We start from the raw sequence: 72089 nt of genomic DNA on the forward strand, positions 1-72089 counted from the left end.
TCAAACAAGCACAGGGCCAAAGTCTTCTTGTGAGAGAGATCAAGAAGCCCCTATACACACCAGCTGAACAGCTAATAGGGAAAACCAAAGTCAGAACTCTAACAAACACTCGTGGCCCAGTCTGAAGCAAAATGAAGGAACTGTTAAATGAACTGAAATATTATATTAGTAAAGACGAAATAATTGTCGTCAAAAGAATTTGCAAATCAATCTTTTCTTTTAATATAAAAGACTTAGTAAATTACCAGTCAGTATCTGGTGTGGCCACCAGCTTAAGTACTGCAGTGCATCTCCTCCTCATGGACTTCACCAGATTTTCCCATTCTTGCTGTGAGATGTTACCCTACGCTTCCACCAAGGCACTTGCAAGTTCCCGGACATTTCTGGGGGGAATGGCCTTAGCCCTCACCCTCTGATCCAACAGGTCCCAGACGTGCTCAATGGGAGATCTGGGCTCTTCGCTGGCCATGGCAGAACACTGACATTCCTGTCTTGCAGGAAATCACGCACAGAACGAGCAGTATGCTGATGGCATTGTCTTGCTGGAGGGTCATGTCAGGATGAGCGTAAGCTGACAATTTACACAAGGTTTATTTATATTTCTTTTGCTCCAGACTTACTTCAACCTTACTTCTCTGTCTGCTCGTATGAAATATCAATAAAATACAAAGTAATCTCTTCAGTAATCAAAATACTTTTTGAATGTAACTATTCTAAATACCAATTATTTAAATTGTAACTGTAGTGGAATAGTTACTTTTTTATTTTAAATACATAATCCAGTTACATGTATTTCATTACCCCCCCCAACCCTGCTCATTATACTGTCCTTGGTAGTGCCGTTCAAAGTCCAGTATATCTTAAGGAATTAAGGTATTCATGCTTAAGGAAGCATGTTCTCCTTGAATTTATCAAGATGAGCATCAAGAACGTGGACCCCGAAATATGCCTTCTAGGCCTCACACATCTGAGCAGATGCTTCCACAGAGTACTTTTTCCACTCTTGTCTTGATAAATTGGCCGCAGACATTGCAAAATGCGTCTGCTGGATGCTTGCAGAAAAATGCAGATATGTATCCACTTAAGCAGCTGGAACTAATCTGAACTGGTGCACTTAATGCCCCTGTATTTATACTACTATTTATATTAATGGAAAGTTCTAGAAGTTACTCCAAGTTTACTCAGCACTGAATCTATCTGGAATGTTCTGGCAAATTGTTAAATTTCAAAATAACACTGTCCTGGTCACAAAATCAAAGTTTGTGTGTAATAATAGCTATTCTCTATACTTTTAAAACTTCCTACACAGGAACCAAATAAATACATACATTTGTAATGTATCATCTTGCAATGTATCAATGAATTTTCAGCTAAATCATGCACCCACACAAAGACACGGACTAAACATACTGTATGGCAATTTTTTATATTTAACTTTGACATATTTGAAAATCCATACAGTATATGAATGCCATAATGTGAGCTATGACAGTGGTTACTATTTGAGTAGGCAACATTTCCAGGATTGCTTCCTCATGGCCTCAATGTTACACAGTAACAGTTACAAAGTTACAAAGTAAGTTAATTGAGTAAACATTTGTCAGCATGTGCTGTATACATAAGCAGTAATGTATTAAGGCAACTGTGCATTAGTGAGAAGATATCACAGTATCATATTTCCAGAAGAGACCGGGGCATCACCTGTGGAGTTCCAGATGTAGTATTCTGAGGAGACCAGCTCTCGTGCTACAGAGATAGAGAGTACAAATTATTTGCAAAAATGTTTTTTTTTTTTTTTGTAGCAATGTCCTCTTTTCATGTCCATAATCTCTGCACAAACATTCATTGAAACATACTTGTGACAATTCGCGGTTTGGCAGATGAGTACACCTGCACGGAGTGTTGGTCCACACAGCATCCAGATAAAGTCAAATCTGGCACACGGAAGTAAAGCTGCAAGAGAACAGACACTTACTGTGACACAGATATCTAATTAGTGAGGACAGATAACGGAGTTGCAATATCTTACAGTCAGATATAAATTCAACTATGAATTCAACCTACCTTTATATAAGCGGTAAGACCAGTGCACAGAGGGTCTGTCGGTCCAGCAACAGTCCCTGAAAAATTAACAACCCCCTCCAGTGTTACTTCACGAGATTTCGGAAACTTCTGACCTGAATAGACGTAAACAATTGCTCTGTTAATATTTCGTTTGGAACCTTTAAATAGGAAACTTATGAATACATTTGAAACAGTATATATTTAAAATATTAAGAGTTCACATGCCAAGGACCCAAACCAGCAGGTTCTTCTCCTTAGAAATTTCAAGCTGTCCTGAGCTCACTTTCACCTCCACACTGCCCATCAGGTTTCTGTGAAGAAGAATGCACAGGGACACCAATGATTTTTAAATATAGTAGGACATTACAGAACCACATAAAGATGAAATGTGTATTGCATAATAGACCTAAATCACCCCAAATTTGTGAATTCTTGCACAGCATACAAGAAATATTTGATTATGCCCTCACATTTCTGGCTGTCCAAATTTCCTGTTTACAGAAATCTCCATATTGATCACAAAATTATGCTTTTTACTAAAAATGTCATATTTGCATAAAGATACAAGGTTCATGAACACATATTACCGGTTGAAAAATGGAAGGTGTGCCTCACAGTACTCAAAGGTGTTTTTGACACTCTCATGGAGCTTCAAGACCACAGTAACCTTTAAATGATTCTCCTCTGCCTTCAGCTGGTAGGAGCCAAGTATTGGTGGCACGGGAACCTAATAAAAAAGTAATTAGGTCAAAATGGCTAGTTCACCCAAAAATGAAAATTCCCTTTTACACACCCTCATGCCATCCCAGATGTGTTTGACTTCCCTTCTTCTGCTCAACACAAATGAAGATTTTTAAGCTCCAAAAAGCACACAGAGGCAGCATAAAAGTAATCTATACAACTCCAGTGGTTCAATCCATGTTTTCAGAAGCGATATGATAGGTGTGGGTGAGAAACAGATCAATATTTAAGTCTTTTTTACTATAAATTCTCCTTCCTGCCCAGTTGGTGGCGATATGCACAAGAATGCGAAATGGCAAAAACAAAAGGAGGAGGATGTGAAAGTGGAGATTCATAGTAAAAGATGGCTTTAATATTGATCTTCTTTTCACACACACCTATCTTATCATTTCTGAAGATATAGATTTAACCACTGGAGTCATATGGATTACTTTTATGCTGCCTTTATGATCTTTGGACTTTCAAAGCCACCATTAACTTGCATTGTGAGGACCAACAGAGCTGAAATCATTTTCTAAAAATCTTAATTTGTGTTCTGCTGAAGAAAGAAAGTCATACACATCTGGGATGGCATGAGGGCGAGTAAATAATAAGACATTTTTCAGTTTTTTTGGTGAACTATCCCTTTAAAAAAAAATGTTTTATGGTTCAGCCAAATGTGGATAACATAGTCTTTCTAATATTTTCTCTGAATCAGAGCATAGTTGAGCCAAACCCATCTATCACAGGACAGACTTGACCAAATGTACAGTTACTGCATATTGTCTTTGCAGGGCAGTGTGTGTATACCATGATGAGGTCAAATTAAACTAAAATACATGACATGACATCTTTGGACATGTAAAACTAATATAGGACAAATTATTTCTAAAAAGACAATCTGGATTACATGATAACTAATAACCTTTACCTGTGAGGTGTAACTGCAAAGTCTGAAAAGCTCCAGAGGAGGTGAGAAAGGGAACTTGTATGGTCCTGAAAAAGCAGAACCATCACTCTCTTCAGCACTGCAGGCAGTAAGAATGCTCGCATCCAAAGAGGTCACACAGGGATGGACAAGGATGTCCTGCAGAGGCGAGCCGTTGGCTGGGAGTGTGAGGGTGACCGTCACATTGGGCAGAACACCTTCAACCTCACACTGATGTCACATATGACAAAAGACATGAGGAAACAAAGGAACTAATAAATATAGAATTACCCAAATATAACAGAATTAAATGGATTTGAATTTCCAGAAGGAAATGCCAGCCTGCAAGGCAGCAAAAAGACAATGTTAAAGTCGTGTTTTCAGATGGCTGCACACAGAATCAATAGAGCTCTATTTTAAGAGCACTAAATCTAAGAGCAGTGCCTAGCCATAAATAATAAGTGAAAAGTCAATGGGCATGGCCATAAAGTTTTGGTATTTCCATGCAGTCTAGGCACCAGTTGGTTTGGTGAAATTGTGTGCGCAAAGCGCTACTGGGCTGCAAAAATTGCAATGACATCATCGCTGCTGCCTGCATTTAAATGCTGAACATTCTATCAATGGGATTGAAGTCAATGGGAGGTTTTCCAACTTGTCTTAAAATCTCCAAAAATGTCTTATAACCAAAAATAAATAACACACCTGAGACTGAAATTATCCACAAAACAAAGTTTGAATGGAGTTTGTCCTTTCAGCGGTTTGGGCTGAATTAATTGCAAAACTGAATACATAGGGTAAGGGGTTTCGAACAAACCTCTAACCATAATGTTTGAGTAATTTCAAATTGGTGCTGCCTTGCAGGCCCTGTAAAAGATATATAAAAATAGGAACTGAATGGGCACAAACTTTGCACATGACCATGCCATACACATCCCAGAGATCCTGTCGGCTGCTCTTGCCGTACTGCATGGACCTCACCTTCTCTGTGAGGGCCACACTTACTACCGCCCTGCCTCGATGGACCCCTGGTTTCCAGGCAGGCTGCTTCTGAGCCCCCCCTGGGCTTGGAGCCACAGAAGCGGGCACTGATCCAGCTGGAGAGGGGGTGTCCAGTGGCCTTCCCAAAGGGCAAACCTGCAGGAGCATCGAGGGAAGAGCAGCCAAACGGGACGCCAACACATCAGGCTCTGGCAGTTTACCTCCAGTGCCGCAGAGGAAATCCTGCAGGCCTGACAACAGAGCTAAGCCCTGAGAGACTGAGGCCAGGCTGGGGAGAGGTGGCCGGGGTTCAGGGGGTGCTTCCACCAGAGGAAGGCAGGCCAGGATTAACCCTCCCTGAGTGACAGTGAGCACAGGCCAGAGAGTTCTCCCACCCGGGCCCTCAACACGGAGCTCCACAGCTGGAGAACGCTGCTGACGGGCGCAGTCATCCCGTATGTCTACATAAGGTTTGTCAGCATCCACCAGGCCCAACTCTGTCAGCAGAAGCTGGGGTATAACACGGTCCTCCGGAATGGCCACATACTGAGCTCCAGCCAAGGATTTGGCACGGAACTCAACTGTTGGGTATCGTCTGAAAGATAAAACATAACAATAATGCAATGAAGAACCAAAACATTTCAGGGAGATCTACTGTTGAAAGACAAATAATGTCTATGTTAAGAATAGCATACCACCATACTACTCATAATATTTCTGCAGTATGTAAACTGTGCAAAGTATTTGAATGTTCTGTATGCATGGAATGCTTGGATTACTACCATTGACAAAATATGCAGTATGCAGGCAGAGCAAGCTGCATGGAGTCATTTTTAAATGTCATAGGGTTTATTTAATACATTTTTATTACCGAGACCCAAATAATTACACTTGCAACGTAATAAGGTCATGTGACAGTGTAGCATGCATACTAAGGTACGGTTTGAAATGTATCACACTACTGTATACAGTTTCATAGTATGCAGTTCATAGTGTATACAACACACTGTAAAGTAAGCAGTACCCTAGTAATCAACTCCGAATATGGTCAATGCAAGATACCCTTACCTGGAAAACCGTGCTTTTCCAGATTCACCCTTCTCGTGTGAGACAACCCACAATGCTCTTATACTCATTGATGCTGCGGTCTCTGCCCGTATGTATGAGAGAGACTAATACGACATTGCAAGTATCAAGCGAAGTATGCACAATTTTAAGCTTTCTTAAAATCTTACAATACATGTACGGAATAGAGGAACTCGCCTCTGTCATGTTATTTCCCAATGACAGCCTCTTCTTCCTGTTTTCAGTCATCACGTGACATTTTGAGGCGTGGTGCGTCATGTTCCAGGCTGACGGAACTGACGTGGGATCAGTTATAAGAATGCTTACCATTTTCAATTACATTGAAGCAGAAGCTAAAGCTGCTCTCAGACCTGCTCACGAGCGCATAGGTCCGTAACCTAACCCTGCATCCTTTCTTTCTATTTCCGGCCCCGGTCATGGTATTTGGATGCAGGAAGCAGTTGTCCTCATAATATAAATAAACACAGTGCAAAAGATCTTCTTGAAATTGGCCGTTATTAAGGAGTATTTTCGGACTTATATTTGCTTTTTAGCGCTGTAAAATATGGCTACGACTGCTCAGTTATTCGAGGTAAGTCAGTGTTTTCAAAAATAGCTAATTCAGTCACCGCTACAGCTTTCAAACAAGCTTTTTTTATATATATACATTAGCTCATTTAAGTACGTCCTTAGTGCTCACTTTAAGTGCACGTATTTACTTCGTTTCTATTGCTTGCAAGCAGTAGAAAAGCATTGCTGAAAAAACTGACCGAACCTGAAAACTACACTAATAAACATTCACCCCAAGTGTTATGTTTGGTGCTGTCATACGATATTTACAGTACAATTATTCACAACCCTTCTATGCAGTCCATTTTTGTTAGGTTACCACTGGCTTGTGCTGTCAATAATTGAGAGTTGCATTAAACAGACATGATATCCTTTAATTGTGCCTTTCAAAACCGTTAGATATCCCGAATATGCATATTCATCTTTTTTAATCTTGATAACCGTTCTCTCACCAGGAGCCTTTTGATGCTGATGAGTATATTGAGAGACTGGCATGGAGAACTCCTGGAGGAGGTTCCAAAGGAGGAGCAGAGGCATTTGACCCCAAAAAGTGAGTTTCAAAACAGATTTTTGTTTTGCATTCAATTACACCATAATGAATTGTCAGGTAACACTTTTTTTTTTTTTTTCATCCAGAGTTTTGTTGGATTTTTCTACTCTACACTTATTGTATTAATTTAAGGCTGCGTCCCCATGGTAAAAAAAAATAAAAGAATATATATATATATATATATATATATATATACACACACACACACACACACACACACATACACAGTGGTGGCCAAAAGTTTGGAATAATGTACAGATTTTGCTCTTATAGAAAGAAATTGGTGCTTTTATTCTTCAAAGTGGCATCCAACTGATCACAATGTATAGTCAGGATATTAATAACATGAAAAATTACTATTAGAATTTGAACTTCTTAAACTACTTCAAAGAGTTCTCATCAAAAAATCCTCCATGCAATCCTTAGCAATGGCAGCTTTGCAGATCCTTGGCATTCCTGCTGTCAGTATGTCCAGATACTCAGGTGACTCAGATTTCACCCCACACTTCCTGTAGCACTTGCCATAGATGTGACTGTCTTATCGGGCCTGTCTTATCCAATTATCTGTTGTCCAATGTCTGTTTCTTTGCCCACTCTAACCTTTCCTTTTTGTTTTTCTGTTTCAAAAGTGGCTTTTTCTTTGCAATTCATCCCATAAGACCTGCACCCCTGAGTCTTCTCTTTACTGTTGTACATGAAACTGGTGTTGAGCGGGTAGAATTCAATGAAGCTGTCAGCTGAGGACATGTGAGGCGTCTATTTCTCAAACTAGAGACTCTGATGTACTTATCCTCTTGTTTAGTTGTACATCTGGCCTTCCACATCTCTTCCTGTCCTTGTTAGAGACTTTGAAGACTGTAGTGTACACCTTTGTTTGAAATCTTTAGTTTTTTTCGAGCATTGTATAGCCTTCATTCCTCAAAACAATGATTGACTGATGAGTTTCTAGAAAAAGTGGTTTCTTTTTGGCATTTTTGAATATGGCTGCTGGAAATCAGGCCTGTCTAGGTTTAATCAAAAAATACTTAATTAAAATAGTGATGGTGCTGTTTTTTTTACATCAGTAATGTCCTGACTATATTTTGTGATCAGCTGAATGCCACTTTGGTAAATTAAAGTACAATTTCCTTTCGAAATTGCAAAATCTGTACATTATTCCAAACTTTTGGCCACTAGTGAATATATATGTTGTCAACTGTGTGGTGTTTCAAAGTAGCAGATTTCAATGGTGGACAGTTTCTTTTAAGCATCTTTTAGGCATTATATTGTAATAATGTTTGTTAAGGTAAGGCAAATAAAAATTATTTTAAATTGATATCTATGGTATAGAATAAATTGAATTATTGCTAAATTACTGCTTAGTCCATGTACAGTAAATAATATGGCATATTCAAACTTATTAACAGCCGATTTAAATCGACCAAGTTATTGTGTTCAGTAAGCCCTTTAGTGATGAGACAGGGGACCATTCATCCCGTTAGATCTTCTGTGATCTTGTTCATGTAGGATCATCGTTAGATCACTTGTGGCCTAAGTGGTGCACTTTGGAAATTAAAAACAGTCATCATCATCATCAGAGTTTGTACAATTCGTGAAAATGTTAAATCTACCAATACCAGCTGCATGGCAAATGGGTCTTATTAGAGCCGATGCGATAACAATGACTGTTGTTCCTGAAATATGCAATTCATGCCATATTCTTTATGTTGACTACACCTCCAAAACACATTTAGAACAGTTAAGCTGAATTACTTTTGCTATTTTATAAAAATCTAATTCACATTGGCCCACTTATTAACATGACAAAACAAAACCGTTATTACATTAATAAATTGTACACAGAAATCGAGCAACGTGACAAACTCTCACATTACAATGACTGCTGTCACTCACTGCAGGTTTAAACTGTGCGGAGCGCCACTGAGCAGGTCTCAAACAATGTTCTGCACTCTCGTGAATGCTCTCATTAAAAACAAAGTTGTCAAACTCAATTATTTACACCGCGTCTGTGCCTCGATTAGAACGGGGTTGTTTTAGTTTTGTCGTGTTGCTCATTTGCAGTGTATTTAATATCTACGTTCAAAGCGAGTGGTATAACATGCAATGAATCCAAAATAATTACAAAATGCTTTTCACTCTTGTTCTACAGATTCTTTTCATGTGTCAGGTGATGTTTCTTCAGTATTAATTTTCGTGTGCTACAAGAACAGAGCAAGAACATAAAGCAAGCATCTGGTCATTCAGATGGTTTAAAACTAGCGCATTAGTATCAGTTGTCATTACAGATAGGACGGAGGACTAATCTAAGTGGCTCTGATTGCCCCTTGCCTTTTCATTGCTCAACGGACATGTTAGTTATTGGTTAGAATACTCAACCACTGCAAAAACACATTGTAAATAGAATCCATTGACGCAACAGGAGCAGACTTATATTGAACGCAGCCGTAATCGTAATGGCGATTAGTTTTTCGATTAATTGTTTAGCCCTAAACTGTGGTTATTTGAGATAACCGCTATTATTATTGTGCATTTTAAATTTCATTCACATTTTACTGTCCAAATAAGGGAATGAATGGTGCATTTGAGTGTGTCATTAAATGAAACTCCGTCCGTCTCACTGAGCCACACCAAAGACCGCACTGAGTTCAGCTACTGAAGAACGTGTAAAGATTAACTGCTTCTGAACAGGACTTGAAGAGCTGTGATGAACACGCCATCTGCGCAGGTTTGCACCAAACTCCCGCAAAAATATAAACAAGGATTTTAGTGAATACAAAGCACACAAGTTTCACTTTAATTCACAGATTGTGTAATGACAAATGTTATTTGTTGTTGTGGGTTCATACATGCAGTGTTATTGACACACAGTGACACAGAGGAGCCAGAGATGATAGAATGAAGAAACACAGAATCTCAACGGTCTTTCTTCAGGCTTAATCGAAGAACCTTAAAGTAACGTGTGAAAGTGAAGAATTTTGGATAGGAATATTTTACTATTGCATACTTATAATACAATACAATATAACATGACATGACATGACTTAATAGCTATTAAGGTTGGCTGGGTTCCAACAACAACCATAGTGTAAATGCAAGATGGGCTTGGACTAAAGTTGACCAAAAAGAGAGAGATGGATATTTTACGAATTTTGATTATTTTGATATTAAAAAAATATTATGTTTATTGTCATTCATTAGTTTTATAGCCTTAAAGCACCATAAAAAGAAAAATAAATGACTTAATTTCACCTTTATTTCATCTGCCAAATGGAAACTGTTCCCATACAGATTTGGATTTTGTTTATTAAATACTTTATAATGTAATTATCCTTTAAATAACTATTAAGATTAGAGCACTAATAGCGCTGTTAAATATTTCACTATATTTAAATACATTCAGAAAATGCAAAAAAGTGTGCAAATTCTGTTTGGGCCTTATTTTATTAAGTTCATTTGTAATCAAATTGATATTGTCTGGATGTAATCACAATATATTGGTTTGTTGGTCATTTCACTGTTGAAGACAAAAGCATAAAAAACACAATAAGTTTACTTCAATATAGTCACTTCAAATGTGCTTTTGACTGGTAGAGCAGAAACATCGCCCCAAATTTTACAGCAAGCTCTCAAATAATCGACCATGAAGAGGCTGTTGTGAGCTGGGCGAGCCATTGACTCACAAATGATGGAAGAGAACAAATTTGAGAGGAAGAGATGGAGAGGAAAAAGAATTTAAGCTGCCAGCAGCGTTCAGGGAATTACGATGATATGAGATTATATACTCATCACTTCAGAATGTTTTGCTACCACCCAGAGAATCCAAACCTGCTGAGTTGGAGCTTTTGACTTTGCTGTCCTACAAGTTCTTTGAAATGCAGCTGACGAAGCTTTTGGTTGTGTGTGAGGTTTCCGAAATATACACCAAGCACGAGAGCCCGTTTTTATGAAGAGCCTCAATTTATGGTACAGGCCATTAGCTGATTTGCTACCGAGGTAAATACTTGGATAATATCGACAAATAAGGTGCTCTCCTTGGATGCGTTTAAGTTTCACAGTTTGAGATAAGTTCCTTGGACTTTTTCAGAGCCTATTTGAAGATGTATTCATGAAAGATAAATGAATCTTTCGGCATATACTGATCCCTGCCGTTGAGCTGGTTTCAGGACGTGGGAACAGGGCTTCAGGCTTTTTTATGTGATTTGGTCAGGTTTTACATAACATTTCCCCACAGATTACATGCTACCCAAGCTAACTTAATTTGGGATGTAAACCTGCATCTCGCAAATCAGGCTGTGAAATGGATCCTTTTGCGGTGTTCTCATCACACAAAGAGTTTTCTTTGGAATGCTCTCCAAAGCCTCAACACTAGTGTACTTTTCATGTATGAAAATTACTCCAGAGTTCTGGTTAAAATCTACTTTGTCAGCAATTCAACTTCATGTGGCTAGTTACTATCCTCATAGCCCATCTGTAGAGATACAAAAGAGAATGTTCACATATAGTGTTATAATTTATAAATCAATAAAATTTGCAACAATTACAAACATCTTTGTACCGTGTAGAACTTGTTCTTGTATGAATCATCGATGCCCGTAGTAATATGACCTTCTCTTCAAAGGGGACAAATCATGGAAAATAGGATTTTTCTTGCTCTTTTGAAGCAAGAGTTTGATCTACTAGACATAATTTCTAACATTCAAATAGCAAAGCTTCCTATTCATTTATAAAAATTAGAATGTGTTGAATGTAATGTCACAACTATTAGCACAAATAGTTGAATATACAATGTGATGATACATGGATCTAAATGTATTTATACAGTGTTGTGAGAAAAGGTATTGCGATATAAAAATATTTGATTGTATAAACACAGCCTTACATTTTACTATACCATATTAACATATTTCTGTCACAAGTTGAATCAAGTTTTTATTTTGACATGAAAGCTTTTCAGTTTGTGTTTTTTACAGTAGCGTCACACCTCCGGATAAGCAGTTGTTGTGGGGGTGGTTTGTTATTATTATTTTTTTATTATTTTCTCCCCAATTTGGAGTAAGTCCATGGCATGGCGTGTGTGGAGGCTTCACACTCTGCGGCATCCACGTGCAACACACCACGTGCCCCACCGAGAGCAAAAACCACATTATAACGACCACGAGGAGGATGCCCCATGTGACTCTACCCTCCCTATCAACTGGGCCAATTTGGTTGCTGAGGAGACTTGGCTGGAGTCTTGTTAAGCCTGGCAAGGCCTATATGAGCCAACTATGCAAACTAGCTATGCCGTTGTGCTGTATCATTGGTCGAATGAGAATTAATGACACTGGTAATGCTGGTTATAAATACTGTCACTGTAAAAACATTGTACATTGTATCATAGTGATAGTTCCGCTTTTGGTTCCAGGTTGCTGGAGGAGTTTGTCAATCACATTGAGGAGCTAAAACAGCTGGATGAAAGGATCCAGAGGAAGGTGGAGAAATTGGAGCAGCAATGCCACCGTGAGGCCAAGGAGTTTGCCCACAAGGTCCAGGACCTGCAGAGAAGCAACCAAGTCAGTGGCCTTTACATTTTTGCATAATTTTAACACCTCAAAAAACAAATGCCTCTTTGAGCCATTTGGGTTACCATTTACTTTTCTATATGTACAGTATATTCCTCTGAACCTAGAGTACATCATAACTTTTCGATGGCTTGTTAATGACTTGGTCGAATTATTCGATTTTTCAACTGATACATATGAAATGCCTTCTCAGAAAACTTTTAAACCCTTAAAACCTTAAGTTCCTTCTTATAATCATTTTAAAGGTGGCCTTCCAGCACTTCCAGGAGCTGGATGAACATATCAGCTATGTGGCCACTAAGGTCTGTCACCTGGGAGACCAGCTTGAAGGAGTGAATACCCCAAGACAGAGGGCTGTGGAGGCCCAGAGACTCATGACATACTTCAACGAATTCCTGGATGGAGAGCTGCGTAGTGATGTCTTCAACAATCCTGACAAGGTCAGATTTAGATATAACTAGACAGTCTATATCAGGGCTACTCAACTTCAGAAGCCAAGAGCACCACAATCAAACTACAACAGATGTAAAAAGCTTCAATTACATACAGGAGTAATCAACCCTGTAAATGTCATCTGCTCTAACGTGCTGTACTAAAATTCTTTTATAAATATTATTAGCCTATTAAATATTATAACTTTTCCACCATCGGGCCAAGGCTGTCAACTGGTCAGCCAGGGTCAGTAGCCTCTGACCTCAACCCACTAGACCAGAATCAATCTGCATTCTCAATATCAGGGCAATAGCCCCACAGAATTGCTCCAAAACTTTACTTTAATACGCCATCCTGATGCCAACGTCACCGACCCCGCCCATTTTACAAGCAAGAGAGAAACTCAAGCTGAGGTATCAAATGCTGGAGACTAGCTAGCCCTCAAAATGAACAAGGATTTGTATTGTACCCACAATTTATTTTTATTTTTTCCTCGTTGTGCATTGGATACACGACTTGGAAAGTTCAGCGACAATATACTTAATCACATCCTAATTTCGGCAGACGCCATCGATCTCACGTTGCACATTTTCATCAGCCCAAATATTCAGAAGAGTGCTGATTTCATCTACTTACCAGTACTGACAATTATCTGTTGATCTGTTGAGGTAAGCTGGTAGCTAGATATGAAAACATTGGGAAATGAATATCTTGGCTCTGAAACATCTGACCTGACTCAGTGAAACTCCGCCTTTGACAATGACCCGCCTCAATCCCTATTTGGCCTTCTTTGGACTAAGGATAATCGGCAGGCCAGGGCGCTTGGCCACTAGCCCCGAGGAAGCCCAGAAGAGGGACGAAGAAGCCCCGGAAGTGACAGTGGGAACGCAACTGACCCTGGCACGCATTAGCACCCCCTTATTTGGCCCGATAATGGAAACGTGGCTTATGTCACTTTGTTCCTGCCTCATCTAATTGGAACAAACAATTTCTTTAAAAAATTTAAATCAACCCTTACCTTTCCATTCTTGTACAAAATTACATTAAATCAATAAGAACGAAAGTTAAAATGAGAATCAATAAATACAACAAATAGGACAGATAAACTTTAAATATTATTTGCACTGTTGTGGCAAAATAAATTATCAACCAACCATTATCACTGCGTAAGAGACACTCTGAGTCAAACAGTCTTTTAAAATTATTTACTCTTGCAAGAAGGACCCGGTCATTACACAGGAGTTAATCTGTGCCGTGAGTGGGACCCAGAGGGGAGGGCTGACTTGTATTTTATACTCTTTTATCCCAAGGTTTTCTGACAGAAGCAGATCCTCCCCCTCTGCATCCCTCAGACACCGAGGCATTCCCCTATAATGACTATTACTGATCAATGAGCATCAAAATTTCTACAACAATTCCCCGCTTTTTATCATTCAGATTACTCAATCACAATAATAAACAATAAGACAAATTTTAAGTCATATCATCACACTTACACTCTTCATCTCTGATCTTCGCATAAATGATCACTCTTCTTAAACATTTGTGAAATAACATTTGGAAAGAAAAGAAATAAACAGCTTAGGCTTTTTTTTTGTGGGGATAGTCCCCTAAGTATTAGCAAGCAAGTAAAGACTTTATCTGAAGCCGGGCTAAATGAGTAAACACCGTTACTGCACGTCTGACATAAAATCAGACCCTCAGTCACTTCAGTATAAACAAGTAATAGTGTACAGATTAAGTAGGAAAAACACATCAATTTAACATTTTGGTTATGTCAGCAGGCTATAAAAATACAAAGAATTAAGTATAATAAAATCCCTCATTTCAAACCCTCTCCTTGTACGTCATCCCGTAACACGGATGACAGCTGCTTATAACCCTCTTTACCGATCAAAACATTCTCAGGGGAAGAAAAAACATATTTCACAATTTAACACATTTCACAGTAGCTCTCGCTACTCGTATCATCATATTTGTTTTCGTCACCCTCTGGATATACTGTCATTTTTACCATTTGAACAGACACCCCTGCTTTAACCAGTCTCTGTACTGAGCTGGAAACACACGTTATGATGCATGGTAAACATAACAATATTAACAGTCCTACCACCGCAATTGGTAACACAGTTTGAATCAGCCAATACCCCCATCCTCCCCAGAGATTCATAAACCAAGTAACCCATGTTCTCTCAATGTGTTCTGGCTCCTGTACGGCATTTCTCATGTGTTCAATTACATTCGTGATGTTGTCACTGTAATCTGGAATATTGAAACAAGACATTCCCAAAAACATTTTGCAAACTCCCCCTTTCTCTGCAGTTAACATATCAAGAACCAACCTGTTTTGAATGACCACATCTCTTAACTGTTTCATTTCATCATTTATCATTGTCAAAGCATTTTCTGTGCTATTAGCTATTGCTAATACTGTCCATGCTAGCCCATTTATCTTATTAATTGTTACCGTTGTACCCACCCCTAAGAACAATGACCACCCCACATTGCTGCATAGTGCTTTGGTAAAACCCCAGGTAAAATTTCAACATTTATTTTTATTTCTTCCCACCCCGGGTGCCCTGTTTGGCAAATACACAGATGTACCCACATTCATTAACGCTGGATAACAACACCCTGCCCATTTTTTTGGCATCCGATGAAATGCCCTGCTGCCACACACCCACACAGCTGCAGGTGAAGTTTCATGTGGCTTGCTGAATGAGCATGTGAAGTTGACTTCTTTGTCGTTGATGACGGCTGTACAATTGTCCGTTGTTCCATCCCTCACATTGATTCTGACCCTGCAATCGGACCAACCTGTTTTAATCCGTCTCCCATTGTCCAGACAAATGCATACATCACCCTGTGTCGCCGTCACTCTCAGAGGTGGAATCGCCATATCAGTGTGGTTATACTGCTGTACATGGTCGCAGTTGTCCGCAGGTCGCCTCGTTGGTGTCTTTACTTTCTCCAGATCACTGACAGCTTTGAGCACATCAGTCATTTGCTGTGGAATCAGACACTTTGTTTCTTCTGCTGTTGCTACAGTCAGTGGGACCGCTTTCCAAGCATGAGACATTTGCAGACAGAGCCAGCAGCTCGTCGATATCTCCAGTTCTTCCTTTTGCAACATCGCCAGAGCACAGGCTTTGTTCCCTTGACAACTCATCATGGCCTTCTGCGCTTCAGGATTCGCTTGACATTTTCTTATGTCTCCATTTCCCATCCAAGCCATCTCTTCCTCTGTCTCTCGTTCGAGCTCAGGTGCCTCAAAAGGTCTTGTCGTCGTTGTTGGAGCTGCTTCAACTGTAATTATGTCAATCGTCTCATACCAGTCGGTTCCTTCATTATCCAGTCCGCAGTAGTACCTGCCTTGATCAGAATTCCTTACTTGTCTCAGCTTTACTCGCATTCCATCCCTGTTGCTGCTGAGTCTGTGGTTCGTTTGCACTCTGAATCTTTCGTCGTTCCCCTTCTTGTAGTCGTAGTAGTACGCTTTCACGTCGCCCCACTTGCATGGATCTCTGCAGACATAGAAAGGTGCATACTCTTCGCTGCGTCCCTCACAGTTCGGACAGTTCTTTTGGAACGGGTTGCAGTTGAAAGTCACATTTGTTCCTTCCTGAATCGTGACGATTTCTCCTTCCAGGCCATGCGTTGGCTCCACGAACATAAATGCGCTTCTCTTGAACCGTCAGATGGTATCGTTTGGAGCAGTTGTCTCAGTCCAGTTGGTTTGGTTTTCAGGCCCTCGGTAAGGTGCAGTATTATCATACAAATTGTCACTGCAAGCAAAGTCATTATGCACATACTCTTACCCAGACCACACATTACCTGCACCCCGAATGGGTGTCACGGTCTTGGACGCTCCATTTCTTCCGTTTGCTAGATCAGTACTGCAGCTGTGTGACCAGAATGTGTGAAGGAGTTCAGTCTTTGAAGCACTCAGATTCTTATCTGTTTTGCTGATTAACGGTGCCCAGCCGGATGCTGTTTCCACAGCTAGGGCTGCCTGCCTCTTCCTCTGTCTCTGGCTCCTCTTAAACACACACAGCTAGAATGCAGAGGTCTGTTGTTAATACTCTTGAATTATTTTCAGTTCGTACCTCTTCAAAATGATTACTGCTTGTGACCACACAATGGGGTCCAATCTGCACACAGGCTGTGTTATCCTCTGTGGTTGGCCTTGCTCTTCTACTGATAGTGGTACTTGGTGTTCAGACTTCGGCGTTTATTGACATTCACTCGGAACATTCTCTTCCTGTTGCTGATTCTCCTGCGATGGTTGGCATGAACCCACGTAGCTCTCTCTCTGCGACCTTCACTGGCGTGTGAGTCGTTAGTAGCACTTGGAATGGTGTCAGCCACCTTTTCGCCTTCCAGCTCTTTCTCATCAGGTCATGAATCACAACAAAATCGCCAGGCCTGATCTTATGCAGCTCTTCACCTGAACACAAACATTGGACAACAGAGAAGACATTTCTTTGCAATAATTCAACATGTCATTCTCACACAGATCTGTTGATGGCAACCTTTGTCCACCCCCCTCTATTCCCATGAATGGTGGTCTACAAAAGAGTATTTCAAATGGACTTAAATTCGTTTTGACTCTTTTTCTCATTCTCATGTACATCAACACAATTGGGAGTGCTTTAACCCATGTGAGCCCAGTTTCCTCACAGCACTTAGCCAATTTGTTCTTGATCGTTTGATTCTCCCTCTCCACAGCACCTCCACTTGCGGCGTGGTAACTGCAGTGTGTTCTCATGTCAATTCCCAAAAACTGACCCACCTGCTTTATTGCTTCATTGACAAAGTGTGTCCCATTGTCCGAGCTGATTTTCCTTGGAATTCCCCATCTCGGAACAATCTCGGTTAAAAGAGCCTTTGCTACTGCTGCCGAGTCTTGTTTCGAGGTTGAGAAGGCCTCAACCCATTTGGACCACGTCAACCATCACCAGGCAGTATTTGTGTTTCCCACACGGGGTTAACTCGATGAAATCCATCATCAGATACTCAAAAGGCCCCCCTGATGGTGGTTGAGATACTATAGGTGTTTTTATCCCTCTTGCCACATTATGTGTGTTACAAATAACACATCTTTTGCAAAAATGTTCAGCAAATATCGTGAAACCCTTTGTAAACCACAATTCTTTCATCTGTGCAACCATCACCACTTTTGATACATGGTCTAACCCATGTATCAACTTTCCATAATGAGGAAAGAAGTGTTTGGGTAAACAAAGCTTGCCATCACAGCTCATCCACACATTCTCATTAGAGCTACAACCAGCTGCCTTCCATCGGGTTTTCTCCTTGCCTGTGGAAAAAGTTTGCATGCTCTGTAAACAAGAACAAATGTTGAGGTTATTGTCAGATATCAAAGCACACGTAGTCTCTTTTGTCTCCATCGCTGCCGCGGCCTTCGCTGCCGCGTCGGCTCGTGCGTTCCCTGTTGAGACTGAACTGTTATCATTAGTTTGCGCTGCGCATTTGCAAATCGCGACCTTGTCTGGTAAAAGAACGGCCTCCAAAAGCTCAGACACAAGAGACGCATTTAATATTGGACGGCCATCTGACTTCAGAAATTTCCTGTGCTTCCATAAAGCACCAAAATCGTGTGTTACCCCAAAGGCATAACGCGAATCTGTGTAAATCGTCAGACATTTGTCTTTCATAAGTTTACATGCTTCTGTTAAAGCAACCAGTTCAGCTGCCTGTGCTGAATAATTTGATGGCAGTTTGCCAGATGTCACGACCTCAAATTCAGTGGTTATCGCGTAACCAACCTTATTCTTTCCTGTTTGTGGATCTTTGGAAGCTGACCCATCCACAAAGAGGATATTGTCACAATTGTCTAATGGCGTGTCTAATAGATCTGGGCGCGGTGTGCACACTTGTTCAAGCGCTGACAGACAACAATGATGCTCCTCGCCATCCTCCTCTGTGGTGAGATGTGTGGCAGGTTTCAAAGTTGTGCATCTTTTACCAGTTATGTTTGGCATGCCCAATAAAATTGTGTGGTACCTCAGCCATCGGGCTGTAGATAAATGTGACGTTCTTTGCTCTTGCAAAATCATGGAAACTGTGTGTGGAACCATCAAAGTTAAATCAGAATACCCCACAAATTCCCGGGATGCCAGTTCAGCAGCTGCCACAGCCCTCAAATAGTGTGGTAGCCCTGCTGAACTGCATATGGTTGAAAAATATGCCACAGGTTGCAGTCTGTCTCCATGAGTCTGCAAAAGAACAGAAGTCATAAACCCATTTTTCTCATCAACCATCTGAACAAACGGTTTGTTTACATCCGGCAGACCCAAAGTGGGAGCCAGAGCCATTTGCTCTTTCATGTTAGCAAATGCCTCTTCGGCTTCGCTTGTCTAAACAAGCTTGTCACATGACCTCAGCCCTTTCCCTGTCATCAGAGCTTGCAAAGGCTGTTCAAGAATGTCATAATTAGGAATAAATGTACGACAATAAGCACACATTCCTAAAAATGACAATAACTGTTTTTTCGTAATTGGGTTTGGCACATCTTTTATGGCCTGCACCCGTTTGTCACAGATGGATTTACTGTAAGACTGACTTTGTGTCCCTCCCGTTCTAAGTGCTTCAGAAGACACACAGAGACAGTCACACACGTCGCTTCATCACATGCACAGATCAACAAATCATCCACATACTGCAACAAAGCCGTTCCAGCTGTCAGTGTTAGGGGTTCAAGGCTTCTTCGAAGCGCTTCATTATAGATAGTTGGGGATTCAGTGTACCCCTGACACAACCGTGTGAACGTATAACCCTTATTGTCAAAATCAAACGCAACCCAAAACTGACTCTTCTGGTCAAGCATTAGCCAAATCTACCACAGTAAAATACATTGCATTTTGTGGAATTTGTGACAAAATTGTGTAAGGGTTTGATACACGTGCCGCCCTAGCAATGACAGCTGAATTTACAGCCTGAAGATCTTGCACAAATCGCCACTCAGTTGGTGAATTCTTATCTTTTATTTTCTTCACAGGGAAGATTGGAGTGCGAACTGGAGAATCATGACATGTTATAATTATGCCCTCCTTCAACAATGAGTCAAAAACTGGCATAATACCCTGCAATGCCTCCCGTTTTTAGGGGCATTGCGCTTGACAGGGTCTGTAATCAGATTTTGGTGTGATTACAACCGGTTCACATCCTTTGATTAAACCCACATCATATTTGTGTTTAACCCATAACCTAGGAGGTACTTCTGTCAGAGACCCCCTTCCATGTTTGTCCACCGCACTCTCCATAATAGCAGTTATAGTTCTCTGTACCTCGATCTCAAAATCACATTTTGACATAAAGGCTCCTATACTTTTGCTGTGTTTCACTCCTGCACTTATTTAGCCCAATCTGTTGCTTTAATGCATTCTCTCACAAAGGGGCCCAAATCTGCTCACAGCTGCTTTTGGCCTTGAACACTGATTGGGGTGCCTCAGTGTTCCCTGCTATCAAAATAGAACTGCATTTGTTTTCCTGTCAGGCAAGCTGAAAGCGCACACATATTTTCTGACCAGAAATTCTTATCAAGCCTCACGGTCTCATTTTTCTACCCAGCTAAACCATCCCTCCTTAGATTATAGTTCACGTTCAATTACGACATGTGACGTGCAATGCAATTGGTCAGGAATCATATTTTCTGTGTTAAATGACATTGTTCGATCCTTTGCCAATTTCAAGATCATTTTTGCACAATCATCATTTTTCACACACCCTTCATAAGCCCACTGCAGTTCAAATTTAGAACAACATATTTACTTCCAAAGGAAGTAAGGGTCAAATTTAATTCACACATTAAATCTCTGGCCATTAGAGGTACCGGACAAGCTGGTGAACACAAAAACGCATGTTTAAATGTTCTCCCCTTCTCCTTTGACTCATACTCTAAGGGCACTGTGAATTTTTCAGAAATCAAATGGCCCTAGGCCAAAGTGCTCTTTATGCACTGAACCTGTCAATTTTGGGACACATGGCAAGTCACATGATCGTATAGTAAAATTGCTAGCCCCAGAATCTACCAAAAAGTTTACTAATGTCCCATTATCTAACATTTGATATCTAGGCATTTGTAAAAACCCTGAACTTTTGTACATTCTCAAACATTCATCCGAAACATTATCACATAAAAATTCATCAGTCACACTGAAAGATTTGCAAGCATTGTCTTCATTGCAGAGAGCAGTGAGTAAATCAGTGTATGTGTGTGTGGGTAAATAAATGTTCACTTCCCTGTCTTGTAGCCAGCAGCCGATCGCCCTGTCTCCGGCCCCCACCTTCGCTGCTCTCCTATCCTCCTCAGTCTGCCTTTTTCTTCTCCTGACAGTCTCACACAAGCAGCAATTCAACTTCCGCTGGTTTCTGTAGACTATCTTCTTTCTGTCGGCCCACTTCTGCTGTGGTTTCAATGTACTGACATTAGCGCCAGCTGAAGATCTCTCTCTCTCTTCGCCTTCACTTTGTCTTTCTTTGTCAGTAGCTGTTGCTCTGCATGTACAGCGTGTGCCAGAGAGGTCAATCGCCCTTCCATTCAATGTAACTTGCTTTCACTGCTTGTGCGGTCTCAGGTCTCAGGAAAAAAAGTTCATTCAGGTCGCCTTCACTGTCAGAGAGGGGAGAAGCTGCTTGTGGTGCTTGTCTTCTGGGTAGAGAGCAGTCGAGGTCAGGGTTCAGTTTCAGGGCTTTCAGTGATATTTGTATGCCGGCGGCACCAGCACAATCGTCGTTGCATGTGGGAAAACACAAACATACTTTCCAAAAGAATAAATAAAAAAAAATGTTCTGGTGGTGCTGACACACAAACAGATCTTTCACACATTTTATTTTACATTCCACATTTTCAACCCTACATGCTAATTCTTTCTGCATTTGCTTTTGTTCTCATCTATCTGCTTCCTTAAAGCAACAGCCCACTGTCTTACACACATGTTGAACGCAGCCACAGCTCTGTTTCGTGCGCTGCCCTGTCCCACTGATTCTCGCACCACTCTCAGTGCTCAGTGTTCCCTCCCCTTGGGAAATCATGGTATTTGATCAGTTTCTCTATGTCCTGCATACATTTTCTCCTATAGTTTTTTCTCATTTGACAGAAAAACCAGTGTATCAAATTTGGCAAGCTTGCTTTGAGATTTTTCCATACTGGCTGTTTCTGTTTCTCTGTGGATTTTTCGACGCACGTCTTATAATCTGTAGGACGTCTCCAACAGATCTGATTTCTTAACCCAAGATCAGTTAAGGGTGCACTCTTGTGCTTTGTTAATTACGGTTTGCCCAAAATCTTTCTCTGGAGGATGTTCCAGCGCTCAGTATTTCACCTAACCTAATTAACAATTTTGTGAGGACTCATTCATTGCCAGAAAGCAAAATCTTGACCTACTCAATTTATGCGAGATCTCAGTCTCTGTTTAGAAAACTTCTTGCACTCGCTCCACAGAACATAGGTCTCAGCCTCTAGTCGAGAAACTCCTTGCCCTCGGACCACAAGAAACAGTCTCAGCCACTATGGGTTCACTCACTTTCATACCAAAAGAAAATAATTTAGTTGTCCCTTACCAGAGATATTTGGGTTGCCATGGGTTTGTTTTCATTTGATTCCAGTGGAGTTTCTCCTGGCCCTGGTGCGGTCGGCCCCTCTCTCTTAAAACTTACGAGGTAGAGCTGGAACTTCTCAGTCCAGGTGGCCAAACACCGTCCGCACACAGGTCCAGAAGGCACTTCCAAGGAATCCCACTATTCTGACACCAAATTGTTGTGGCAAAAAAAATTATCAACCAACCATTATCACTGCGTAAGAGACACTCTGAGTCAAACAGTCTTTTAAAATTATTTATTCTTGCAAGAAGGACCCGGTCATTACACAGGAGTTAATCTGTGCCGTGAGTGGGACACAGAGGGGAGGGCTGACTTGTATTTTATACTCTTTTATCCCAAGGTTTTCTGACAGAAGCAGATCCTCCCCCTCTGCATCCCTCAGACACCGAGGCATTCCCCTATAATGACTATTACTGATCAATGAGCATCAAAATTTCTACAACAGCACATAAAATGGTTAATATTTCCATTACATAGCTAAAATGAGCATTCCCCCACTGGGAGTGTGCGTGTTTATGCACTCTCTGCTAAAATCAGGAAATGAACACAACAACTAAACACTAAATGAATAAAAAAAAAAATATTATGTCCAGAATAAACACAGTTAAAGTCCTGTGATGCTCTCCGTTACAGTTATACATGCAGCTTTAATGACCTTGTTTTAATTGAGAGAATACATGGAATATAATTTTGTACTTTAAAAAAAATAATTTGTCACACCTCAGGACTACTTAAAAATAAAGGAATATTCCAGGTTCAATACAAGCTAAGCTCAGTCGACAGCATTTGTGGCATAATATTGAATACTAAAAAAAATATATTTTGACCTGCCCCTCCTTTTCATATATAAAAGCAAAAATCTGGATTCCATTGAGGCACTTACAAGGCAAGTGAATGGGGCCAATCCGTAAATGTTACAATACTCACTTTCAAAAGTACAGCCACAAGACATAAACAATATGTGTGTTAACATGATTTTAGTGTGATAAAATCACTTACTAACCTTTTCTGTGTAAAGTTGCCATGACAATGTAATGTGAACAAATCCTAAAATGGCTGTAAAAATTACGATTTGAACAACTTTACTGCTCAAATAATAAACACATTTTAACAGACGAATAAATGTAAGTGCTTTTATAAAATTATAAGCTTCACATTTTTGCCTTTTTAAACCCTCCAAAAATTGGCCCCATTCACTTTCACTTCCATTGTAAGTGCCTCACCTTAACCTTGATTTTGGCTTTTTTTAGAGAAAAGGAGGGGCAAGTCGAAATTAGTTTGTGTGGTCATCAACATTATGCCATAAATGCTGTTGATGGAGCTTAACTTGTTTTGAACCCGTAATGTTCCTTTAATAAAAAACGCTAAGTTATACTAAGTATACATTTATAGCTTGGCATGTCAGGGGCCACAAATTAAATTTTGACAGACTGGATTGAGTACCATGGGTCTACATGATAGTTTAGGCAGTGAAAACTTTCTAGACAGTGGTGGATGTGGAAGTTATAGTAATGCACATCACTGTAATGGATGCCGCAGGCTAATATATGTAGCCTGCTTAGATGTTGATGTACGCCAAGTTAATTGGAAATGCCACTTTATAAATTAATCTCTCAAGTCACTCGGTAATGATATGACCAACCCTGGGTGGCAAGCCTTACATCTTCTGATGCTATTAGCATAAGGCCACCAACATACTTCTAGAGAGCAATGTGGGAATATACCCAGCAGACTTTTTAATATTTCTCAAAATGAGCACGCCTCCAGAGGAGAAAAGCGGGCAAGTGAGTGGTGCTGCCGGTGAATAGCTGAAGGGGGGAAATGGAGGAAAGGGTTGGGTTAATCCCTGTGAAAGGGAGGGCTGGGCCCAGGCAGCACGGAGACAAGTGCCGGTAAAAAACCCCTACTGCTGGGAGACGGCTACATCACTTACATGGGATTTAGCTAATCTTAGCTGGGGGACAGATACTTAGAAAACCTCGGCGAGGAGAGCAGAAAAGGAATGGATCCACCTCACGGGAGCACAATAATGATGTTAGCTGAGGCAGGCAGGAAAAGGAGAGTGGAAACAGAGGATGTGTGGACAGCAGGGCCTTTCGGATTGCCTCTATTCTTCTTCTGGTGCATCGTGCTTGAAGGTTGAGGTGGGGGGCTCTTGTCAGGATCTTGTTTTTGGCTAGACCTCCCACTTGCCCATAGGGAGAGATTATGGGAGGTGATTTAGCAAGGGATTAGCCATAGCCCATTCTTAATAGTTATGAGTGTTCGTAAGGTGTTGGCTGGGCAGCGGCTGACGGACAGGGGTTAAGGTGTGCTGCTGATGAGGTTCAGGTGTGCAGGGCTGAGCTCACTCTTATCCTCCTGGTGGTGGACGAGAAGAGCGAGGGATGAACGGGAGGGGGAGATTTACCGTAAGCCGATCCCCAGATTTAAGGGTTCTGCCTCTGGCTTCTGTTCATGTTTTGAGGTGTCTGTGCCGTAGTGTCCATTTGCCCTCTCTCATCACGTTCTCTTCTCATCCCAAACAGATAAAAGAAGCTGCTGACATCATTCAGAAGTTGCACCTGATTGCTCAGGAGCTGCCGTTTGATAGGTAATAGCCTGCAGACCAAGTCTAGGCCATATTGCAAGAAGTAGAGAAGTCATAATAATGGTGTGCCATTATTACACAATCTCATAAAAACAAGTAGGACTGATTACAGGTTAAATGAATAGTTTACCCTAAAATGAAAATTCTGTGATTATTACCCTTTTGTCATTCCAAAGCCATATGCCTGACTTTCTTGTGTAGAACAGAAACTGGAGATGTTAAGTTCTTAGAAGGACAAAAAAAGCACCTTTAACATCCGGAGCTCCGTGCATGACTGCTGTGGTACATTTTTAATTTCTGTTTTGATGAGTTATGGCAACATACTGTATGTGGATAGCGGGACTAAATTTTTTATAATACCAAGCTATAGAAATTCAGATTTTTAAAAAATCAAATTGTTTATTTTGTTTTCAGAAGTGTTATTTGTGTTTTTAAAATGTTACAGACATTACATTAGAATAATTAACATAATTCTGATTCAAAGTAAAGGTCAGCATCATCAAGTCATTGCCAACCATGTCCAAATAAAATTAAACATTATAAGTTATGAGTCCATGTACTGATTACCATTGTCCCATGTCTGCCAAACATGTTGAGTGGTCTAAACATTATCTGCATCCTGAAACCAAACTTTTAGTTAGATTTTAGGAGTAAATGCACTTAGCTGCAAAGAGAGCTATAGGATACTCCCTTACTCCCTATTTAGTGAATTACTTAACCTCCAGTGTGCTGTCTGTCTGCACTGGTCTCTGAACAGTTCGAAATGCACCTTATTTTCATCCTAACTCTGTATAAAGCCTCTGAGAATCAATGGGTTCTTCCAAAAGCTGAACACTTGAACTGAATATTTGGCCAATTAATCGATTATTCCCAGCTTAGGAATCAGCAAAATCCAAAATCGGTTGACCTCTGATACAAACACACCACTTCAGAACACATGATGTCAACTGACATCAGATGTCATTGGTCCTTGCATGACGCATTTGAATGTTTTGAATTAAACAAAAATACAAATGATAGTTCAGAGCTGCTCCTGTGCTTTATGTATTTTTTGGAGCTTGATGATATAAATCACCAACTTAGAAATTAGGACATATTTTGCATTTTGTGTTCCATGGATAAAGAAACTCATACGGGTTTGGAATGGCATGAGGGAGAATAAATGATGACACATTTTCATTTTTGGGTGAACTTCGTAGAAGAATATAAACACGAGACACTTCAAAGCATGCAATGTTAATATAATGATCAAGACACAATACAACAAACACTTTTCATCCACATAGTTTATTTTGATTGTGTCTACAATTTTTAGAGTTTACGTCTGAAAGATGATTTGGTTTAAACAGAATACCTTCAGTTTTTTTCCTTCTCATGCTTATTTTCTATTCCCCTTTTTAGATTTTCTGATGTCAAGGCCAAGATAGCAAGTAAGCAGCCATAGACTAAACAAGGCAACAATATTATTTACCCATTCGGCAACATAAGTGAAAGTGTTAACGTAAACTCTGTGCTTGTTTGAAAGGTAAATATCATGACCTTGAGCGTCAGTTGATCCAGGAGTTCACAGCAGCTCAGCGAAGGGGAGAGATTGGACGCATGCGTGAGGTGGCGGCTGTCCTGCTTCATTTTAAGGTTTGTTGGAGATATTGGAGATATTTTTTGTGTACATTTGTCATGATGTGCAATTATTTCTTCTATCTGTGTTTTTTTGTTTGCACAGGGTTATGCCCACTGTGTGGATGTCTACATCAAGCAATGCCAAGAGGTGTGCATTTTTTATTATTAGCGGTGATTGCTAAGGCAAGTCATTACTATTACTGTTGCTCACCCATAGGCTTATGGTTTTGAACAAACACCTAACCCTATTGTAAGTATTAAACTCATGTACACTCATCATGCACCATTTGTATAAGAATGATGCGTCAAATCATGCTGAAAAATCACATAGACTTACATTGAAGGAGGTCCCTGATCCATATAGGAGCCTGAATATCATAGAGACATGGAGGGTGGGCCCTTTTGATTTCGGCCAGTAAGTATCCCCATAGCAACCATGCTGAACACCCTAGCAACTGCATAGGAATTCACAACTAAATATCCAGAACACCTTAGCAAAGCCCTTGCAGCCATCCAGGATACCCTACTAACCTCATAACAACACACCAGAAACCACTCAGAACACCTTAGTAACAGCATAGCAACACTCTGGATACCACCCACTACACTATAGCATCATGGCGACGACTTAAAGCATGCAAAAGTTTAGGTCCTGCTGCAGAAAACAAAGGACCGATGTCTGTTTAGTCACTATGTCATCAGTGTGTCTCTGTCTTTAGGGAGCATACATGAGGAATGATGTGTTTGAAGACGTAGCCGTTCTGTGTCAGCGTGTTAATAAGCAGGTGGGAGAGGTCTTCTGCAGTCCAGAGACTGTCATGGCTAAACTCATTCAGAGCATCTTCGAGAACAAAATCCAGGTACATCCAAGTCACATACATTTAGCTATTATTCTTGTTTTCTACTGTGTTATGTACTATTAATCTTTGTTCACCTTGTTCTGTCAAATCACTTTTGTATGTAAATATAATACATTTCCAGTTTTCACAGGTTCTAGTCAGCAATATGCTAACAGATACTTCCAGTTTAATCTATTGGTTTTCTAATATTTGCATTACCAAATTGACTAGAGTCTGTATAATGATTTCAGGCTCATGTCAAAGAAAAACTTGATGAGACCCGCAACTCTGATGTGGAGCAATACCTCAATAACCTATATGACCTCTATACAAGGTATTTATCATCCTATTTTAATTAATAACTGCTCACTTTGCTTTTATCAAACAATGTAGTTCTTATGTCTAAAAAGTCTGTCAAATGCAGTTGCTTCATAGAAAATAGTCTCACCTAGCCAGACATTTAACAGCAGCAAAGGATCTGATCCATCTTAGGTCATCTCACTGACATACCCAACTACAGACAATTCTCTCATCATTTACTAACCCTTTTGTAGTTTCAAACTCGTATGACTTTCTTTTTTCCACGGTACACAAAGATATTTTTATTGAGATTTGATATATGATTGTCCATACAAACAAGTTATTGGTGACCAAATTTTCAAGCTCCAAAAAGGACATAAAGGCATCATAAAGGTCCATCCATATGGCTCCAGTGGTTTAATCCAGGTCTTCTGAAGCGATCGATTCAATTTTGCAATAGAAATATGGACTTATGTTCTTTTGTGCATTAACTGTGTTCTTGTTGAATGTCTGCCACATTTCTATGACTGACACCCTCCTTTTATACACATGGAAAATTGTTGTTCTCATCAGGATATAGATTTACTCTCCATTAAATTATAGGGAATGCAAGTATTGTTAATAATTTTCATCTACTGACACACAAATCATGGCTAGGATTAACAGTTATTGTATTGGAACACACTTCACATCTACCAGCTGATTTTGAAAAATTTATTTATTGAAACACGAAAAACTTTAACTTTGTTTTTTATTTTTTAATTTTTTTTTATATTTCTAAATTGAAATTACACTTCAAACGAAAATATAATCAAAATAACAAAGTGGTCAAAATGATCATACCAAATCCAAGCATTTTACTCTCTCCAACTTCTTCCATCAGCCACTTTTGCAGTGACTTAAAAAAATTATTCTATGACAACAGGTGGAAAAATACCAATACAAATTACATCATAAATACAATTGTAAATATAAACATAATAATAATAAAAAAAAATTGAAAAATAAACCATGACCTAAAGATTGTTTAACACAAATCTCCCCATGCTGGTGGAATCTCCAACCCTAAAATGCAGAACTGAGTTTAGACTTTGCGCTGAAAACAGACCTGCTTTTGAAACATCTTGGTACAATGACCTATTTCTCAGAAAAATAACAATTTGCACTTCATTAACACACAATACACCCACAGTTTGTGTGCATACACCCACAGATAGTGCCAGAACTCCCACCAATGCCCATTTGCACTGCGCACTCACGAAAATAGAGCCCTACAAATCTTGACATCAGCAGTCTCCTTGGCGATCATGATTTTAAGCTCAATTACACTTCCTAGTGCCATCTAGCACTCTGTGAATGTGTCAATTGCTAGGAAATGTAATCGAGCTTGAAATCATGATTGTGCCTAGAGACTGCAATTGCATGTATTAAATCACCTGGGCATTATGGATTACCTTTATGCTGCCTTCATGTCCTTTTTGGTACTAGAAAATTTGGTCACCGTTCACTTGCATTGAATGGAAAAACAGAAATAAAATCTCTATTAAAATACTGTATCTTCATTTGTGTTCTTTTGTGTAGGAATTGTGTTGGAAGAAATTCATGAGTTTGATTCAACATACACTGGTGGCAAAAAGTTTGGAATAATGCACAGATTTTGATCTCATGGAAAGAAATTGGTACTTTTTTTTTTCACCAAAGTGGCATTCAATTGATCACAATGTATATTCAGGACATTAATAATGTGAAAATTACTATTACAATTTAAAAAAAAAAATCAGAACTTCTTAAACTACTTCAAAGAGTTCTCATCAAAAAATCCTCCATGTGCAGCAATGACAGCTTTGCAGATCCTTTTGCATTGTTATCAGTTTGTCCAGATACTCAGATGAAATTTCACCCCACACTTGCTGTAGCACTTGACATAGATGTGGCTGTCTTGTTATGCACTTCTCACACATCTTATAGTCTAGCTGATCCCACAAAAGCTCAATGGGGTTAAGATCCAGAACACTCTTTTCCAATTATCTGTTGTCCAATGTCTGAGTTTCTTTGCCCTCTCAAACATTTTCTTTTTGTTTTTCTGTTTAAAATGTGTTTTTTCTTTGCAATTCTTCCCATAAGGCCTCCTGAGTCTTCTCTTTACTGTTGTACATGAAACTGGTGTTGAGCGGGTAGAATTCAATTTAGCTGTCAGCTGAGGACATGTGAGGCGTCTATTTCTCAAACTAGAGACTCTGATGTACTTATCCTCTTGTTTAGTTGTACATCTGGTCTTCCACATCTCTTTCTGTCCTTGTTAGAGCCAGTTGTCCTTTGTCTTTGAAGACTGTAGTGTACACCTTTTGTATGAAATCAATTTGGGGCAATTTCAAGCATTGTATATCCTTCATTCCTCATAACAATGATTGACTTATGAGTTTCTAGAGAAAACAGTTTATCAGAAATCTAAAAACAAAGGAAAATATTCAGGTGTTCTTAAGGATAACCCATTTATTTTCTACTAAGAATTTCAAATGTATCTCCTATATAAAATCTGAGACTTTTTGTCTCCATGAACCTCCCAAACATTGGCAAATCTAGCAACTAGTTCTTCCTTAGAACCATTATATATAGCATTATAAAGCATTGCAGCCAGCCACTCAGATTGGAACTGGCAATTTCATTGAGCAGAACACCATTTCTTTTTTTAATTCACCTTATTCACCTGTTTGATCTATTTGAAATGTTTTTGTTTGTAGGACAACGTCACTGGCTACTAAGCTTACAGATTTTAACTTGGGCTCAGACAAACACACATTTTTATCTAAACTGATAAAGAACATTTTCTCCTGTTACCTGGAGAGCTACATAGACATGGAGCGTCAGTATCTACAAAACCGTAGTGGCATGATTCTCCAACGCTACTATGACTCAAAAAACCACCAGAAGCGCCCTGTAGGCACGGGCAGGTAAGGATGCACATTAAAAAAAGTACAAAATTGCTTTAAAAGCTTAGGGCTGTTTTGTAAAATAGGTGTTTATGCTGGATTCTTTAACTTTTCTCTTTCTCTGTCATCCTCACATCGACAGCATCCAGGAGCTAAAAGAGAGGATCAGGCAGCGCACCAACCTGCCACTTGGACCCAGTATTGACACACATGGAGAGACCTTCCTCTCACAAGAGGTTGTAGTTAACCTGCTGCAGGAGACCCGGCATGCCTTTGAGAGATGCAACAAAGTATAGTACCTTATTTGTAGGGTACCTTTTTATTTGAAGTTATGGGCTGATGGCTTTAAGAACCATCTTCTGTCTTTTTTGCAGTTGTCGGACCCTGCAGATCTACCAAAGAATGCCTTCTCCATCTTCCTGCTTTTAGTCGAGTACCTGTGTATGGACCATATAGACTACGCCCTTGAGATTGGGCTCTCTGGTATGAAAAACACCCGTGACACTTAATGATAGTACTGTAAGTGCTTACTATGTAGGTGTTATTTTGCATAAAACATAATCTATGCAAGTATGTGAACAAGGCTTTTTGCTACTCAAGATTGTTTTCATGCCACTGGATTCTGAAATGTATGAGAAAGCAATTCATAACACAACCAGTCAAGTTTCGCAACCAGAGACCAAAATTAAACTAGTTCACCCAAAAATGAAAATTATATAATAATTTTCACACCCTGATGCCATCCCCAATGTATATGACTTTCTTTCTTCTGCAGAACATAAACAAAGATTTTTAGAAGAATATTTCAGCATCTGTAGGTCCTCACAATGCAAGTGAATGGTGACTTGACCTTTCAAGCTCCAAAAATCACAAAGACAGCATAAAAGATATCCATATGACTCAAATCCATGTCTTCAGAAGCGATATGATAGTTGTGGGTGAGAAACAGATTTTTTTTTACTATGTATCTCCACTTTCACATTCATGAAAGTGATTTTTTTGCTATCAACATGCAAACCTTACGAAGGTTTTTACCAGTAAAAAGTTACCGGGGTACTGGTATTTATATCCCTCACTTAGTGTAAAATGTATCAGAAGTTTATTTAGGATTGTTTTTCTCCAGAACTCCATGTAGCGACACATATGTGGAATATCCTGCATTAAACCACCAAAACGAAAATGAGGAACAAAATCATGATGTGTCTGCATGTTTTTGTGTCAGTTAACATTTCACACAAAGATTGAGATTGACTCCACTCAAGTGACCTGTGCTGTCATTATTTAATAAAAAAAATCAGGGACTAAAAACAAAATGTTTATCTTTTCGGTTCGTTCTGAGCAACACTGTATTTTTTCGTTCTGGTTCAGAAATTCTGCAGCCTCCTTTCCAAAAGGTTACCAAAATAATAGGAACAAAATAAATGAACAGTTAATGGCATTCTTTTAAAAATTACAATACTCTGCTTTAAGGGGTGGGTGAAATTCCAATTGCAGTGTTGCTAGATCTCGCAAGAGATACAAGCAAAATGGTCTGGAAAAACAAGTAAAAAATAAGCCACTTGTCTCACAAAAAAAAGCTAAATAAATGTCCTGTGTGCTGGATTTATCGGCATAGATGTCATAGCAAGCAGTTAATTAACATGGAAGTATAATTTTATTTACAGATCTGCTTCTGAGCCAAAACCCGACAACAATAATTCATTGAAGAATTGGAAACAATGGAGAAATGTAGTTTTTACATCTAATAATGTTTTCCTTGTATCTGGATTAGCTGTGCTTGTACAGTATATGTAGTAATTATACGTAGTTGTTAAAAAGCCTCTTCATCCAGAGAATACAACATCCATTACTGTCAATTAGGCAAAAAAATGTGTGATCCAGCAGTTTCCTTCAGGATCAAAGCACGTTTAATTTTTTTGGACAAAATGAAGTGGTGTAGTTCTAAAAATGTACTCTGATAAATCCTTTGGCCTTTAGTTTCATGAAAAAATTATCAGTACAAAATGAATGAATGACTATTTGATTATTAATATTCACATTAATTTATTTTATATTTACTTTATTTATAGCTAAACTATGTAACTTGTAACCTTGATTACAATACAATATCATCAAAGGAGACATAATGCCGTCTTTTTGTGCTTTCAAGCAAAGCCAAGTGTGGCAATTGATTTCTACTTTTATTGGTATTCAGTTCTGATTGAGTCGTGCATACCAACAGAATAGGATTTGTTTTTATGGTGGAAAGGAAATGCGAAGTGGCACGAGAAACTCAGAAGCAGTATGTATGTAACCTATCCCTGCTTAATATGCAGAGACAACTATTAGTAAGCCATTTTTCTCAAAAACTATAAAACTGTGTTTCTGTTGAACTATGAAAATTGCTCTGTTTGTTTTGAGACCCGCTTAGACCCGCCCCAACAATGTTACTCAACATGGCGTGAATTGGGGCGGGACTATCTCTATGTTAGACCAACGACAGATGGGGGCCATGTTCAGAAAGCTGTTTTGAAAACAAAGTTTATTTTTTCAATGCTAGTAGTGCAGAAATTACATCAAATAAAAAAAAAATTGTGTAGTTATTTAAATGTTTATTTAGTTTCTGAAATGATTCATGCTTCTTTAAAAGTTAATTTCTTTGTGATCTTTTAAATTTAAAATGCAAATTTGGTGTTTAAAAAAAGTAATTCAAATTGTCATTAAGAAATACAATATAGTTTGTTTATCTGTCAACCTGTTTAATAGCCTAATGTATTACAATACCATGATAATACTGTATACCATAATAAAAGCATCAGCAATTATCGTAATATGAATATTTGATACTGGCACGTGCCTTAAAATATTGAAAAACTGAAAATTGTATCTTCTGCTTCAAATAGTACTTTAAATCATGTAATAAATAAACCTGTCCTCTGTTACAAAAGTACAAAATGTGAACTTCACAAAAACATTTATATCAATAAAAAAATAACTTGGTCAAGAAAATAGATTTCGGCTAGTGCTGAAAAAGCTAAATATCATCCAATTAATCACAACCAGTTTAAAGCTGAAGTGTGTAATTCCTGCAACACTAGCACCACCGAATGGAATTGAAAAAATAAACAGCGTTTTCAAAACGGCTTTCTGAATTCGCCCCTCATCTGCCATTTAAGGGAACAAACGAAATTGCCACGCCCCATCTCACAGCATTGGTTGAGTGACATTGTTGGGGTGGGTCTAACCAGGTCACTCAAAACAAACACAGGAATTTTTATAGTGCCACAGAGACACAGTGCTTACAGTTTTTGAGAAAATTAATCTATGAATGGCTTACTTGTAGTTCTCTCTGCATATTAAGCTGGAATAGAAGAGAGTATTTAAACACTGGAAAAGTTAAATGCTTCAGCTTTAAGCAATGAGATGTATTATTTTAAAAGACAATACTCTGTCTTATTCCACCTCTGACCTGCACAGCCATCCCATCTGCGGATGCCAAAAATGCCAACCTGTACTTTCTGGATGTCGTCCAGCAGGCCAACACAATCTTCCACCTCTTTGATAAGCAGTTTAACGATCATCTCATGCCTCTTATTAGGTGAGTAACTTTCTTTTATTTTCTTTGTTCTGTCTCTGACTGGTGACTTTCCCATGATATTTGTTTGAACTTTGACCCCTTTAGCTCCTCTCCTAAGTTGACGGAGTGCCTGCACAAGAAGAAAGAGGTGATCGAACAGATGGAAGTGAAGCTGGACACTGGGATTGATCGGTTGGTTCACCACTCTACTTGGAAGGCCTGATTCTTAAGGAATTTACTCACCCTCATGTAGTTTCAAACCCATATGAATTTTTCTCATGCGGAACACAAAAGGAGATGTTTTAATGAATATCGAGGTCTGTCTCTTCAATACAATGACAGTGTATAGTGTGTAAAGCGAGCTTCTCTGATGCACTTATGAATGCAACAGATGTCAAATGAGGATTTTTACTGAAAAATGACTATTGCTCACCAAAACCTATTGTATGCCTTCAGAAGACTTTGAATATGACACACAAGTCGCATGGAATACATTTATTATATTTTTGGGGCTCTTTTTTAAGGTTTAAAGTTAGGCTCTATCCACTTCCATTGTGTTGAAAAGACAAACAGTGATACATATTAAAAAATCTTCTTTTGTGTCCAGCATAAGACAGAAAGTCAAATGGGTTTGGAACTACATTAGGGTGAGTAAATTATGACAGAAGTGCACTTTAGCTTTGACCTATTATCCATCGTTGCTAACTTAGCCTATAAACAAAATTTTTGATATGACCTTTTTAACATTGCCTTGTTTTTAGGACACTGAATTGCATGATTGGTCAAATGAAGCAGATCCTGGTCACTGAACAGAAGAAAACAGATTTCAAGCCAGAAGATGAGAACAATGTCATGATACAGTACACCACAGTAAGATATCAACAGCATGTTTAGTGGTTGTGTTGTGAAACTTATCACGTCAGTACTATGAAAAATAATAATTAAAGGTGCACTGAGTCATGTTTACGCATAAAGAAATGAATAGCACTTATAAAATAGATATATAAAATCATGGAAACTCATGTGAGATGAAGACTCCAGTCATATTCGTCATTTTCAGAATAATTAATAATGGCTGTTTGTGATGACAGTATTTATACAATATCATCGGTAATGTTTGCTTTTGTTTGATGCAGCAACTATGCTGCAAGTTGTCAGAATAAGTCCTAGTCGCCTGACATATCGGCCAGCATTTAACATGTGAAAACTATTAAGATGTTGTTGTCATGCTTAATTTCCAAAATTTTTAGTGTCAGTAGCCATATTTGTCCTGTTTCTGCTGTTAGTTTAATATATTTACTGCATTTCCTGTGCTCTTTCAAGGCATGCTCTAAGGTGTGTGCCTACGTGAGCAAGCAAGTGGAGCGTGTGCGGAGATCCATGGACGGTAAAAATGTGGACACTGTTTTGACTGAACTGGGAGTGCGGTTCCACCGTCTGATCCATGAGCACCTGCAGCAGTTCAGCTACAGCTCCATGGGTGGCATGCTGGCCATCTGTGATGTGGCAGAGTACCGGCGTTGTGCCAAAGATTTCAGGGTGAGGAGAGGTCAAAGGTTTCTGGGGGTTCTTATTTTTGCAACCTTAAAGACACAGTTCACCCAAATATTTGAATTCTCTCATCATTTACTCACCCTATTTGCCATCCCATATGTGTATGACTTTGAACATTTTTTGAAGAATATCTCAGCTCTATAGGTCCATGCAATTCAAGTGAATGGTGACTTGACATTTTAAGCTCCAAAAATCACATAAAGGCAGCATAAAAGTAATCCGTACAACTCCAGTGGTTAAATCCATGTCTTAAGAAGTTATATGATAGGGGTGTGTGAGAAACAGATCAATATTTAAGTCCTTTTTTACTATAAATCTCCACTTTCACATTCTGAAAGTGAAAGTGGAGATTTATTGTAAAAAGGATGTCAATATTGATCTGTTTCTCACCCAAAGGTATTACATGCATTGAAATGTCCTACAGAGTGGAAATATTCTTCAGCAGAAAAGAAAAGTCATGCACGTCTGGGATGGCAAAAAGAGTGAGTAAATGATGAAAAAAAAATCATTTTTGGGTGAACTATCCCTTTAAAGCTTTATTTTTCTTTTATCATTCCTTAACATTTGTATTCTAACTAGACCCACATGAAATTGCACACTTTTTTCCATGTTTTTGCTGAAAAATCTGCAGAATTTATCATGAATGGATTTCATATGGTAACCTGTGTTTTATAAAATGGATTGTTATGACTCTAAATTCTGATTGGATGAGCGGTGTTCAAAGCCGTAGTAAAATGCAGATAAACACACCTGTTATCGCACATTCTGTATTATGATGGAAGGGGCGTGTCGACATTAAATATGATGGAAAGCAAAGATTTTGTAGAATGATTTCAATTTCAGTGCTCTATTTAAATAATATAAATGTGTTATATATGATAGATTTTATTGTCAACAAATGTAATGCTAGTGACTCATAGTAATTAATAAATAGCTAGAAACCATGCTTTAAGGAATAATTGAGGACGGACCATTGAATTGTTGAAAAATAATGCACACCCGAGGTGGTAATGTGGTCACGATGCGCAGCAACAGTCCTTCATCAATTATTCATTATGTATACGTTATGTAAAATGTATGATTACTCACTGGTGCAACAGAACAGAGCTTTATTCATTCATTTTGCATTTGTTTTAGTTTGGCTTTTTTCATATATTTTTTTCCAAATTGAATGTATGGCATGTCGTCATAATAACAAATGCCTGACTTGGAAGTAGGAGCTTCCCAGGTAAATTTGAAAGCTGCATAACAAACCGGCTCATTTCAGTAATAAAGAGCTGAGATTATTACGCTTAATGGTCAGTTATAAGCTACAGTTGTGCACAAGTAATACATTTAATCGAGTACTCATCCAGCTTTAAATATTGACTAGTAAAAACACTACTCAAAAATTGCAATTTGATTTCCCTTTGTGCCTTTGCCTGCCGTGGGCAACAATGAAAGTAATTTTCTCACCTGAATCTTGCTGTTATTTCACCCAAAAATAAAATTCTGCCATTATTTAACGTGATTGTATAGCTTCAGAAGACTTGGAATATATGTTTCTTATCTTGTTATTTATAAATAATGCTCAAATGTAGGTTCAACATTTGAAAGTTTAACTTAAATTTCAAGTAATCGATTACTCTTTTTGCACTCGATTTCAAAATGACTCAAAATGCCATCCCTATTCTAGGCATTATTAAATTAGTCGAAAAAATTACTTTTTTTGTTAAAAAAAAAATCTCTTTTAAAAAAGCAAGCATATTGAGGGAAATTGAATAAATGAACACGCAGAGTCATAGAATTTTGTCGATTATGAATTATTCTGTGGTATTATTATGTGGCAGCTTTTCAATGGAGCTTTTGTCCACTTGAGTTCTGCGGTCCACATTACATGTGAATTTCAAGAAAGCTAATTACATAATTTACATTTCAGTTTTGAGAATGGAATTGTTTTCATTAAATGAATATGTTTTCATCATTATATATTTACATTACTAAGAAAATAACAATGTTTGACTAACAGCTGCATTAAACTCCCTCCACAGGTTCCTCTTGTGCTTCAGCTCTTTGACACACTTCATGCTCTGTGTAACCTCCTGGTAGTTGCCCCGGACAACCTCAAACAGGTGTGCTCTGGAGAGCAGTTGACCAACCTTGACAGGAACCTCCTTCATGCTTTCGTCCAGCTGAGAGTAGACTATCGCTCAACCCGACTTGGGCGGCATTTCAGCTAATGACTGGCAGGGCTGCCCAATTCCACACAGCCTACCTATCTGCATCCATTCAGAGCTGCCCTAGTGGTAGACAAGAAACACAAGTGGCCAAGCAGAGTGGGAATTCACTTTTGTTGAAAGAACAACAGTTGTAAAGCCAGACTCTTCCCTGATTGCTCCCTTTTATGTTTTAAAGGGATAGTCCACCCCAAAGTTAAAATTATTTTCTGCATTTACTCATCCTCTTGTTCCAAACCTAAATAACTAACAATGAACAATTGCTTTTTTATTAACTAACATTAACAAAGATTAATAAATGCTGTAAAAATAAACTCTTTATTGTTAGTTCATGAGACCCAATGCATTAACTAATGTTATGACTGGAACCGTCTTGTAAAGTGCTACTAAATTTTCCTTTTGGAGTGAACCGTCACTTTAAATATCCCATTTCAGTCTATGTTCACATTTTTATTGTGAACATGGTATTTCATCTCATATGTGCTTTTCTTTTGATTGTGATTTAATTGCTAATGTTGGAGAATATGACCAGTGTAGAGGGATGTTTTGTACATTTCTCAGCTTCTCACTAGTGTTCTAGAGACTGCGTTTGCGTTTATTTTGATTGTGCCAAACCCATCCACTGTGGCTTTTCTGGGACGAGAGGAGCAGTTCTGTCCGCTGCTTTGGATCAGTGAACTATTGATGCTTGTTACACTCTGGCTGTTGTACGCACATAGGGCTTGACTGAGATGAAGACTCCTTTTTGAGCAGATCAATGGACATGTTATACAAACGTTTATTCTGTCCTATTACATTTCAAACTCGTAAGAATAACAAACAAGAGGACAGGTGATTGTTCTAAACTTGAGCGTGTGACATATATATACTCATGTTTAAAGGAATATTTTACCCAAAAAGGAAAATTCTAGCATTACTTATTATAATCAGTCCAAATCCATATCATGTAGGTCTTTTCCATCCAATGACAACAGTTCATAGTGACCACAGATGTCAAGCTTCAAACAAATGCATAAAAGCACCATAAAAGGAGTCCATTTGACTTGTGTGTGATATTCCAAGTCTTCTGAAGCCATACAAGGGATGCAAACTACTCACCTTTCAGCTAAAGTCACCTTTTTTTAAAGAAAATATACCCAAATTATTTGGAAAAATTTTCCTTTTCTTATTCAAATCATTTGAAAGGGTTACTTTAAGCTTAAACACTAAAACAAAAAATTGAAAATATACATCTGAAACACCTGAACACCTCTCATGAGTTTGCATCCCTGCATACACTAGCTTTGTGTGAGGAACAGAAGAAAATATTGGTCATTCACAGAAAATCATCCTCCACATCAAACTTGACGTTGAGTTAATGCACCATTTTTTGTCTTGAATCTGTACACAATCACCAATGAGACTTCAGAGTCTTTGATTATCAGTAAATGATGACAGAATTTTCATTTTGCGGTGAATAATTCCTGTAATTCATCTCCATCTGATTTACTTATGTTGCCCTCAAACTTTCGAACTGTTATACGTTGATAGATGTGCTCAGTGCTGAAATATATGATTTCAGACTTGAATTGCAAGTCACACCGAACTACCAGATTTCTGAAATCTAAAACAATGATCACATCAGTGCAAACAACTAAATGCGGTCACTTGCCATTAAAGTTATACTTGCGTACCTCCATATACTGTACCATATATTGCTTCACTGCTCAGTAGAAATGAGGTAAACAGTTTTGAGGGATGGATGAGACTTTTGACATCTATAAGAGCGCAGGTCACAAGGTGTCGAGTCTTCTCTATATGAGAAATGGGTTGATTTTATATGTGGTATTTGCTTTATGTAGTGTGATATCTGTATGATTATTCTGAAGCTAAACACTGACTTGCATCAGTCACTACTCATTAATCCCATGACACCATCATCTGACAGGGCTGTGTTGAATGCAGTAGTGTCATATGACTAGTTAAATTGTAACCCTTAACCCCTCTGTTGAAAAGGCAGGGATCAAGATCAGTGACCCTTAGGCTTGACATTGGTGGTTGACTGTTAGAAAGGATTAGGTGGTCTGATTCTGATTTCGTTATATTGTACTGATTTAAACAGGAATTCATGGCAGAACGATCTGAAAGGAATCACTTGCACAAGCTGCTCATCATAATCAGTTATTTCTGAAAATGTGTGAAATTGCCCTTTTTCCTATTAATGAGAGAAGTTTCTTTGAGGGTGGCCTCAAAGCCCCTGGGTCATTCCTAATTTTTCATGTCCCCATTATATGACTTAGCATTGGATTAAATATTAAACACATTTTAAGATGGGAATCTGATTACTTCATTTTCTTTTATCACAATTAAGTGAATGTGCGAATTCTTACTATCTTCGCCATGTCTCTGAGTGCTATAACCTAATTTCATTTTATTCCTTCTCTAATTGAATGTTTTTAATAAAACATGGGAATTTTGGGAATATTGTTTTTATTTGTAATCAGTGCATGAATATTGCAAATGTACTTAAATTCAATATTACATTCCATACTGTTAGTATTTTATGTCCCTTTAACTAAGAAAGGCTGGCTCCATTCAACTCTAGTGCACATTTTGGAGCAATTGTTCACAACCAAATGTAAAACTACATTTTTACAGAAGAAAAAAAAATCCAATAATTCTTAAATAATACTGTATGTATTTACAATCTTATGATGAACACAACAAAAAAAAAAATCTATTTTTATTTATTTATTGTTGTTCTAAATTTGTAAGCATGTAATTCTGATTCTGTTTTCTGCATCTCCCTGCAAATAGTCTTATTTTATTCCAATAGATGGCAGCAAGTACTCGAAAACAATATTGCATCTTCCATCACATTATACAGATCTGAAATGTAGGTGGCACTCTTAACGCATATGAAAACTGTTAGATGTTTGTTAGATGTCCAGTCTATTTTGGATTGCATGCATGTTCCCCACTTTTTCATTGCATATCTCAGCCTCTGAAAACATTTTGCAGCTGATTTGTTTATCATGTTTTCTGCTGGATTGCAATTTTGTTCTGGACATCTGAAATATAACATTGGATTATTTAACCAAGTAAGCACACAGACAAGTAAAAATTGCTAATTTTGAAGAAAACATCCTAAATTAGTAACAGATATGGAGTTTGTTGCTACTTGTGGCTTACAGAAGCAGTGATTGAGCAGACATGAGACATTTGTCTTTGTTGTCTTAATTAATTTTTCACATTGTAAACAAAATAAACTGTACTGTCACATTTGTGATAATGAGAGCTTTCGTTTGATATATGACTTGCCTATTTACGTGCAATGTGAAAAGCTTTTATATTCATACTTGCATTTCTACATCACCACCTCTAGGTGGCGCTTATTTGCACAGCAGAGTTTTTAGGCTTTATTTGGTTATTTTATGTAACATAAATGCAAAAGTGATGGTATTCTATAAAAAGTTCAGTTCTAAGCTTTCAAATGGTACCACATATGAGTGACTTGTGGATCCGGGGACTTTTACAATTTAAAGGCACACTCTTTAACTTTTTCTGTGTGTCATCTTGGAGTTACACTGACACCTAGCGGCTTGGATGCAGCATCATTTAAAATCAATAGTTTTCAGTTTCAGAGGCCATTGTAGAAATGCAGTATTCCCAGACAGCCATATTACTTTAATCAATGAGGGAACTTGTCAAATGACAGGATGGTTACAGAGATTAAGTTAGTAGTATTCGGCTGGTCATTTGATTCTGTCAGTCCCCATGTGCAGACCCTCTCCATGTAGAATAAAACAGCTTTTATAAGGTTACTGATATCACTGGAGTCTTCATTTTAATGTGAGTGGTTCACAATTTCCTACATATATTGCAAAACTAACATTCATGACTTCAGGAGTTACCCTAACCCAGGGGTGGAGAACCTTTTTTCCATTAAGGGCCATTTGAGTATTTATGAAATGATTTGCGGGCCATGCAATTGCTTGCAATTTCTGATTGTGGGTGGAAATTAATGTACACATTCCGTTATGTGCTCACACACCAAACACACTAAGGATTTGAACATTTGAAAGGATTATTCTTTTTCAGGTTAATTAAATCAAGGCCATTTTTTTGCTTTTCAAATAAATTCTCAAATGGCCTTGCGGGCCATATACGGCCCTGAGGCCTGACTTTCCCCACCCCTGCCCTCACCCTACAGAGTGCACCTTTAAAACACAAGCATGCATATTTATTTTATTCTGTTACAGAGTCCAAAAGATACGTTGTATACTGTATCTTTGTAAAAAAAATAAAAAATAAATACAGACACAAAAAGGGAAAATAATGATTATACTTAGTTAGCATACTGGAGTACTTACTAGTATGCCAAGCCTTCATTTCCTGAGGGAAATACTTTATATCATATATGGGCCTATTCTCCACGCAATAGACCCCAATATGTTGGGGGAAAACAGACACGTCTCAAGGACTCGTCATGTATTCTTAACCATGAAAGTTTAGGGTAATATCTTCCCAAAGGAGGAACATTATTCCCGCGAATTAAAAGACAAAATGGGAGAAAACGGCAAAGCTTTAAAAGCCCCGAAGTGTTTAAGATGTGTGCGGTCGTCACGGCCAGGAAAAGGCCGAGAATGATAGAGACGCTTCAGAGCTGACTGAGCATCTGTTTCTACCACGGTGTGCTGTTTCTACAACAGTAAACAGGCAAAGTTAAACAGCACTATTAATTAGGCTAATATGAATATGATCACTGGCAGGGAAATTCAATTCTCGCAGCCCTAATCATGACTGGATAGCTTGTAAAATATTGTTTTGTTAGGCACCGGTGCAAACACCACGGCCTTTTCCAAACATTTGAAAACTATTTGTTTTTCATGGCGATTAGCGTTTGCTGGTAGCGAGTGAGCGGGAAGCGGGGATGCGCGATAACGGTTGAGAGACGGGTGCGCGCAGGTTCCCGCGGGTCCCCCGTCTCAGGTTGAGCGTAAACGCGGGGCGCTGCTGTTGTTTGTGGAGGTCTCTGTATTTGAGCAGGTGGCGCGGATTAGTGGCGCTGTCAACACTGGAACGCCGGATAAAACCTCTGCTCACCCTTTTCCTCAGTCTGCTCATTAGAGCTCGTCATTTTACCATTTCCATCACACTCACACGTATCTAAAGAGGTAAAGTTTGTTGTGGGAAAGAAAATGTTCAGAGTAGTATCCCCACGTGGAATGGTGACCTTTCTCCAATTGTAGATCAGTGTCTAAAAACTTTTTTAAAGTGCAACTTTTTGTCTCATTTTTTAACAGTGCACATTAATTATCAAACTTAGCTAGACAGTGTGCTACTGCATTCGTATTTAAAGTTATATGACTTTTAAAATGACCTTAACTCCATGGTCTAGCTATATAAATATATAAATATATATAACTATATAATTTAGATAAATAAATAAATAAAACATAAAATGCTTGGTGCAGATGATACCAATTATTTTTCATAAAACTCATTCATATTTAACAGAATGCTATTTGGAAAATGAAGGGTAGGCCTAAGACTCAGGCAATATGAGATTTCCATAGACCATATAGCGCCTAACGAAACCGTTTAAACAACAGGACAGCCCATTAAATAGATGGTGGGTGACGTCTATCCCTCACAGCCTCATTTTCATTCTAGTGAAAAAGTCAAACATGGCACTACTGTGAAGAAATCTCAATTCAGATTTTAGGCACCAGGCCCAGTTGCAATAAACCCTTAGGTATTTATAATTGTAAGGGAATTATTACTAAGGGTTTTCTTAACTTATTAGAGGTCTGCTGTAGCAGCCGGGCTGCTTTTTAAAGGGATAGTTCACCCAAAAATGTAAATTCTCATCATTGTAACAAAAATGTTGAAAGAAATGTTTATTAAAGATTCAATAAAAGGGTTCCTGCTGCTCAGTAGGCAAAGCATGGCCCCATCAACACCAAGTTCATGGGTTTGATTCCAAGTGAACACACAAACTGATAACAATGTACCATAAATGCACTGTAAGTCAAATGCATAAAATGTAAAAATTAAAAATGTTGTATGCACACTAGTATGCTATAAAGATGAATTTGCAATGCCTGCATTTAATATGTGCTTAAATTAGCTTTTAAAAAAGTATCACAGAAACCTCAATTACCAACATATACAAGTAAACATTTCTTAACTATGGTATGTAGTATATTACTGAATAATGTTTTCATATATGATTTACTTCCTAAGTTCTTGCACAATTTCTATTTAATCTTGTTGAACAATGGGTATTCCCAGCCTAAAATTTCTAATTAGCATATTAACGTGTTTTTGGGGAAACTTGTAATACAAAAATAATAACAAATTTAGCTGCAAACAGCAATTACAGGGTCTAGCATGGCAACCACTGTACAACCCAAAGCGCACATATGATATACAGAACAAGCAAACACCAGAGGACAAGTCACCCTAGGATGGATTGGAAACTAGGACTTTCCAGTCCACAGAACACACCACTTGAGCAATCCACGGCACCATATAGGTACAACTTTTTCCACTCACCAAAGGGAAATACCAAGCTTAGAGCAACACAGACAAGCATAACACTCATCACAATCAACTTCATTTTCATGTAAATTTTCAACAAAGATAAAATTCTTAATTTTCTTTGATAAGCACCAACATAGAAACCACTGCAGAACCCTAAGAGCACACACACAGACATTTCAAATCTCCTCAGGATAAAATTTGAACCTATGCCTTTATGTTCAACAAGTCAATGCTCTACCCACTGCACCACAAAGCCACAACATGGGTGTTAACCAAATGGACACATCAAGTGGAGAATTAATCACTGCCAAGCACAACAGACACTTTGTATTCAACTTTGTATTCATACAGTATAAGTTTTCAACAGGGAACAAAATCAGAATTTGATTGTGGAAAACACCAGCAACACAGAAAGCACAATGCAAAATCACCAGAACAACAGGACTTTCTACTGCATGACTAGCAGAGGCAGGGATTGAACCTGCACCCTATGGAATTATATTCATGAGTTAACACACTGAGTCACTTGGATGCCATGGCTGAACAATAGCAAAGAGTCAGAGTCATCACACAAGTGTTGGTTATCTTTTGAACTATAGGTGGCGCTGTCTCCAAACTGCTTAATCATCTTCAGGACATAACATTAATGATGCATACCAAAAATTTTTTTAATCTGACAATGCTTTTAAAAGATGTCACTTTTTAATACAATTCCCTTTGGCTGAGGGACAGTTGATATGAGAACATTTGGTGTTATGACCCACAGAATCCATAGACACGAACCTCATGATTATAGGACATACGGTTTAAAAGTTATGGGCAAAAATAGCAGTTTCTCACATTTCTCACTTTTGACCCATACTTTGTCTCCAAACTTTGCATGTACCCTCAAGTCATGGTCCTGATGAAGCTTACCAAGTTTAGTTTTGATATGACAAACTATTGCCGACATATAGCCTTACATCCATTTTACTTTGAAGTCGTTAACTTTGTGTTAATGTAACTTTTCAGCTGAGGTGAAAATCAAATAGTTGATCTGTGTGGCTTGGTCTGGAGATTATTTTGATCCATTGTTTGGGCAAATCAAAAATGATAAACAACAGAATTCAACTTGGGCACTGTAATGGCCAGAGTTTTAATGTATGGGGCTCATTGGAATCATCTGGAGGAGTGTAATCAGATGCAAAAATAATTATATTTCTAGGACAAATGGTTCACAAGAAAGGCACTAAAAATAAGTAAATATTTTACATGGTGGTGGCACTATAGAGTATGTCCTAGATACCCCAAATTTGGTATGGGAGCTATTCATGACCACCTCTATCAGTGTGCCAAATTTCATAATGTCCCTATGTATGGTTCATAGGACTGTCATTGACTACCAAACAGAATATTAATATACAGCAGCAAGCAGCCATTATGGGGCCAAGCACCAGCATGGCAACCACTGCACAACACAACACAACACTAAACACGACCCAACAATTTCACAGATCACATCATCCCAGGACAGATTTGAATCCACAACTTTCAGTTCTAGAGTTCTGTGTGTGTGATCCACTACATTAAACAGAGTTGCCAGCCAACTAAGGAACACACTGAACTTAGTGGAATTACAGCTGAGCACAGCTGTTACCATGATCAACTTTATATTCATGTAACTTTTCAACAAAGTAAAATTTTTTAATTTGCTTGGGGGAAAGCCCAGCAACCATTCAGTAAACAGAATTCAAAATATCTGATCTGGCAAGCATTTACACCACAGTAAGCACAAAACAATGCATGCATATAACATACAAAGCAACCCCACACTACTTCACAAGTCACCAAAAAAGTTAACATGTTCACATGTTTTCACATGTGCTAAAGAGACATACCAAGCTAATAGCTGGTATTTTACAAATACTCTAAATTCTGCAAGTTGCCCTAAGCTGGTCTCCAACCAGCAATCATTTGACATGGCTGATATCAAACACAGCAAAAAGAAAGTACAAACAGGTCATGAGGCATTATGCAAGTTTTTTCCAGTCATCTCAAGCTGGTCTTAAACCAACAACCTTTCAATCACCACAACACACAGGTTAGGTGCATCATACCATTGGACCACATTGCCACAGGTTTTACAGTTGCTGAAGAGACACCAAGCTGAGAGTGTGCAAATTTTAATAATAATAAAAAATCCCCCAAAAAAACGTAAAAAATGGTGGAGAGCCAAAATGGCTGATATCAAGCAGAAAGAAATAACAGACTGGTCATGATGTATTTAGCTGATTAGCATGCTAGCTGATTATCATGATAAACTAATGGTGCCTAAGGATAGCATTTTAATCAAATAGCCTAACAATTATGTTGGTTGGCATGCTAAATGATAAGCATGCTATTCTAATTTTGCCCTACAGATAGCATTGTGATCAAATTGCCTTATATGACAGAAAACTCAACAGATATCTTAAGCAAGATGGCGCTGTGGATCCAGCCTTGGTGTGGAGTGCTTCAATTCTTTGTGTTCAGGAATCATTTTCCAATCAGTTTCACCAGAGACAAACTGCTGAACATTCGGCAGCACATACTAGACAATCTTTTCCCGGTTTTTGACTATTTGGATGGACAAATTTTAGTGATGTTCAAGAGACGCAGGTGAGGGAGATGAGCTAGCGTGCTGGTCAGGCTCCGTCAGCACGGCTTTCGAACAGCCCTGCCAAATATTCATCTAGCGAATCTCTGCTCTCTTCATAACAAAAGGATGAACTACATCTCCTCACCCATACAAACAAGGACTTTTCAGCCTCTCCTGCCTTGTGCTTCACAGAAACCTGGCTGGGTGAAGGCATTCCGGACATCGTGTTACATCTCCCAGGCTTTCATCTGTTCAGAGCGGATCGCATCACAGATTTAATGGGGAAAACGAGAGGCAGTGGAACGTGCTTTTACATGTACAAATGTAACAACATTAAAGATGATATGCTGTCCTAATTTGAAAGCGCTCTTTATTAACTGTAAGCCTTCTACTTGCCGCCAGATTTTTATTCATTTATTCTGGTGAGTGTTTATATTCCGCCACACACGTATGTGAATGCAGCGTTGCAACAGCTGGCTGATCAAATCACAGACATGGAACAACAATACCTGGAACAACTGCCCAAATACAAAGAGCACATTACACGCCGAACCAGAGACAGACATATACTGGATCATTGCTACACAACAATAAAGGATGCATATTGCTCTGTCTCTTGAGCAGTTTTGGGACTTTCAATTCATTGTTTGGTTCATCTTCTTCCAACCTACAGGCAGAGACTAAAATCTGCTAAACCTGTAGTAAAGAATGTAAAGCAGAGCTGGAACTACAAGCCTGCATTGACTGCAATGATTGGAGTGTTTTTGTGGCTGCAGACATCAATTTGGACGAGCTCACAGACACTGTTACATCATATATCAGTTTCTGTGAGGATATGTGCATTCCTACTTAGATTTATTTAACATACAAACCGTGGTTTACAGCAGAACTCAGGCAGTTTCGTCAGGCCAAAGGGGATGCTTACAGAGGTGGGGATAAAGTCTAAATAAGGAAATCAGAGTGGCTAAAAGAAAGTATTCTGAAAAAATTAAAAACAAGTTTTCAGGTAACGACCCTGCATCAGTGTGGAGTGGCCTGAAACAACATACTAACTGCAGGACTCCTGTCCCCAACACTGTAGGGAACCAACAACTTGCTGACAACTTGAATGTGTTCTACTGTAGATTTGAAAAGCCCAATCTCACACCCCACACCCGTGTTGACCTTCACTTCACAGTCCCATGCTGCTTCAAATGCTCAATCATCATTCCTTTCCCAAAGAAACCCAAAATCACAGGACTTAATGACTATAGATAGACCTGTCGCCCTGACATCTGTGGTCATGAAATCATTTGAGAGACTGTTGTTGGCCCTTCAATTTGCTTATCGAGCAAACAGGTCTGTGGATGATACAGTCAACATGGGATTGGATCATATCCTGCAACATCTGGACAGACCAAGGACATTTGCAAGGATCATTTTTGTGGACTTCAGTTTGGCTTTCAACACCATCATCCCAGCTATTCTCCAGACTAAACTACACCAACTCTCTGTTCCCACGTCTATATGTCAGTGGATTACCAGCTTTCTAACGGACAGGCAGCAGCTAGTGAGACAGGGTAAATTCACTTCCAGCACATGCACAATCAGCACATGTGCTCTCCAGGGATGTGTGCTCTCCCCACTACTCTTCTCCCTGTATACAAATGACTGCACCACCAAGGACCCCTCTGTCAAGCTCTTGAAGTTTGTAGATGACACTACTGTCATCAGCCTCATCCAGGATGATGATGAGTCTGCATACAGAAGGGAAGTTGAACAGTTGGCTGCCTGGTGCATTCAAAACAACCTGGAGCTGAACTAACTCAAAACGGCGTAGATGATTGTGGACTTTAGAAGGAACATCCCAACATTGTCCCCCCTCACCATTCTAAACAGCACTTGGCAGCAGTTCCTGGGCACTACCATCTCACAGGACCTGAAGTGGGAGACCCACATTGACTCCATTGTGAAAAAGGCCCAGCAGAGGTTGTACCTCCCAGTTGAGGAAGTTCAATCTGCCACAGGCGCTGCTGATACAGTTCTACTCATTCCCTTACACTGTATAAAAGATTTGTATTTGCACTATGGATGTATATATTATTGTATATATATATATATATATATTATTGTGTATTCTATATATATACTTTATTTTCTATTCAATTCAAATCAATTTTTATTTGTATTCTCTTTTTATTTATTTATTTGTAATTATTTTTAATTATTATTTCTGTCTTATTGCTGAATTGTATTGTTGTGCACTGGAAGCTCCTGTAACAAATTCCTTGGCGGTAAAGCTGATTCTGAGTTAGCATGCTAACTAATTAATATGCTAAGCTATCATAGCATGATCATGCTAAACAGACAATGCTCTTTTGAACTATATGTGATGCTGTCTCCAGACTTGTCAATCCTTTCAAATTATATCTCTACCATATATATCAAAAGAACAACACTAAGACAAAGAACAAGAAGTATACCTTCAAACAGAATTGATCTGTGATAAGCCCTGCAGCTATTCAGTAAACAATACAAAGATCTCCAATACCTGAGAACCAAGCCCACAACCTTTTGAACTATAAATCAGTGCTTTGACACACTGAGCCACTCAGCTGACATTCTGATTGCATTGCAAAGAAGCTTCCTGAAGTTAGAGTCAAGAATTCAAAATTGCAGTCTGGATGATGGGGCATGTGTAGCTCCACCCACATCATTTTATTGGTTTATGGAGCAGAGCTTATAGGTGTATGGTGTTGAGAACTGTCAAGTGTGATGCTTTAAGCTAAGCATACACAAGGGGAGACTAGTCTCTGGTTTTATGAGGACATACATAAATCATTACGTCTGTGTATTACTGAATGATAATACAGCTAAAAAGTAAATGAATAGAAAGAATGTGCTAATAACCAGCACACAGTTTCTCTAAATCATGAGCAAACGTGACATTCAGAGCAGAATTCTGAGTTATTTTAGTGCAGTAGCCTTCCTGTAAGATCAAATGTGTGTGCATACCTCTCATATCTGTCCCTCATGTTGATATCAGACACACTGAATAATTTCATGAAGTTCTCGTGCATTCATGCATTCTCTTTTTTAATTTTCCGATCATGCAGAAGCAGAAGTTCAAAAATTATGAATGACACAATCCAAGATGGCGGCCACTGTTATGAGCGAGAGTTTTAATTTAAGGGGTCCTTAGGAATCATCAGGAGCGTAATCAGACAAAACAAGAATTGTCTCTAGATATGCACAAATTAAAATTTAATATTTGGCATGGTGGTGGCTCTATAGAGTATGTCTTAAAGACCTAAAGAATTTCTTCATTTTCCTATGTATAGTTCTGTGGGCTTCCATAGACACCCATTGGGGAGGAATAATAATAATAATGATAACAACGAAAACAATAGGTGCCACGGCACCTTCAATGCTTGGCCCCTAACTAACGGATACAATAGGTGCCATAGCACCTTTGGTGCTTGGCATCTAAAAAGTCATGGAAATTTCTATAGTGTATATATATTTTTCTAGTTATGCACTGCTCTAATATATTGAATGATCTAGATATTCAGATTCCAAGAACACAGGATGAGATGTTACTATCCTTGTGCAAGCACTTCCAAGAGTTCATGAACAGTGAGCCTGGTGAAATTTGGGGAGCGCATCGTCAGTAGTGTACCTTTGGTTCCTAGGGTGTTTCGGCCTTTCACACTATACACCCTCCCCAAAGGCGGCCAGCAACAGGGTGATCAATCCTATGCTTGCGTCCCATTCCCAATTAGTCATAGGAGTTGCCTTGTTGTTGATAGCCAACATCCCATGGGACTATGCATGGCAGGGGCGTCCTCCTCCCTGAGTCAAGCATTGTTGACCGCATACCTCCTGGCCCTCTCACTTTGGGGCCCAGCTGGGGTCTCTCCTCTTCATCCAGAGCCACTGACTGCTGCCTTCTGCCGCCTCCGACACAGCTCTGATTGCCGAACGCTGGCTCTGGCCCTTAATTCCCAGGTCTCTAAGCAGTCTGGTTGTAGATGTTGCCACAAAACCTCTGCAGCCCACCTCCACTGGTCGGACTTCTGTGTTCCAGCCATGATGCCGTGCTTCGGCAGCTAGATTGGCATAGCGCAGATGTTTTCGCTCATAAGCCTCATCTACTGAGTCCTCCCAGGGTACTGTGAGCTCAATGATGAAGACCTTCTTGAGCGAAAGGGACCAGAGCATCATGTCAGGTCTTAGGGTGGTGGTTGCGATCTCCGGAGGAAACACAAGTTGCCGGCCAATGTCAGCTAGCATTTTCCAGTCGCGGGCCAAGTGCAGCTTGTCTCGCTCTAATGGTGTCGAGCCGCTCTTCGGTAGTTTAGCCCCTTTGCGGACAAAGATCGTCCATAAGAGGTGTGATGCTGCTGGGGGTGATAGGGAGTTGGTGGCAGCTCGCTTGTCCTCCAGAGCGGACGCAAGGTTTTTAAGGACTTGGTTGTGACGCCAAGTGTAGCGTCCTTGGGTGAGGCTTGTTTTACACCCTGTGAGAATGTGCCTGAGGTTGGCTGGCATGGAACAGAGGGCACAGTCCGGATCTTCACCATACCATTGGTGAAGATTAACTGGTGTTGGAAGGATGTCATATGTTGCTCTGATGGAAAAGCTCAACCGCCTCACTTCCATGGCCCACAGATCCTTCCAGCTGATCTTCCTCTTCTCCACACAGTCTCATCGAGTCCACTGTCCCTGTTTGGCAAGAGAGACTGCCTTGGCCCACCTTGCAGCCTCCTCCTGATGGCGTACTTCCTGCACTACCATCTTCCACCGCTCTGGTGCAGTGGCCTTACTCCAAGCAGCGCGGCTAGTTAGCCCAAGGCCTCCTCTCCCTTGCTGAACATGACCCACAATGTCAGCATGTCTGAGGGCTGCTGTTGCCTCCTGGACTGCTTTTCCTGGCATCCATTTGCGCCCAGTTGCCAAAGTCGGCGCGTTGTTACTCACCACTGGGTCTCGAGATTCATTCAGTGTCATCTGGAGCCTGGTTTTTGCACACTTGAATTCCTCTGTTAGACTGGTGAGGGGCAGCTTGAGGACACCATCTCCATAGAGGCCTATGGTGGTAAGGCATCGTGGAACTCCGAGCCACTTCTTTAAGTAGCCTGTGACTACTCTTTCCATATTCTCCACTGTTGAGATTAGAACCTCATACACTGCTAGGGGCCACAACACCCGGGGTAGGAGTCCAAACTGCAGACACCAAGCCTTTAACTTTCCAGGTAGCTGGGTGTTGTCGATGGACTGTAGGCTACTAATGATGTCTTTGCGCAGCTGTTGCACCTGGTCTTTGTCCTTCATGCTTGCATCATACCACCTTCCAAGGCTTTTTACCGGCTGCTCAGACACTGTTGGGATTTGGTCATCTCCGATGAAGAATTTCAGGTCAGAGAGTACTCCCTTCACAATCGAGATGCTGCGTGACTTGGATGGTTTAATCTTCATACGGGCCCAGCTGATGTTCTCCTTGAGTTTTCTGAGCAGTCTCCTGGTGCATGGGACAGTGGTGGTCAATGTTGTAATGTCGTCCATGAAGGCTCTGAGTGGAGGGAGGCGGCAGCCAGAGTCGACTTGCTGTCCACCAGCAACCCATTTTGAGGATCTGATGATAACCTACATTGCCATTATGAATGCCAACGGAGAAATGGTACATCCCACCATTATACCTACATTCAGGCACTGCCATGAGGTGGTGAACTCTGAGGTGGTGAAGCAGAACTGCAGATCCTGGAAGTATGACTTCACCAGGGTTGTGATGGTGCCCGGTAGATATTTATTTTGTGTGTAACTGCAAGCCATAGTGAGGTCCAATTTGTCAGTGAGTCGTTCTTTTCGATGAAGTATTCAAAACAGTTCATAAATTGGTCAAAAACGATTCATTAACAAATTTGTATAAATCAAAATGCTTCCTCCTTTTTCAAATGTAATGAGCCAGTTATTTACATTTTATTATTTGCATTTATCCCCATCTTTTCCCTGCTGTCTACAACAGAACAGACCTGCGACTGATCAGTTGAGAACCATTGTCTAACTAATCATTCTAAGAACTTAATGCATTGACCATTAAAAACGTCTATTTAGATCTCTGGGCCCCAAATTGAAAAATTACAGATCAGAGCCATCTTTATGTTCCTGGTTAGTGTTTTAGCTTGTGGACACAACCTCTACCCACACACTTAATGAGTTATTAAACAGTAAATCCAGTATTGCTAGCAGCGTTAATAGAGCTCCCACAACCATTCCTTTGCACGCTGCCTCCAGTGCCCTCCAGTGTTAAGGGAGCCCACAAATCCAAGCTTGAGCGCATCACTCTCTCAAATCACCCTCTCTCTGCCTCCTGGAGCAGTGACAATAAAGCATTACAGCACTCAATCCATGTCAACAGCAGCTTTGCTTAATGCCATGTAAAAGCTTTTAAGCTAAATCTTCACCTAATGATGCTGAACGATTAGCCCTTTTGCTCTTATGCTTGTCGATAGACTCGTATCAATTAGTGTATGTTTGCTTCAGGAAGTAGGGTGTATTGAGTTGTAGTTTTTACATTATATATTCAAGCTTTAAGCCGACTGTACATTTAAGAAATTTGGAAATAAGTTTTTGGAAGTTTTTTTGGGGGGAAATAATACGTTTTTGCTTCAAAATCAGAGATTTAGGTCCTCAAATCACCCCAAAATACTGTCATCGTTTCTGTTTCATGTTATGTTTAATTTGATTTTTTTCATCTAATAATTAAGTTCAGATAATGCATATGAACAACAGTATGTGCTTGGCTTGCAACAGTATTTGATTTCCATTTATTTATGCCTTCAGTGAATGTTTTGGTCTTTGTTTTTTTTCTGTTTATGTGTTTTTTGTGTGTAGATGTATTGTGATGCCAGCACTATCTCCTGTTGTGAAGCAGATGTTGCCCTCTGTCTTTACCCACCCCTGAACCTGTTATGCCATGCCAAGTCCACAGAATCAATGGTGCCATGCTAAGTGAGGGGCACAATGTGAAAATCCAGCAGAATACAGGTATGAAAGATGGGTTAGGTCAGTGTGTAGTGTATTTTTTATTCTTTTATTGTCTGTGTGTTGTCCTCAAATATCTGCAGTGTTGTCAGAAGTGACATTTTACATAAATATAATTTAGATTTTTCAGGGGCATTTTTTTTTCAACCACTGAAAAAATAAACTGTCACATCCATTTTTGTCAAATACATCAATCTAATCAAATCATTAATGCAAATTTAAGATTCACTAGATTTAAATTAAATAATGTTTGATTTATATCTAGGACTGTAATAAAATATAAAACTATTGCAAATGTTACAAATAAAAAAATGGAAGAATTGATTACCAAGGCATTTTTTGTCTCCACAGTTTTCATTTCTGGGACATTTTTGTCATTGTTGGTAGCATTTTTGCCCTGATCACCCCTTAATTTCTGACCCTTCTAAAATGGATCGTCAAATAAGTCTATAAAAAACTTGAAGACATTTAAATGCTGATATTCTGAATTTCTACAATTTCTGCATGTATTTTGGATAGGGCAGGCATTTATACAGATTTCTCGATTTGATTCCGATTCACAAGCTCTCAATTCGATAAAATTTTGATTCGAAATAAAGTCTTATTTCAGTTATAATATAATATTTGCTTAAATATTAATTCAATTATGTACCAGCTAATGCTGTTAATTATACAGTGGACCATTTAATTAGGTACATTATTAAAATATTAATATTACTACTTATATTTGATTAGTTTTTCATCATTTTGGTCACTTTTGTACAATGAGCAAATCCATGCATTCAATAAATAAATATGATAAATATATATATATATATATATATATATATATATATATATATATATATATATATATATATATATATTAACATATTTATTGTTTAATTACATTTGTACTATTTATAGGTATTTACATTGATTTGTTAAACACGTTTAAACCGGTACTGTCTCTTTAAGAAAGCCGGCATTTCTCTAAAATGTTAATGAAAGAGACACCAATGGCTTTATCTCATCTGCCCATGTGTGATTATAAATAAATGTCTATCTTTGGTTGTTTTTAATGAACTACTGACTGTAAACAACGGATAGGACATTAAAAGAGACATTATTCAATGACAAATGGGTCACGTTGATTTCGACTGTGGACACATTATATATGGAACAGCTTTTACACAGTAAACACATCTACAGTAGCTGCTGTATACTGCACCACTATACTACACAATCACTGTGAAATTTAAACATTTACCAGCCAGTTGCCAAATATATACATTTTAGTCACACAGCATGAAATTTGGTAGCTAATGCAAGTGATTTCATCTCATTCAAGTGGAGGGTTTTGTATAGGCCTACAGTAAAAGATCGATCTTGGGATTTAAGAATCGATATCGAGATCATTCAAACGAAGATTGTGATACATCGGAAAATCGATATTTTATCCACCCCTAATTTTGCAGGCACATTACCGATTCAGGAAGTAAGCAGGAAACCACTGAGTCAAAAAAGCCTAAAAAGCACCCTAAAAAAACTAAACCCATATGCTGCTTAGAACTGTGTACAACCTGAGTGGCTCTACGTAGAACCTGCATTAACATTCACAGAAAGGCAGAGGGCAGTATTGCACTGAAACAGCCCCAGTTCCTCCAACAAGCCCCGTCTCCCACACTCCCACTTTCACAATACAAGTGCGCCCGGGGGGAAGTGTTGCTTTTTTAGGTCTATAAGACCGTATCCCTTAATCCCTCGCCATGATTGACAATCATGATTTAGGGTATATGGTGTCCCATTCTAATCAAGCAGCACTGCTTTCATTTGCATACTTGCGTGGCCTCATTTTCAGGGATAGGCATACTGCCTGCTGCCTTTGTAAGAGATGCAGAAAGAGAGGAGAGGAAAAGAGAGACAGAACAAAAAGCGAAATAGTAGATAAAAAGAGAGCTGAGAGAGGAGAGAATTTAGAAAAGAGAGTTGGTTGGCATTGAGGAGAGAGAGTGATTGAGAGAGAGAGAGAGAGACAGTGAACAGCAAGGGAGAGAATTATGAAAATTAGATTAGAGAGAGATTAAAAATTGGCAATGTTTGTGTATGTCTGCCAGGAGTGAGGGTAACTGTGTTTAGAGAGAAAGTGTGTGTGTGTGTGTGTGTGTGTGTGTGCTTGCTTAGCAAAGTCAGTCCTTGCCATCTTGCCACTTCAGTATCTCTCAATTGCCCTCCAGCTCTAAAGATGCCTCCCAAGGCACATCGCACAGACGAGAGAGAGACAAGGAGAAAGGTTAAATTAGCATTAACTTAATTAATGAGGCATTTGCAATAACAACATTTGGGGATAGCAGATACAAAGGATGTCATATGACACCTGCAAATAAAACTGACAGGGAATTACAGATTATAGCAAAAAATATAACATTTGGAAATCATCCATACATTATATTAGCTAAAGGTTTCAACACAACATAATGAAAATGAATAGAATATGAAAATATCACAGAATACATATTAAAAAGTTGTACATCCAGAAGAGATGCAAACTCAATGTATTTTATATAGTTTATAACCGGGACTAAAAAAGAAATGCTTTTCATTTCATTTTGTTCTGAGCAGAAACTGTATTTTTTTCGTTCGGTTCCGGCGTTCCGCTGCATCCTTTCCAATTGGTAACTGGTTAGAACGAAATAAAAGAATGGTTAAACATGTTCGTTTTATAATGAAAGTACTCTGTGCTAAGGGCGGGCATGGTGCCAGTTGCAGTGTTGCAAGATCTTGCAAGAGAAACGAAGCGACCTGTCCTAGAAAAACAAGCTCAAAACAAGGGACTTGCCTCACCCAAAATAAGCTAAAATAAGCAAATATGTTTTTTTCCCATGTGGGGGATCATCAGCATGGAAATCATAACAAGCAATTTATACTGTAGCCTACAATGTCTTTTCAATAAATGTATCCCCCAAAATATTTCAAATATACATCTAACCATCTAAAATCAATGAATAGCCTAAATCTCTCTCTCTCCTGCATACATACACACGCTGCGTGGGCACGTTTGGACTAAATGTGACCTTATGCGTGCCAAATTATTTTATTTGAATTATTTAATCATTTTATTTTTATTATTTGTTTTAATTACAGATCTGCTTCTCGGTCAGAACACGGCAGCATCGAATCTGTGTTAATGCATCAAATCTAACAATAATTCTGTGAAGACTTGGAAACAACTGAGAAGTTTCATTTTTAACTCAATATTTGTCCTTGCATCTGGATTAATCGTGTTTATGTAGTAATTATATATAGTTGCCAAAAAGGTCTTCAATATGTCATGGAAGGCTACATCTACAACGTATGTGATGCAGCAGTTTCCTACAGAATCCAAACACATGCTTATCATGTTCTACTTTAAAACATTAAGCCCCATTTAATGGGCAACAGGAAGTGGTGTAATACCGAAAATGTACTGTGCTAAACCATTTAGTCTTTGGTTTCATAAAACAATTATTGAAATGAAATTAACTGGTTATTTATCAGTTGCCAGCATTCAAAATAACGTTTTTACTCCAGAACTGAAAGAGACATGTTTTGGGTTAAGTTCTGTAAAAAAAAAAGAAAATGGGGTTTACATTTTCATCCATAAACCATTTTTAGTCCATGGTTTATAGTATATAGGGTTATACAATTTTTTTCGTTTTTTTGTTAATGTTTTACATGGTAATATTATTTCTTGTGTGTATATTTCCAATTGCCCTCTGTAATGCAATAATTCCAAAACTCGAACTCTTGTTTTCATACTGCAAACTTTTGTAATTTCATATTATATTATTATTTGCAAAGGGTAGGTCAAACATTTACAGTCTAAACATTCAAACAATAGGTCTAACATTTACAGTCCAAACATTCAAACAGAAGGTAAAACATTCAAAGCGTGCCACGAATTATGATATATTATTTGTTTTGTTGAAGATAGTTAAGTCTTGTTGTGATCTTAGGTTCAGCACAGTTTGAATAATGAAACGTTATATAATATTATAATATATATTTATATATATATATATATATATATATATATATATATAGTTATACTTAAAAACAGGAGAAAAAAATTACAATAGTCCTTTTGGCCATGAAAGGATAAAATATAATATCTAGTAATGGCTGGTAGTAGAACAAGAAATTATTACTATATTCAGAGTGAGACACTGTCTATATTATAATAATGCATATTCATATGTATTATTATTTATAAACAATAATTATTATATATTAATAATTATTATTTTAAATTTTTATAGTATATATATTTTTTATTATTAAATTAAATTATATTTTTATTTATTAGTAATAATTATTGATCTAGGATGTGATCTTTCTTGGAAAATAATTTATTTTGGTAAAAAAATAAATAAAATAAAAAACATAAATGGACACTAGAACAAAAATAACACATTGTTTAAATGATGTGACAAGTATGCCTTGCTGAAAGAAAACACATGAACTGAGAATGCTTTGCTCCTTTCTCTGTGTGTGTGTGTGTGTGTGTGTGTGTGTGTGTGTGTGTACATGTTTATTCAAGGATATTAAAACCTGAGATCACCTACCTTGTGGGGCCTCCATGAGGGAAATGGCTTATTAAACATACTAAACAATGTTTCTTTTTTTATATAAAAATGCAAAAAAGTTTCTGTGAGAGTTTTAGGGATAGAGGTTAGAAATTATCGTTATATCTGTATAACATCCTTAAAATGCATGGAAGTCTATGGAGAGTCCCCACAATGATATTAAAACAAGTTTGTGTGTGTGTGTGTGTGTGTGAGAGAGAGAGAGAGAGAGAGAGAGAGAGTGTGTTACAGTTACAGTGCTGTCAGCGTAGTTGTGTGTGATCAATCTGATATGATTGATACTGTATATATCGTTGACCTCCCTTAAGTTATTCCCTTATTATGAAGTGATTTCTTATCTACATATCTTAACGTACTTACCCATTTAGTTATTTACTGAAAGTGAATCTGTGTGTGTTTGCATTTTGTGTTTGTGTTGGGTACGTGTGTGTGTGTGTGTGTGTGTGTGTGTGTGTGTGTGTGCATTCTATAGCATATCTCTGGGTCTGAAGGAGACATGGGGGAAAAAAACCCTTCACTTATTCCCCCATTTTGAGAAATTATACTCTTGTACTTGATCCAGTTAACAGGATTTTCTTAAATTACTTTATAAGAGACCATATTTTAACTTCCTTCTCTCACATGCAATCCATTCATTAGTAGGTCTGCCTGAAGGGCCTCCCCACATCAATTGCTTGGGTTAAAGTTACAAACTTAGGCAGCTCTGTGATGCTCAGCGCTCATGGTGGTTTGCGGAGGTGGGGGCCAGAGTTATTAATTTCTCAAGTATTAGAAAAAATAACAAGATTGAATTAAGAGTATTGGCCTACTGTTATCCTGGGCGGCTAGCCTCGGGGTCCGACTGTGGTGGAGGACATTATGCAAATGCCACTTCCCTATATCTGCTCTCTCTCTCCCTCTCTCTGTGTCTCTCGGTTTTTCATTCCTAGGCTGTGTCCTATACTGTTCCTATGGGTCTCACTCAGTATCATTATGTGCATGTCCTTGTGTGTGTCTTTGTGTGACTTGGGCTTTTTCCTCTAACATCACTTGTTCCTAAACTTCAAACACTTTACAAGAATAGAATTCTCTGTTTCTTTTCTCAGTATCTCTCCTTCTCTCTCTTTCTCTAATCTCAGAGAGGGATGAGATTGTGACGGTCCCATGAAAGAGACAGCTGTCAAAACATGGTCTGTTCTTGTCATCTCATCCCTCCCTCTGTATCTCTCTCTCTTTCTTCCTCTCTCTTTCTCTCTCCGAGGTGCTGATGCTCCTGCAATCTCTGAATATGAAATAGAAGAGAGGATAATCTGCATCTATGTCTGTCTCTGTTTCCTTTTCACTCTTATTTTCCCTTCAATTTCTCTCTCGCATTTTTAAAAAGGTCCCATTTAGCATTTTGTCGCTCCTCACATATACAACATACAGTATAAATTAACCTTTTTGTTTCCAAAATCAACACTGGAATGACCGGTTCTCAGAGTTTGGTATTCAACAGAGAAGGTTTAACGGACCTGCACTCTTAAAAATAATGGTTCCAAAAATTGTTTTACAGTCTGATGCCATAGGAGTACACTTTTACGCATCTATGATGTCATAGGATAACTTTTTAAAGTTTATGTGATGCCATAGAAGAGCCTTTTCAAGTTCTAGTTTTGCCGTTGGACAACCTTTTAAAATGTAGTGATGCCATAAGAGGAATTTTTAAGTTCTAGTGATGCCATAAGGTAACCATTTTTAGTTCTAGTGATGCAATAAGATAACCTTTTTAGTTCTAATGATGCCATAGGAGAAACTTTTATTAGCTTTAGTGATGCCATAGGAGAAATTTTTTTAAGTTCCAATGATGCCATTGGAGAACCTATTTAAGTTATAGTGATACAATAGGAGAACCTTTTACATTTTAGTGATGCCATAATATAACCTTTTTTGTTCTTGTGATGCCATTGGAGAACATTTTAAGTTGTAATAATGCCATTGGAGAACCTTTTAATGTTCTAGTTATGTACTTGGAGAACAATTTTAAAATTCTAGTGATGCCATATGGGACATTTTCTAAGTTTCTCTGATGCCATCATATAACCTTTTCAGTTCTAGTGATGCCATATGAAAACAATTTAAGTTGCAATAATGCAATTGGAGAGCATTTTAATGTTCTAGTTATGCACTTGGAGAACACTTAAAATTCTAGTGATGCCATATGGGAACCTTTCTAAGTTTCTCTGATGCCATCATAAAATCTTTTCAGTTCCTGTGATGCCTAGAAGAACCTTTAAGTGATTTTCTGTGTATCTTTTTAAGTTCCAGTTATGCCATAGTAGAACCTTCTTAAGTTCATGTGATGCCATATGAGAAACTTTTTGAGTTCCCATGATGCCATAGGAGAACCTTTTGAAGTTCTGGTATTGCCATAGTACAACCTTTTAAAATTCTAGTGATGCCATAGGAGAATATTTTCAAATTCTATCAATGCCATAGGAGAACCTTCTAAGTTTCTGTGATGCCATCGTAGAAACTTTTTAAGTTCCAGTGATGCCATAGTAGAACCCTTTAAGTGCCTGTGATGCCACAGGATCCTTTCTAAGTTCATGTAATGCCATAGTAGGACCATTTAAGTTCCTGTGATGCCATAAGAGAACCTTTTTTAATAGTTTGAGTTACTATAGTAGAAACTTTTAATTTCCCATAAAGCCATAGTGATGCCATAGGAGAACCCTGAAAAAATTTACAGGGAACACAGTATATGTGACCTCTATTTTTAAGTTCTTGTAATGCCGATCAAGGACTTTTTGTTCTGACTTTGATGCCATCTGAGAAAAAATTCACTGGTGCCTTATTCCCAAGAAGGATTCACCTTTGCTCTGTTAATGGTATATTAGTCAATATTCCAATGTGAAGAACATATAATGTAAAATCAAGAAATAAGCTTGAGCTTAAGCCATAGCCAAATCAAGCCTGCTGTATGTTGAAAAATGGTCCTTGACTTCTAGAGGGTTCTACAAAGAACCATGATAGAATGGTTTTCTTTTCTTACAAGTTTACTACTATTATTATGTGCTATAATGACCCTATAAATAGTTCATATGGAAAATATGCTGTCCCGAGTGATACCACATATTAATTAGAGAAAGGTCATTGTGCATTTATTTAGTTTCAAAATTGAAAAACAAAATAGAAATTATGCTTGGCTTTAAGTTTAGATGCTGTCAATGCACTGATATAGTTTTTTTGGTGCCTATGCAAACATAATAAACTGTTTGTCTGATAGAAAATGTTAAAATCTTATCATGGCCAGTGCAGGATACCTTGGCCCATTAGAATCTCCAATTAAATAATATTTCATGTGGTAAACTAGCTGGATGGGTTTGATATAGATAACACTTTTGAGAGGATACAAGTGGAGGTTTGAGCTGGTCTTGTAGTCAGGACCAGGATAATAATAATCCTTGTGCAGGATGGAAAATGAGTGCTCAGGTCTTTCCTCTGGCTCCAGATGAGAGGCGAGGAAGTACAGACTGATCTGATGTCAGTAAATATTAGCTTTACGCCTGCCGCTACATTTGTATGTATATATGTTGCCTTGATTCCTTGACAAGCTGATTGCATATTCAGGGGCAGATGTTGCTGTAGTTGTAGCACTGGAGAGTGAGTGAGAGAGATAGTGAGGAGGGGAAGGGGTGCTCCTGTCAGAGGAGAAGGTAATTGGCCCCCAGGCGATGGCAGATACAAAGAGAGAGAGCGAGAGAGGCAATTGCTCTCGTCCACTGCTCCCTCTCGCCGTCTCTCATCTCTGGTTCTCTGCAGATCTGATAAAGATAAACATGTGGCAAACGTGTCATTTGATGAAGGAGGCTCTGGGCAAACACAGGCGACATGATGAGCCTGTGATCTACCTGCACGAGTGTCAGCAGGGGACGGGCCAGAGATCTCAATCCAGAGCTTGCACTCTCTCACTCTCACTATAATCTGTACAATTGCTTGTGGTGTTGTACATTAAATTGAGGCACATGTGTGTTGTGTTTTTCATACAGTAGAACTTAAATGTTTTCCCCAAGTTCAATGATCCAGGTCATTATTTATGCTGCATATTTTCATCACAAAATCATTAAATGAGAACAATATCTAAATACAGAAATTGAAAAAATTATTTGCTTTTAATATAATGAATAGTAACTATCAAATATACCATCCAGAGCTAAAAAGGGATAGGAGGTATTTTCTGATAGGGTTGCAGAAATGCAAATGCAACCCAGACAATATTAAATATGGGTTCTCAGTTCAACCACACTTCTGCTATTGTCCATTTTCCTATTTGGCTTTTACCATGTTATTAATTTAGCAAATTGTTGGACCTATGCAGCTTGTACATTACAGTACATTACAATGTCTGATTTGAAGGAGGTTTCTTTACTTTGTACAATAAACTATTTCTGTACTGGTTTGGGTCACCACATCATTTCTGAATTATAATCTGGGTACTAAAGCAAAACCATTGGAGAACCATGGTCCAGAGAATACTGAAGTATTTAATATAACAGTAAACAGACAGCACCAGTAAAGGAAGCAGGTTGTAGAGATCATGTGCACATTTTTGGTCTACTTCTATTAAATAAATTTGAGTGTTCATATATTGAGAGAAAAAGAGCAAGGAGCTTTGTCAATGGAGTGTGTTTCTGGGTATGTGTGTGTCCATGTGTTTGTGCGTGCGTGTGTGTGTGTGACACGTCACCCAGCTTTGAAAGCCATGCCCCCTGGGCGAGGGCTGTGAAGAGCTCGAATGAGACATGCACAATCAGTTCCACTCCTTAAACCTCTCTCAGAAGCATATCTACTGCCACAACACTGTCTTCATGTGCCTTTCCATCAGTTAGTGGGCTGTGATCTGGCACACTGCTTTGGCAAATTCTTTCTGGTCTCAATGAGGTAGAAACGGAGACTACTTTGCCTTATAATCATTGCTGATTATTTTTTTCATTGTATTCTATTCTGTTGTATTCAATTATATTCTATACTGTAGATTAAATTACAGAGGTGTCACACAGCAGTCAACCCGTGCTTCCGGGTTCTTTTGAGTAGCAGCTTTCAGTGGTGGAAATGGGCAGTGCTGCAGTTTTAATAGTTTATTAAGTATTATACTGTATTATCTAATCATGTATCTTTATGTGAATAAAAGTTATTATAAAGGGATATCTATGGTTGATAGTGAAGAAATATATTTAGGTTCTTTTTGAACTACTGACAAAAATTAGTTTCAACAGGCCTGTGTGAATTTGTTGGACATGCTACAGGGTGATAAACACACATCTTTATACTTGACACATTTCTTAAGCCTGATAAAAATGGCATATAAAAAGGAAAACTACCATCATAAATGCCATATGCATATTTATTGCTTAAATTATTGGTCCACATAATGTACTTTATGTATTAACATTATTCATGTGATTGACATGACATTGTTCAGTATGCAACTGCCAATTTAGACTGAACTAGATTGAAAGTAACTGCATTGAAAAAAAATTGGCATATTTTAGAAGTACTGAAGGGAGATGGGGTCTGGATTTAGATGTGTCATGTTAAATTGGACATAAAAAGGTGGGGTTTGAATTGAAACAAAAATTTGGGGTCCAGTGCAAGTTCTCAATCGACAGCATTTGTGGCATATTATTGATTAGCAAAAACATTTATTTTGACTCCTCTCCTTTTCTTTAAAAAGCAAAAATCAAGGATAGAGTGAGGCACTTACAATGGAAGTGAATGGGACCAATCCGTAAACGTAAAAATACTCACTGTTTCAAAAGTACATCCACAAGACATAAACAACATGCTTGTTAATATGTTTTTAGAGTGATAAAATTGCTTACTAACATATTCTGTGTAAAGTTATATCCAATTTTACAACTTTGTTGCATGATGATGTAATGTCAACATACCCTTAAAACCTAAAATGACTGTAAAATTGGTGATTCAAACAGAAGAATGAAAGTAAGTGGTTTAATAAACATATAAGCATCACATTTCTGCCTTTAAACCTTCCAACATTTGGCCCCATTCACTTCCATTGTAAGTGCCTCACTGTAAATGAAATTTTTTCTCTTTTTCTTTTTTTTTTTAAGATAAGGACAGATGAGTCGAAATTAGTTTGTGTGGTAATCAACATTATGCCATAAATGCTGTCAATTGAGCTTAAGGGTCTTGAACCCTTAATATTCCTTTAATGACAATTGGTCACAAGTAATGTGATAAAACAACAGCACCCAGGTTTAAAACATTATTGTATGGGTATTTTACCTTGGAGTGCCATATTGGAGAGCAACAGGAATGTACTGGGAGAGACAGTGTGGAATGTGATTGAGAAATTCTCCAGGACAGATTTGAACCTCAATCTCTGCATTAGCACCACAACTCAACATGTTGTGAGCATGTGTGGCAACCGCTGCCCCAAGGCTCTAATATTGCAGAGTAAAAAAGGGAGCTGATACTAAATGTTAGTATTGGGGTTAAGTAAGACTCATGAATGCTCCTATTACAACAGATTGAAACTACAAGAATCTGTGGGTGTAAATGTGACTGGGTAGCATTACCAAGCAACGTGTCTCGAACTTGGGCATTGGCACAGCCATGAAGAAATGCAGCAGGTCCACCATGAAGCTGACATATGTTTAGGAGTTTGGAAGGAGTGCCTCTCCAGGGGTCACCATGTTTAACTCTTCCCACAATGCCTTTAGAACAAAGGCATCATTGAAAGGAGGAATGTGCCAGGCCACCAAAACATGCTAACCCCCCACTCCTTAACACACGGGGTCTTACCAAGTGATTAGTTAGGGATTAAAATATTTGCTGTGCAAATACCTGCCGTGGCTGTCCGAATCAACGCCATAGCGTAGTTCAAAGACACATGTTGAACTCGAGCAAGACCTCTAAACTCATGCCTCAGACCCACCCACACAGCTTCTCAACAGAACAGACCTCTAGACATCTACTAATGACCAGACCATAGTCACCTTTACAAGGCACAGACAATAGACCTACTAAAGGAATAATCTTAACTTTAAGTCTGGTTACACTCATTTTATTACTAGTAATTGAAATCTTGAGAATCTGCTGTCATTGAAAATGTCTCAGCCACAGTGTTCAAAGGGATGGTTCACCAATTAAAATGTCTTAAAGCTGTTATTTTCCATTATGTTGTTCAAGACCTTTATGCCTTTCTTTATGTCAGTGGGACACAAAATAAGATGGGTTTCCATTCAACAATTTTTATGCACATTTTAAAATTGGAAATCCTGAATGGAAATGCTTGATATGCAAATAAACTCTCAAAATGTAATGTGCTCGAAGAAGGTGAATTTTCTAGAGTATTGCATTAGTTAAAATGCACATTAAGGTGATGGTAACAGTTTATTCGCAAAACGATGACGTGTTTTGACCATTTGTGCACGTGTTATGAGTGTGCGATGGCTTGGTGTGACTGGCACAAGGAAAAGTCTGACCATGGCACAAAATTCTTCAAACATAGCCTATGACATTCAGAAGTGTTTAACCCACAGCTGGCCTTTAAAGTGGGTCCTCACAATCCGCCAGATTGGTTTTGTGCTCGGGCCCTCCAAGGTAAGCGGAGGCAAGCGGTGTATAGGCATTGCATTAAATTCAGCCCTCATTGTATCAGATATTACACTTGTGGTACATGAGGTACAATTGCTCCAATCCTGCAAATAAAATTCTCAATGAGGTCATTCAGCAGCTCCATCATGACAAGGCGGTCTCCCTCAAGATAATGTGCATGATGTAGTAGATGGACACACAAAACAATCGTATTTTCTTAAGTTACACATTTAGAAATGTGCTTAAAAATTGTCTAACATTTAGATGGAAATCAAGCAAATAACAGCCTCAGTCACCACTTTCTTTCATTGTATGGAGAAACAAAGATGCATTGAAAGTGAATGGTGACGGATGCTGTTAGTCCCTAACATTCTGCCCAACATGTCCTTTGGTGTTCCATGGAAGAAAGACAGAGTTTAGAACAACATGAGGGTGAGTAAATGAAAAGGGCAAACTATCCCTTTAAGGAAAATCTGGATGTATGGACAGACAATATGATCACACGGGAAGTCGGCATGAGAGTTATGGTACCCAAGAATCAGCCATAATATAACTTTAGACTCACCTGGGATCGGATCCCGCATTGAATCCAGGAAGTAATTGCGTTTGCATTATCAGTGACGTGTGCGATTCGGATGTCGCACCTTACTATTTTTACTCCACTGATGTTTAGGTTAAGGTTTGGGGTTTGGGTTGCATTCCTCTTCATTGTATTACAGCCTGTACAGCTGAAAACAGCTCACTACACAATTCACCATATACCCAACAACGTTTACCGCTTTGGCCACTGGGGGCAGTGTTTCGAATTTCAGTAAGCACAGACTGATTTTAGCTAAAGAAAAGTCAACCTACTGTTGGGGATTTCCCTGTGAGATCAGTCTGTGGCAGAAGCATCTTCAAAAATATTTTTTGAAAAGAAACAATATTGAAAAATCCACCAAAAATAATTTAATTTAATTTAATTAAATAAATAAAAATATTTGGGCCAGCACTTATTTATCTCAAGAAAGGTAACTTTTGTTCCAAAAAGCTATTTTCTTGCGGACACTAGCTGCCAAGTGCGTTATTCTTCCATGGGTCGAAACAAAGCTGATTATACACACACAAACACACAAAAACCCAAACCATCAGTCCTACCACAACCTGTGCCTTCAACAATGTGGCCTGCACTTGTTTTTTTTTTGCCATATTGTGCAGTTCCTTTATTAAGGAGACCTAACCCCATATGACTCCAACCTCTAGTATTATTTTTAACCTCCAGCAGTCATTTGGCACCAGTTTCTCTTGATTTTGGTCTCCCTCCCTCTGCAAACCTTTTCATCGCGCTGCATTTACTTATGTACGGCTGGTTGTTAAAGCAAAGATTTAATTACTTTCTGTTAAATTAATTTGAGAAGGAAAATAAACAGGCTGGTGGTAGGTCTTTGGAACAAAAGGCAGGGAGATGCTGGGAGTGAGAGTGTAGAGCGAGTGTTGCAGAATGAGGTGAGGCACGAGGGGAAAGGGAAAAAAAGCAGCCGGGCTCCGACAGGTTTCAATTAAACAGACCCCTAGCAGCTCAGACTAATGCTACCTGCAGCCCTTCAGAAACTTATTGATGTAGACCATATAAACATTAATCACTGTCAGGCATCAGGGCTGTCTTGCGCTCATACACCCCATACTGCCGTGACTATGTGGATTTATTAAGATGTGAGGTCTACTTCATTGGTGATGGGGGTTGAAGTGTTCCAGCTGTTGCATTTGCTGAAACTCTGATCGAATCAGTAAGGTCAGGTTGACCAGACAGTATGTATTACACTATATTATTTTTATTTTGAGGCTAGCTTTTTTAAATTATGGTGTCTCATTATGATTTTGGATGTTTCAAATTTTGACCCACTCTTTGTCCTTTACCAGGGTTGGGGAGTAACGGAATACATTTAACGGCATTACAAAATATACAAATACAAAATATTAGTAACTGTATTCCACTAGTTACAATTTAAATAGTTGGTAATCAGAATACAGCTACATTCAAAAAGTATTTTGATTACTGAAGAGATTACTTTGTATTTTATTGTCATTTGTTATTTTATATTTAGTCTATTCAGTTGTAAAACATCTATCCATATAAATTATGTGACCCAAGGAAGATTTGAAAAGAGGTGAAACACTTTCTTATAATGTGTTACATGTGAGCACACAGGGGGCACTTATGAGTGAATGGGTGGAAATGTAAGCGCAGCGTAGTTCTAGTGGGAAGACTAGCAGCTGTACATCATCGCACCATTAGCTCGGTAATTCCCAGCCAATCACATGTAAGCCATTGCTTTATAAGTCTGCTCACAATCTATCACATTGCTGTTTCAGTGTGCTAACATGGCAACCTCCACCACCCCACCACCACCAGTTGAGTCCCGTCCTGCTCGGAGGTAGGGTCCTCGTCCCTGTCTCCTATCTCTGGGCAGGATATGACGGTTCCACGTACAAAATCTTCTGACCACCAGGCGGGGCCTACGCCAAAGAGAGACATTACTTTTCTGTTTTATATGCATCAAATAAATGCCATATTAAATTTCACTCAAGTCTGTGTGTCTTCCTGATAAAAATTAAGTTTCTTAGGAAAAGATGTGGTTATGTATACTCTGTGGGGTTAGTAAGTTTGGAGTAGCAGAAATAGTTTACTTTGTGTAAATGTTAGGGATATCATAAAATATCGATATATTCATTATTGATCAGCACGTTATTTAATTGATATAGTTTTGAGGCATCGATATTGTAAAATTAGCCGACATTTAAATTAAAAGCCCAATTCGCATTCTTTCCAATACACTCAGGTGGCCCCTGTTTAACAGTCTGGTGTAATAGCATTGGGAGACCACAAGTGGGCGACATAACATGTATGTCTCTCTCTCTCTCTCACACACACACACACACACAAACACACACACACACACAGGATGAGCTGATGTGGTGCAGCAGACAGCAGTCCAAAGTAACAAAGGTTTTTGTATTTCTTCAAGAATGAACAAAGTGACATTGATTTTATAGGTTAGTTTATGAAATTGGTGAAACTGCGCAAACTGAATCATTAGAAGTGGTGACGATTATTATGCAATTATAAACGTCACCATTTCTAATGGTTACATTTCTCAGTATGTAGCCTTTAACAGGTCTTTAATTCAAACTCTCAAACCACAAAACACCATACTTGTAACTGAAAATAGGCTCATCTGATTATCATTTGGGTTGAATTTATACGAGTTGTGCTTCGTGGCACTTCAGAATGTTGAGGCTGAACATTGGTGGTGTTACGAATTGCAGATACAGCGGAGGGAGACGAAGGTTGAGGATCCAAATGCAGTAACTTTATTAACATAAACGAACACAAAGGAAAACCCACAATGGGGAAATAAACATGAACAGAGAACTCGGGAAGGGAACACAGAGCAGGCTTAACAACTTTCATAAACATTCACTAACATTCAACGATCGACAGTGACTGAACAAACAGACAGGGTATAAATACATGAACATGAGACAAAAGGGCCAATGAACAAACAGAACTCAAAATAACATGACAAGGTGATAAACAGAAACCAGTGGGAAACTAACGAGGGCAGGTGAAAACAATGAACAGTGAACACGAGGGCTAACAAGACTGTGGAGCTACAGAAGGGACAAAAGTGAAAACTATGGAATAACAAAAGTGACAAAAATGGAAAACAAAGGGGCAACGGAAAAACAAGACAAGGTCATACATAACATAGCCCCCCCTCAAAGGATCGGATCCCAGACGATCCATAAAAAACAGAACCAAACCCAAAGACAAAAAACCCATGGAAAACAAAATGATGGCACCGGGGGCAGACAGACAGACCAGGGGGGGCACATGAGCAAGAAGGCAGTCCAAGGAGCACAGAGGGCAGGCAGGAAGTCCAAGGGGGGCAACGAGGGGAAATTAAACAGTCCACGGGGGCACAAAGGGAAAAGAGACAGTACACGGGGCCAATTAGGCAGTCCCCGGGGGCACAAAGGGACAGGTTTAGGGGGCCAGGGAGATATCGACCGTAGAGCAGGGGCCGGTTCAGGGGGCCTGGGAGGTGGCCATCGGACAGGGACAGGTCCAGGAGGCCTGAGAGGCAGCCTCAGGACAGGGACAGGTCCCGGGGGCGAAACTGAGAGGGGCTCTGGAGACGAAGCTGAGGGAGGTTCAGGAGGCTCAGGAGGTGGAACTGAAGGAGGCTCTGGGACCTCAGGAGGCGGAGCTGAGGGAAACACTGGAAGATCAGGAGGCGGAGCTGAGGGAGGCTCTGGGACCTCAGGAGGCGGAGCTGAGGGAGGCACTGGAAGCTCAGGAGGCGGAGCTGAGGGAGGCTCTGGAAGCTCAGGAGGCGGAGCTGAGGGAGACTCACGAGATGGAGCTGAGGGTGGTGGTGCCATAGGCAGCTCTGGAGGCGGAGCCAAGGGAGGCCCAGGAGACGGAGCCGAGGAAGGTGGTGCCGTAGGAGGCTCAGGGGGCGGAGCCGAAAGAGGCTCGAGAGTTGGAGACCTAGGAGGCTCGGGAGGTGGAGCCGTGGAAGGTGGCGCCGTAGGAGGCTCAGGGGGCAGAGCCATAGGAGGCTCGAGAGGCGGAGACATAGGAGGCTCGGGAGGTGGAGTCGTGGAAGGTGGCGCCGTAGGAGGCTCTAGAGGAAAAGCCCTGGAAGGCTCTGGAGGCGGAGCCGATGGAGGTGGCGCCGTAGGATGCTCTAGAGGCGGAGACCTAGGAGGCTCGGGAGGTGGAGCCGTGGAAGGTGGCGCCGTAGGAGGCTCTAGAGGAAAAGCCCTGGAAGGCTCTGGAGGCGGAGCCGATGGAGGTGGCGCCGTAGGATGCTCTAGAGGCGGAGCCCTGGGTGGCTTGGGAGGCAAGGCCCTGGAAGGCTGGAGAGACTTGAGAGGCGGAGCCCTGGAAAGCTCGAGAGGCGGAGTCCTGGGTGGCTCAAGAGGCTTGAGAGGCGGAACCCTGGTAGGCTCGAGGGGCTCGAGAGGCGCTGGCTCTAGGACGGTCCGGGCTACTGGCGCTGGCTCTGGGACGGTCGAGGCTACAGGCGCTGGCTAGGGGATGGTCGAGGCTACAGGCGCTGGCTCGGGGACGGTCGAGGCTACAGGCGCTGGCTCGGGGACGGTCGAGGCTACAGGCGCTGGCTCGGGGACGGTCGAGGCTACAGGCGCTGGCTCGGGGACGGTCGAGGCTACAGGCGCTGGCTCAGGGACGCTCGAGGCGACAGGCGCTGGCTCACTGACCTCTGAGGCGACAGGCACTGGCTCACTGACCTCTGAGGCGACAGGCACTGGCTGAGTGACCGTGGCTGAAGGGGGCTCAGGCTCGCTGACCGTGGCTGGCGTGGGCTCTGGCTCGCTGACCGTGGCTGGCGTGGGCTCTGGCTCGCTGACCGTGGCTGGCGTGGGCTCTGGCTCACTGACCGGGGCTGGCGTGGGCTGGGAGGCGGAAGCTCGTCTTCTCTTCCTCCTCCGGGCAGACGAGGTTGACCGTGTGGGTTCTGGGGAAGTGACTGGCATGGGGGTTTGCTCGCTGACAGGTGGGGCTGGTGTGACTGGGAGCGCCAGGGATGGCTGAAGGGTCTCCACTGTGGGTGGTGAGGTAGGGTCCT

The 72089-nt window shown here is 39.3% G+C and overlaps 2 protein-coding genes across 2 annotated transcripts; one reads left to right on the forward strand and one right to left on the reverse strand.

Annotated features, from left to right (window-relative positions):
• Positions 1 to 1422: 1422 nt before the first annotated feature.
• On the reverse strand, positions 1423 to 5986 carry ap5m1 (adaptor related protein complex 5 subunit mu 1). The gene is made up of 8 exons (XM_052145807.1): positions 5759 to 5986; positions 4619 to 5285; positions 3716 to 3943; positions 2652 to 2791; positions 2290 to 2375; positions 2065 to 2177; positions 1857 to 1953; positions 1423 to 1746 (listed from the first exon to the last, which is right to left on the reverse strand). The coding sequence occupies exons 1-8, from the start codon at positions 5824 to 5826 to the stop codon at positions 1664 to 1666; spliced, it is 1482 nt and encodes a 493-aa protein (XP_052001767.1). The 5' UTR covers positions 5827 to 5986; the 3' UTR covers positions 1423 to 1663.
• A 205-nt stretch (positions 5987 to 6191) lies between these two features.
• Positions 6192 to 41388, forward strand: exoc5 (exocyst complex component 5). The gene is made up of 18 exons (XM_052146000.1): positions 6192 to 6347; positions 6781 to 6875; positions 12280 to 12427; positions 12682 to 12876; positions 25021 to 25085; positions 26484 to 26512; positions 26608 to 26717; positions 26806 to 26850; positions 27422 to 27562; positions 27793 to 27875; positions 30583 to 30792; positions 30914 to 31061; positions 31146 to 31254; positions 34228 to 34348; positions 34433 to 34519; positions 35089 to 35197; positions 35651 to 35866; positions 37912 to 41388. Exons 1-18 carry the CDS (start codon positions 6321 to 6323, stop codon positions 38098 to 38100), a joined length of 2127 nt encoding a protein of 708 aa, XP_052001960.1. The 5' UTR covers positions 6192 to 6320; the 3' UTR covers positions 38101 to 41388.
• Positions 41389 to 72089: the final 30701 nt, after the last annotated feature.

This window comes from Xyrauchen texanus, chromosome 16 (genome assembly GCF_025860055.1).
Source record: "Xyrauchen texanus isolate HMW12.3.18 chromosome 16, RBS_HiC_50CHRs, whole genome shotgun sequence".
Lineage (NCBI taxonomy): Eukaryota > Metazoa > Chordata > Actinopteri > Cypriniformes > Catostomidae > Xyrauchen > Xyrauchen texanus.

Bases quoted from the DNA above. Each gene is read 5' to 3' on its own strand.
- ap5m1 (XM_052145807.1), bottom strand. From the start codon at position 5,826: ATGAGTATAAGAGCATTGTGGGTTGTCTCACACGAGAAGGGTGAATCT. The intron at 5,286-5,758 runs GTAAGGGTATCT...TTTATCTTTCAG, and splicing joins GGAAAAGCACGGTTTTCCAG to ACGATACCCAACAGTTGAGT. The intron at 1,954-2,064 runs GTAGGTTGAATT...GTTCTCTTGCAG, and splicing joins GTCTTACCGCTTATATAAAG to CTTTACTTCCGTGTGCCAGA.
- exoc5 (XM_052146000.1), top strand. From the start codon at position 6,321: ATGGCTACGACTGCTCAGTTATTCGAG. The intron at 25,086-26,483 runs GTAATAGCCTGC...TCCCCTTTTTAG, and splicing joins CAGGAGCTGCCGTTTGATAG to ATTTTCTGATGTCAAGGCCA. The intron at 27,876-30,582 runs GTATTTATCATC...TTTTGTTTGTAG, and splicing joins CTATATGACCTCTATACAAG to GACAACGTCACTGGCTACTA.